Here is a 72,089-nt window from a genome sequence, read left to right on the forward strand (position 1 = left end):
CTTTGAGCCAAGAGCTGGCAAATGCAATCAGGTAGGAGGTCAGGTGTCAATGCAGACTCGATGGGCCGAAGAGCCTCTTTCTGTGCTGTAAACGTTATAAGATTGTATTCTCTAATGGGTATAACCAATCTGTCATACTGCCTGTTAACCACTCTGACATATACCTGTTTTCTTAGCAATGCCACTGAATATATAGATTGTACATGGGGAGCTTCCAAGGAAATGTCCAGATCTGTGCTTAGTCGGGCATTAACATATCATATTTGTGCTGTATATTGAGCCTATTCAAGACAGAGGTGGACAAACGTTTCAGCGCTAAGAGAGCTCAGGAATAGCACAGGAAGGTGGAGTTGAGATAGAAGATGAACCATGATCTTGTTAATGGTAGAGCAAGCTCAAAGTGCCTACACCTCCTATATAGGGGAGGCAATGGTATGGCAGGGGTAATGTCACATGAACTCGCAATCCTGAGGCCCAGGCTAATGGTCTGGGGGTCACAAGGTTCAAATCCTGCTGATGGTTTAAAAAAAAAACATCGAATGTCCTTCAGGGAAGGAAATCTGCCGTCCTTACCGGGCTGACAGACATGTGACTCCATACTCACAGGAACCTGGTTGGCTCTTCTCTGAAATGGCCTGGCAAGACATTCAGCAGTTCTAAACTGCGACAGAGAAGTTAAAAAGGAATGAAAGCAAATGGATCACCCAACAGTGACCCAGGGCTTCACCGTCACTGAGTCAAAATCCTAGAATTCCACCCCCCCCCCTAACAGCAGTGTGGGTGTACCTACACCACAGGGACCACAGCGGTTCAAGAATCGGCTTCTCAAGGGCAATTAGAGATTGGTAACACGTGCTGGCTTGCCCAGCCGAACCCACAATCCCTGGAAGAAAGAAAATAAAAGCAATTCTTGCGTCTGGTGTCACAGCGTCCTCTGGGAATAGGAGAACACATCAATCTGTGCCAAAATAAGGCCTACATGCCCTGTCAGTTAGTGCAAGTGAACGAGTGGCAGTGCAGTGTGCACCAAGCATGTCAGGTAAACCCTGAAATTCCTGTTGAGAAAGTAATTGCTGGCAAATGGTGATGATAATGGCAAAACAAAAACTGCAACACAACAATCGACAGAGATTCATGGAAAATAAAATGGCTAAAAGAAACATTTACTGTACCATCGCCTTCAAATTAACTTCTTTACACTTAACACATTGCCTAGAAACTCTGAATGCACATTTCACAAAGACGTAATTACAAGAGCGCTCTGCGTGTATAAACAACTGTATTCTGGACATTAGGTCAAAGATGTATTACTTTAACTAAACTCTCAGCTCTCCATTTGGGACTTTCAAGCTCGTTCAAGAATCTAACTGATTCCTGCCTCGTTTCCCATTCAGATGCACTTGATTGCTTGCAGGTAAATCACATGGCCCAGCTTAGGAAATACAAACCGGAGCATCTGAGGTTTACTGTTTTTCCTTCTGTTCCTTCTCACTTCAGTGACCTCACCTACACTTTTCCCCCTCATTACTGAACTTTGACCTCGGGTCAGCAGGCATTTACCCGTTAGTTTTTTTCCTTGCTCTTTCCTCTGGCCCGTCTCGTGTGTCAAACGTGACCCAGAGGCGCGTTCACTAAACTGAGGTCCCATCTCTCTACTCAGGTGCATGAAAAGACGGCACTGTTTCAAACAAGGGCAGGGGAGTGCATGCGCTGTTTCCTCACCAATATACGCATTCCCTAGTTTTAATCACATTGCTGAATATTTTAGGATGTTTGGTTATAATTTGGATGTCGCTTTAGTGGAGCAATATGATCACCTGGTAGTATTGATGGATCAAAATTCGGGGACTCCATTCCTCACAGCACTGTGGGTCTACCTACACCACATAATAATAATAATCTTTATTAGTGTCACAAGTAGGCTTGCATTAACACTGCAATGAAGCTACTGTGAAAAGCCCTTCATTGCCACATTCCGGCGCCTGTTCAGGTACACAGAGGGAGAATTCCGAATGTTCAAATTACCTAACAGCACATCTTTCGGGACTTGTGGGAGGAAACTGGAGCACCCGGAGGAAACCCACACAGACACGGGGAGAACGTGCAGACTCCGCACAGACAGTGACCCGAACCGGGAATCGAACCTTTGACCCTGGAGATGTGAAGCAATGGACGGCAGCGGTTAAAGACACGGATCACACCACCTTCCCAAGAGCAAATCGTGGTGGGAAATAAACGCTGGCATAGCCTGCAATACTCACATCCCCAAAATGAAAAGCAGCATATCCAGTAAAGGTAAATTTGCTTCGAAAAGCTGAACTGTGTCTTGCAGCTTAGTGCATTAAAGAGCAGGTTTCTGAAGAATAATGCACCTTGTCTCTCTCGTGCACATTGCTTGGGCAAATATTAACTGTGGAAATAATTCCTGACAAGCAATTTAACTGCAACAAATTTATTGGAAAGAACTTTTTGCTCCTAAGAGAAATTTGATATACACCGTTTCGCAATGGGCAGGAGATGAAAAAGTGAAGCCACACTTCATCTGCACCATAGGTCCTTTCAGATAATGAAATCTTCCTGTAAAGGAGAAAGGTTTATTGGTATTGCATTTGAGGATATAGTGTTGAGGGAGCACTTGAAACTTCCTGATTTGTTGTGTGCTAGTTCTGGTTGACCCAATGGAAGTTAAGGAATGATATTGCTTTTGAAACAACCTTCAGTCCTAATTTATGACATGACTTTGTCCAACGCTGTAAACCTCCAGATCACTGCTTTTCTCCAATTGTATCCTCTGCGCATGCAAATTATAATCTGTTCGGCATCGATGATCAAACCTTCAGCTGCTTAAGCATAAACACAGGAATTCCCTCCTCTTTTTATTATTCATGGGATATGGGCATGTCAGCGATGTCAGCATTTGTTGCCCACTCCTAATTCGACTTGAGAAGGTGGTGGTGAACCGCCTTCTTGAACTGTTACGGTCCATGTGGTGTGGGTACAGAAGATGGGTTGCACAGTGGTTAGCACAATTGCTTCACAGCTCCAGGGTCCCAGATACGATTCCCAGCTTGGGTCACTGTCTGTGCGGAGTCCGCAAGTTCTCCCCGTGAGTGCGTGGGTTTCCCAGTCTACCACGACCCGACTTGCCCTCCAGGTTTCCATAATCTGCCTACAAATGCTCTCTTCCACTTCCTCCGCCACTATTTGGTCTATAGTAAATACTAAATAAGGTCACCGCTCCCTTCCTGTTCCTCACCTCCAATCATATCAATTCTAATCAGGAACTGCATTTCGTTCAAGAGCTATGATACTATCTTTTCCAATAATCTTTATTGTCACAAGCAGGCCAATATTAACACTGCAATGACGTTACTGTGAAAAGCCCCTGGACACCACATTCCGGCACCTGTTCGGGTACACGGAGGGAGAATTCAGAATGTCCAAATTACCTAACAGCACGTTTTCCCGGACTTGTGGGAGAAAACCGGAGCGCCCGGAGGAAACCCACACAGACACAGGGAGAACGTGCAGACTACGCACAGACAGCGACCCAAGCCGGGAATCGAACCTGGGGCTCTGACACTGTGAAACAACAGTGCTAACCACTATGCTACCATGCTACCCTTTGACCAAGATTGCTACCCTTCCTCCCATTTGACCCACACTATTCCGACTAAAAGTCTTATAACCTGGGATGTTAAGTATTCAGTCCTGTTCTGGCTTGAGTCTTGTTTCTTTCAATGCTACTATGTCATATTGGCTGGAGAATCAGAGGCAAAATGAGGGGGCAGCATGGTGGCACAGTGGTTAGCATTGCTGCCTTACAGCGGCAAGGACCCGGGTTCAATTCCGACCCTGGGTGACTGTTTGGAGTTTGCACTTTCTCCCCCCTGTTGGCGTGGGTTTCCTCCAGGTGCTCCGTTTTTCTTCCACTGTCTAAAGAAGCGGATTGGCCATGATAAATTGCCCCTTAGCGTCCAAAGATGTGGTGGTTAGGTGGGGTTAAGGGGGCGGCGTGCAGTAGTGGGCCTATGTCGGGTGCTCTTTCAGGGAAGGGGTCGGTGCAGACTCGATGGGTCGAATGGCCTCCTGTGTTGTAGCAGTTCTATGATTCTATGAAACCAATTTATACATCCACACTGACTGATGGGGTGGTGTCAATCAATTCAGTGGTAACTTTCAAAGGAGAATCGGATCAATTCTTAAAGAAGAAAAATATGGGACAAGGCTAGGGAAATGAGACTGATGGGGATTGCTCTTCAAAAGTACAGGTGTAGGGATGATGAACCAGATGGCCTCTCCCTGTTCTGCACTATGCCATGAGTCTCTGTCTGCTTCATTTGGGATCTCCTGCTGGCAGAGTAATTATGTTGGTGATTATTTTATTAGTTCTGATCTGGAAGTTGTTTTTTGTTGAGGACTGTTCACTGACACAATATCATTTGTTGTAAGATATTTATAGAGGTGAAGGTTGACTGCAGCCATCTTGGATAAGTGTAGGCTAATGCTCGATTCCTCAAGTATGGACATTTTTAAAAAAGTTTTACCAGCGGGAACAGGTGCAAGAGGAGAACAGTAATAATTATAATAATAATAATAATCGCTCATTGTCACAAGTAGGCTTCAATGAAGTTACTGTGAAAAGCCCCTAGTCGCTACATTCCGGCGCCTGTTCGGGGAGGCTGGTACAGGAATTGAACCTGCGCTGCTGGCCTTGTTCTGCTTTACAAACCAGCTGTTTGGCCCTGTGCTAAACCAGTAAACGGCTAAACAGAAGTAATTTGTGGTAAATGAGCTATTACACAGATCAGGCAAAGTATCTGATATCAGGCAGGACTTTCCTGCAGATGGCTTTCTTCAAACATTTCTGACCATGGCTTAGGCCTGTGGTATTATCATAAATGTAAGAACTGCAAGGGTTAATGAAATGTCTAGAGTAGCCACGAGAGGGAGCTACAGTTACAAGTATATAAGGCATTGATGCTAAGCCTTGTGGGAAATGTGTGCAGGAGTTAGCTAGAGAGAGTCAGAAGTCCAGACAGTATGAGTAAGAGCAGATCATAGTTTATATCAGTATAAAGATTAGTTGCAGGTGAGTGTAGTTTATATGTTAACAATCAACTATGTATTCTTTAGGAGTATGTGTCAAATCCAAATTAATAGTGTAAATAAATTTATAGCGTAGTTCAAATTCAAGCTATTTTGTGGTCTTTGTGAACACTACGACACCAATCTTGAATTTAGCAATGCAAAGAACACCACATGGCAATCTACACGAACATTGCTTGCTTCTGTTGCTCGTTCTGGGTGAGTGTGCTTAACACTCAATTTGGCTCTGTTTCTTTACTTAGCTCTGGAGTCGCCAGGTATCGTTAAGATACCGCCACAAGTTCAAGGTGAAGTTCAAAGCAATAAAACCATACACCAATTAGTAAGTTCAAACAACTGAGTTTATTATAATACAATTATAATAACTACCTATGCACACGCTAAAAGGATTAAACTATTCCTACCGCTAAATAAACTAATACTTATCTCGAAGGAACTGCCGGGTCAGGGAACAAGGCCTCTTGCTCTGCTCTGGTCTGCAGACTTCAGGTTGGTATAAGTTAAAAGGGGTCAGGAGTGTCTATCTCTGGTAGCGATCGTTGTGAGACGCTTACTTGCTGGCGGCTGCTGTCCCAAGCCTCTCTCTCTCTCCTTCAAGGTCTTCTTGGCAAAAGCTGGTTGAGGTGCTGGTCCACAAGGGAGGGCTGGTCCAGGAGAGAGGAGGGCTGGACAAGAAGAATGAACCATGTGTGGGACCTGTCTTTTATAGGTCCCAGGGATCCACGCCCCTTTGGGCGGACTCCCTTACCTGCTTGGAATCGATTGGGTCTCTTCCCAATCGATATGTTTGAATCCGCCCAATACTGAGGCTGTTCCTTAGCTACTGGGCGGGCTTTCAGGCTCTTTGTTTTCGAACCCTGCTGGTGCCTGGGTGTCTGGTATCCTTTACAATGTTGCAGTTACTTCCCCATTTGTGTCCATTGTCTCTGGAATCGTTCCATTAATATGCTAACTATCTCGGAGATTGCCTCATTAGTATGCAGAATGTTCGTTTCGGTGCTGTCTGCTTTCTTAGCAGACAGAATCCACACCTGCTTGGTGCAGCCTGCTGGTGCTACAAACATTGTATATTTTATCCTATATGCTTTGCGTTCCTCCATTTTGTATTTAGGGAATGGCCAACTTCGGTGGCTACACTTCATAACGCTCCTATGAATCACACCGGAATGTTTTATTATGTTCAATGCACTATATAAATACCAAGCTGTTTTTGTTGCTGTTTTTGCCGACTCCTTTAACTATTTTTAAGAAAAGGCTTGCATTTATATAGCGTCCTTCGTGACACCGGACATTTCCAAGCACTTTACAGCCAGTGAAGCACTTATGAAGTGCTGTACGGGGGGATGTGTGGCGCCGATTTAGTGCACAGAAAGCTCCCACAAACATCTATGAAAATATCGATGACCTGATCCTTGCGTGGATTCAAAACAAACCGACCCATAAGTCGGGAACATGGCAGAAAACATTTGGAGGGCACGTGGGTCATGTTTCGGACCCCAACGCCTCCTGAAATCGGGCATGGTCACCAAGAGAAGTTTTTGTGAAGTCTAAAGGCAGCCACAGCAGTAATAATAAAGAGCGTTGTGACAGCACTGCTGGCTGTCACGTCGTTAGCATATGGTACGGACCACTTCTGACCCAGTGAGATTGAAGTTTATGGTGAGGTGCAAGGTAATTAGGCAAGATGGCAAAGCCCATCATTTACAGCAGAAGTAATGCAGTGAATGACAGCTGAAAACTAAAGTAAGATGGATGATAGAAAAATCTGTGGCACATTGCATTTTACAGTAGCATGTGGGAGAATGATGTGTGGTATAGAATAGGACAGCTTATCAAAAAGGGAATATGCAGTAATACATTGGCGAATTCAGAGGCTGTCACCATCCAAATGACTGATGAGAAAATAGAATTGGTAAAGAACATGTCAGGAAAAGAACATCAATAAATATATCTTTAATAACATTGCTGCTTCTGGCATGGAGTACAGAGATAAATATGCTGATGTAGTGCAGATTTCATTCAAATTTGTGATGTGCTCTGATTGCTTATATAATCTCAACACAGACGGGGTGTTCATGAAAAGAGATGTGGACGTGCAAAATGTTTGTTGAATCCAGAACTTGTGATTCTCGACAAAGCTTCCAGTTAGAACTTAGCAGCTCTGAACAATCAATTAGACTTATTATTGCAGCCGGGACCCTGGACAAATCGGACTGCAGTCCAAAATGGGCATCCATATTCTAGCCTCCTCTAGCAATGCAGAGGGTTGAGGAGGCTGTGGAAGTCAGCGGACGTCAGTGCTGCCCAAGATTTGCTTCCCGTATACTGCCCACGTTTCTGATACTTTGACAAAGGGTGATTTGGGTGGTGGCATCTGCAGATTGGTTGTCCAATGATCGGTGGGAAACAGAAATAAATAGTCATCCTTGGTATCAAATAATTGGTGACGCATTTATACTAATGATCTAACCTACCACCCCCACCAACCCTCCCCATCTGCACCACCCATCCTGTATAAAAGGGAACCTTTTAACCCTTGGTTAACTCAAATCCCAAACACTGCTATTCCTGCTTTTAAACATGGAGCACCATCTGCCCTCTCCGGTGAATGTTAAAATGTGGCTCATTTTGTGGCAACATTTAGCTGTCACTGGGCATCATGAAAAACAGACTACCTTTTCTCATTGATATTTGTGGAAGCTTGCATCGCAAATTGCATCCCGTTTCCAACATTACTCGCCTTCAAAAGTACTTTGTCGGTTTGGAAGCACTTTAGGACATTCAGAGGTTGTGAAAGTTCTTCCTTTCTGTAAAAGATTGAGCTTGCTGTATCCCTAATGTATTGCTGCCATTCAGTTGGCTGAAAAATAGCCTTTGGATATGGTTTTAGCCAGTCACAGATCAATAGTTGGATTTCACCAAGGCTCCAAAATGAATAGTTGAACAAGGGAGGGCAGTCTTTTGAGCTTACTTTCAAAGAAAACACAGATTTGATGGACCAGAAGTAAAAATGAAGGTAGAATGATTATATTGATTGGTCGATTTGTTGTCACAAGTACCGAAGTACAGTGAAAAGTATTTTTCTGCGGCCGAGGGAACGTACACAGTACGTACATAGTAGACAAAGAGAATAATCAACAGAGAACATTGACCTCGGCTGTGGTAAGAGTATTTCAGGTTATATTTCAGTGCTGTTTGCCCTGGCGATTGAGCCGCTGGCCATGGTATTGAGAGAATCCAGAAACTGGAGGGGATTGGTCCAGGGAGGGGGGGAGGAACACCGCGTTTCACTGTATGCGGATGACCTGCTTTTGTATATTGCAGATCCGGTGGAGGGGATGGGGGAGGTTATGCCGATTCTTAGGGATTTTGGAAACTTCTCGGGATACAAGTTAAATGTGGGGAAAAGTGAGCTTTTTGTGGTGAATGCGAGGGGCCAGGAAAGGAGAATGGGGGAGTTGCCCCTTAAGATGGTGAGAGGAGCTTTCAGTACTTGGGTATCCAGGTAGCCAAGAGTTGGGGGTTTTACACTAGCTCAATCTAGCGCGCCTGGTGGATCAGTGGAAGAGGATTTTAGGAGGTGGGATGTGTTGCCACTCTCCCTGACGAGTAGGGTGCAGTCCTTAAAAATGACTGTTCTGCCTAGGTTCCTGTTTGCCTTCCAATGCCTCTCTATTCTCATCCCCAAGTCCTTCTTTAAGTGGGTAAATAGGAGTATTATGGAATTTGTGTGGGTAAATAAGACCCCGCAGGTTAAGAGACTGTTTTGGAGCGCAGTCGGGGGGGGGGGGGGGGGGGTTGGCACTGCCAAACTTGTCCAGCTATTACTGGGCAACGAATGTGTCTATGATTCGGAAGTGGGTAATGGAGGGAGAGGGGGCAGCGTGTAAACGGCTAGAAGCGCCATCCTGTACAGGCACTAGCTTGGGGGCACTGGTGACGGCACCGTTACCGCTTCCACCGACGCGGTACACCACGAGCCCAGTGGTGGCGGCGACATTGAGGGTCTGGGGGCAGTGGAGACGGCACAGGGGGCAGGTGAGGGCCTCAGTTTGGACCCCGATACGGAACAATCATAGGTTTGTTCCAGGTAGGATAGATGGTGGGTTCCTAAGTTGGTAAAGGACGGGAATCAAAAGGGTGGGGGACTTGTTTCTGGATGGGACCTTTGCCAGTCAGAGGGCGCTGGAAGAGAAATCTGGGCTACCCTGGGGGAATACCTTTAGGTACATGCAGGTTCGGGCGTTCGTGAAAAAGCAGATGGGGGAATTCCGACTGCTGCCTGCCCGGAGGATGCAGGACAGGGTGGTCTCCGGCGTGTGGGTTGGGGATGGCAAAATATCGGAAATATACCAGGAGCTGCAGGAGGTGGAGGTGATCTCGGTGGAAGAGCTGAAGGGCAACTGGGAGGAGGAGCTGGGTGAGGGCCTGTGGGCTGACGCCCTGGGCAGGGTCAATTCCTCCTCATCTTGCGCCAGGCTTAGCCTGATTCAGTTTGAAGTGGTGCATCGGGCGCATATGACAGGGGCGAGAATGAGTATGTTTTTTGGGGTAGAGGACAGGTGTATGAGGTATTCAGGGAGCCCAGCTAATCATGCTCATATGTTCTGGGCCTGCCCGGCACTTACGGAATTTTGGAAAGGCTTTGCAAAGGCTATTTCCAAGGTCTTGGACACTCGGGTAAAGCCCTGCTGGGGGATAGCGATATTTGAGGTATCGGAAGATCCGGGAGTGCAGGAGTCGAAAGAGGCCGGAGTTCTGGCCTTTGCCTCCTTGGTAGCCCGGAGACGGCTCTTGTTAATGTGGAGGGACGCGAAGCCCCCAAGCGTGGAGGCTTGGGTCAGTGACATGGCGGGGTTTCTCAGGTTGGAGAAGATAAAGTTTGCCTTGCGAGGGTCTCTGCAGGGGTTCTCCAGTCAGTGGCAACCGTTCCTTGACTTTCTCGCGGAACGATAGGTGGAGGTCAGCAGCAGCAGCAACCCGGTTGGGGGGGGGTCTGTTTTCACGTTATTTGTCAGGGGCAGATGCCCCATTTTGTTTTGTTTGTTAAATTCTTAGCTGGGTAGAGGGTTAAGTGGTTCTTGTTGATATATTGCTTTGTTTTCTTTGCATTATTTTCTTTTTTGTTGTGTTTTGTAAAAATTATTGAAAAATTTGGAATATAAACATTTTTTTTAAAACAGAGTACATTGATAAATAGTACATCGACAAACAGTGATTGGTTACAGTGCAGAACAAGGGGCCAAACAAAGCAAATACATGAGCAAGAGCAGCATAGGGTGTCGTGAATAGTGTTCTTACAGGGAGCAGATCAGTCCGAGGGGGAGTCGTTGAGGAGCCTTGTAGCTGTGGGGAAGAAGCTGTTCCTATGTCTGGATGTGCGAGTCTTCAGACTTCTGTATCTTCTGCCTGATGGAAGGGTCTGGAAGAAGGCAATGCCTGGATGGGAGGGGTCCCTGACAAATTAGATGAGAAAATAGATCGAAAGAAAGAGGCAAGAAAAATTTAAGTGTATAAGTTTAATTTGATATAAAATTATCCTTTCAATATTTTTGCACCTCATAGTTTAATATTACAGAACTGGAATTTCTACTGAGGTTTGCATGCAGTATTTGCTCTATTATATTGCTGAATATGATATGATATTTACCAAAATATTAGTGTTTGTTTTGCAGTCAATGAGCTCCAACCTATTTTTTAATATATCAGATATTTAGTATATCAAGGAGACTTATGGGGCGGGATTGTCCCAGCCCGGGGCCAAACCGGAGAATCCCCGCAAGCGGGCCATGCCGCCCCGACTCCGGCACGCAATTCTCCGCGGAGTGTAGAGTCGCTCCCATTGGTGCTGGCGCGTTTGGCGTGGCGCCGGTCGTGGGACGCTATACGCGGCCGGGCCGCCGATTCTCGGCCTGGGATGGGCCGACCGACCGCTTTAAAAAGGCAGAGTCCCAACGTCCTTCCCTCTTCCAGAGGGGAAAACTAGAGGGTTTTCCCCTCTTCCAGGCCCTTCCATCAGGCAGAAGATACAGAAGTCTGAAGGTCCGCACATCCAGACATAGGATGGTCGACACCTGGTTGTAGGGGGGGAGGGGGGGTGGCCTGTGGGGGGGGGGGGGCCTGGCTCACAATCAGGGCACACCGATCAGCAGGCTGGCCTCTCGCTCCCCGGGCCTATTTTCTTCCGATCCGGCCACTGAACTCGCACGCCATGTTGCCTTGGGGCCGGCGCATTGAGGGAGGCCACAGCGCATGAGCGGGTTGGCGCAGGCGCTACTGCACATGCATGGATCCTGCGGCGCACAGTCCATGCCGGGATGGGAGGCTGGAGCGGCGTGAACCGCTCCAGCGCCGTGCTGGTCCCCTGTAGGGGCCAGAATCGGTATTCCCAGCGGCCCGCGACGGCGTTTCCGATGGCGTGGACACTCTGCCGCCGAATGGGAGTGTCCCGCCCAGGTACTGCATCACACATCAATAAAAGGGTTCTCCTTTGGTGCATAAACAGCAGTTTCTTAAATATTATAATCCATTATAGACTAAGTTCCTTGTTAGTGAACTTAACCAGAAGCCCAAAGTTTTATAGTTTTGTTACAATTATGAAGGTTCATTGTTGAAACAAAAAGTAAGTGCAGTTTCACATATTTGACCTAGAAATTTAGTTTGCTCGCACAGATATGAGAAAAATGTGGGTTGAATGCGTCCCTGAAGATTTTATTCTGAATTTTATAACATTAAATCCATAGTCAACAATGGGAAATATGTGTTTATCTTGAAGGAGAAAAGTCATCATCCTGGAAAAGCTGAATTTTGGATGGTGGGTGAGTGCATGAAAAATGGCGGGTGGGTCCTGGTTGTGGCATGGCCGACCCCAGTCCCAGCTCCCTGGTTTTTGGGAGTCCCTTCAAAGGGTATGGGCTAGTTCAGCTCAAAAGCCCTTACTCAGCACTCCTGACCTGACAAGCTGGAGTTCAGGGGTCGGCATGTCCAAGTTCACTGCCATTTTCATGAAGTTGGGTCAGTTTTTCAAAGAGCTATGATACACAGTCCCTCAGAGGAGCCGTGACCCCTCATCTGCTAATTGTGAGTTCCAAAAGATCTTCTCATGTCTGTTATGGGTCAGGGTTTAGAGAATGCCAAAGTGTATCATGGAGTTTACCTGACCCACAACTTTTAATAGATTGTGGTGTGGGGAGCACATGGCCCACTCTACAGGTGTGGTACAGCAGAAATGGACCAGTGGTTTTTAAAACAAAACAATGTTTATTCTATGAACTCAAGTTAACCTTTCTAAAACAAACAGTGAACACCTTATCAACCAGTAAATCAAATAAAACCCCCAAAGAATAAAACACTAAGTAACCTGTATGCTGACCTTTTATCATCCAAAAGACTTAACAAACCTCCAAACAGGAGTACATCAGGGTTTACATTCAATACTGAAAACATTTATAATTTTTCTGAATTCACCAAATGATTAAGAGATAGTCCTTCATGGCAGAGATCAACAGCAGTGCAGCTCACAGACACACCCAAGCTCCTCTCAAACTAAAACTCAAAAAGCAGAAGTGGAGCTCAGCTCCACCCACACTCTGACATCACTCTAGTAACATGAGCAGCACTGTTTCTTAAAGGTACATTTCTTAAACACCCATTTCTTAAAGGGTACTCTCACATGACATGTCCCCTATGTCAAGGTAAGGTCCCCACCCTTCCCCTGTGGCACTTCATACCTCCTAATCAGCGCTTTGGCACTTTCATGCCCAATCACCCACGATACACCGCAACAATAAATATTTTGTGATATGGGGCGTGTTTTTTAAAAAGCTGTATTAAAAACCATATGTCATTCATTACTTTCCACTATTTAAAAAAATGTCATTTCACTACAAAATAACAAAAGTGTCAATCATCTGGAATATTTAACCTGTCAGTGCAGAAACCACAAGCTCTTGAAATCAATTAAGCTTGTCTCAGTAAACATTGTCAAATTGACAGCATAGATCTGAGAGCCAGAGCTGTCAGTCAAGCAATGTTTTCTTGGGGGGGGGGGGGGCAACTGTTTTAACAAGAGTAACGGACGTCTGTGTTTTCAGCCATGCCTCATTATGTTCATTTGGGATTTGTTACCCAGGCGGGCTGGGAATATTCCCAATTCCGCTACCTGCCTCAGTGATGAAAATTCAGGTCATGGTGTTATAAAGCTTATAGCATCGCTGAACAATCTGTAACCAAAATGCTGAGATACACCTAGCTATTTCAAAACAAAGAATTGAAAGTATCCAATTACATTTCTACAATTAAGGGGAAATTTAGCGTGGCCAATCCACCTACCCTGCACATCTTTGGGTTGTGGGTTAGACCCACGCCGACACGGGGAGAATGTGCAAACTCCACATGGACAATGAACCCAGGATGGGATCGAACCCGGGTCCTCCGCTCCATGAGGCAGCAGTGCTAACCACTGCGCCACTGTGCCGTTTGCGCCTCGCTATTCATGAAGAAATTGAATGAGATGTTTCTGTGCATATAAATATATGGTCATTCAATGATGTATAGATTTCCATGTATAACTTGATGAGAGAGCCCTCGAGAATCAGAAATGACCATCAGCCTGGATATTCCTAAGCAGTTGTTGCTCTACCTAATTGGTGACGTGCAGGTTCTTCCTTTCTCCAGGAGCCAATCTCTTCAGTTGCCATGTCCAAAGAGGATGTTGGTGATGATAGACTTCCCTGTCTTTGTCCTGAGTTATGCTTCACTAAGGCAGTGGTTTGCTGTTGGTTCTGACTGATCAGAAGGCTCTTCTGCTCTCACCACCAGCCATCAGCCTATTGGGAGGATTTGCAGCAATTTACGAATGCAACTTACATGGTCATCAATTCCTGGAGTAGTACTCGATCCCAGGGCTTCTGGTTCAGAGGTCACAATGCTGCCCACTGCGCCACAAGGCCTCAGGCTTCAACACTGTTACAGGCAATTATTATGCATGAACACTCACCATTCAGCGTATTGCATCAGTCCGCTTTTCCTCCCAAAGATAAGTACAATGTTGTAATTTTGTATTTTGTATGGAGTCAACTTGCAAAACTCTGAAGATGGGCTGAGAGTGACTGCCCTTGACATCAAGATCAAGGCAGCATTTGACCGAAAGTGGCATCAAGGAGCTAAACTAGAGACAATGGGAATCAGGGGAAACTCGCCGCTGGTTGGAGTCATTCCTGACACAAAAGAAGATGATTATGCTGGTTGGACGTCAATCATCTCAGCTCCAGGACATGGCTGTAGGAGTTCCTCAGGGTAGTGTCCTAGGCCCAACCATCTTCAGCTGCTTCATCAATGACCTGCCTCCTATCATAAGGCCAGAGGTGGAGATGTTTGCAGATGACTGCACCTTCAGCACTATTCGCGACTCCGCAGATAAGCAGTCCACACCCAAATGAGGCAAGACCTGGACAATATCCAGGCTTGGGCTGACAAGTGGCAAGTTACATTTGTGCCACACCCAGTGCCAGGCAATGACCATCTCCTACAAGAGGGAATCTAACCACTGCCCCTTGACATTCAATGGCATTACCATTGCTGAATCCCCACAATCAACATCCTGGGGGTTACCATTGATCAGAAACTGAACTGGATGAGCCACATTTTTACTGTGGCTACCAGAGCAAGTCAAAGGTTTGTAATCCTATGGCGTAACTCATCTCCTGACCCCCCAAAACCTGCCCACCAGCTACAAGACACAAGTCAGGAGTGTAATGGAATACTCTGCACTTGCCTAGATGAATGCAGCTCCAACACTCAAGAAGCTCAACACCACCCAGGACAAAGCAGACCCGCTTGATTGCTCCACATCCAGAAACATTCAAACCCTCCACCACCAACAATCAGTGGCAGCCGTGTGTACCATCTACAAGATGCACTGCAGTAACTCACCACGGTTCCTTAGACACCACCTTCCAAACCCACAATCACTACCATCTAGAAGGACAAGAGCAGCAGACACCTGGGAACCCCACCACCTGGAGGTTCCCCTCCAAGTTCCTCACCATCCTGACTTGGAAATATATCGCCGTTCCTTCACTGTCTCTGGGGCCATGATGTGGAGATGCCGGCGTTGGACTGGGGTGAGCACAGTAAGAAGTCTTACAACACCAGGTTAAAGTCCAACAGGTTTGTTTCAAACACGAGCTTTCGGAGCACGGCTCCTTCTTCAGGTGAAGAAGAAGGCCCCTTCTTCACCTGAAGAAGGAGCCGTGCTCCGAAAGCTCGTGTTTGAAACAAACCTGTTGGACTTTAACCTGGTGTTGTAAGACTTCTTACTGTCTCTGGGGCAACATCATGAAACTCCCTCCTTAACAGCCCAGTGGGTGTACCTACACCTCAGGGACCACAGCGGTTCAAGAAGGCAACTCACCACCACCTTCTGAAGGACAACTAGGGATCGGTAATAAATACTGGCCTAACCAGCAATGCATACATCCCGGAATTGAATTTAAAAAATAATTAATTCGCTTAAATTGACCAAACTGAACGCCTTCCAAAGGAGCCATAATCACGGATATGCCGGTGTAGTTACATTGTGTACCTTGTGTTGCCCTGTTATGTATTTTCTTCTATTTTATTTTGTTGTCAAGTATTTAACGCTCGCAGAAAAATACTTTTCACTGAACCCTTACCAACTTTTGCAGCTGCACTATAGAAAGCATCCTATCGGGCTGCATCACAGCCTGGGTATGGCAATTGCTCGGCCCAGGACCGCAAGGAACTTCAGAGAGTCGTGAATACTGCCCAGTCCATCACACGAACCTGCCTCCCATCCATGGACTCCATCTACACTTCCCGCTGCCGGGGGAAAGCGGGCAGCATAATCAAGGATCCCTCCAACCCGGCTTACTCACTTTTCCAACTTCTTCCATCGGGCAGGAGATACAGAAGTCTGAGAACATGCACAAACAGACTCAGAAACAGCTTCTTCCCCACTGTCACCAGACTCCTAAATGACCCTCTTATTGACTGACCTCATTAACACTACACCCTGTATGCTTCAACCGATGCCAATGCTTATGTAGTTACATTGTATATCTTGTGTTGCCCTATTATGTATTCTCATGTATTTTCTTGTATTTTCTTGAATTTTGTTTAATTCCCTTTTCTTCCATGTACTGAATGATCTGTTGAACTGCTTGCAGAAAAATATTTTTCACTGTACCTCGGTACACGTGACAATAAACAAATCCAAACCAATCCAATCCAATTGATTCCCATCCTATCATTCATTCATTCCCTCATGAAGGAAGGCACTATGAGAATTGATAAAGTGGACATCTGTCAGCTTACTGGTACAGACTGGGCTGAGGAGATTCTACTTAACAGAAAAACTGAGCGTGAAACTGCTTGCAGCTGCATGAATATCAAACACTGCGCCAACAGACTAGTTACTTTTACAGTTTAGAGACCAGACAGATTCTTCTGTTTTGCTGTTTTGAGGTTTCGACGTCAGTCTGCTTGCAGCTGCCCATCCACACGCACGAAACAATTAGCTTTAAACCGTGTAACGAGTTAATGATTTGTCCTCTGCTGTTAATTTTGCGACATTCAGTAAGAAGCGAAGAATCTCCATTAATCTCTTCCTTGATGTGGTGTAACTCCTAAATTCAACAAAGGAAATGTCTAGAAGAACCAGATAACTGAGATCTTTATTCACCAATTGACGATTACGTACCTCATTAGGAAAATAGCAGGAAACTAACATTGGAGTGATATGACACAACAGTTTGTTGTCTTTTGTGGGTAGGTAGCATAATCTGAAGCCTTTGATGTGGAATCTTCAGTCATTTGTGGCCAATTAATGCAGAACACTGCATACCAAGGTAATCTTCCGGCAGTCTGCTATTTTGCCCAATTAGTTTTGCCTCCCTTTTCAAATGTTAAGTGATTCATCTGCAGTATAATCTGCAGTGTGAGTGTGTGCTGAATGTGCGCGCATACTCCTGCTCTTTTAGCACTCTTCTATTTTTACACTTTTGTTTCCATTGTCCCTTTGTGCCAAGCATCACTTTCAGAACCGGAGCAGACAAATAATCATGACTGCTGGGAAATATTCCCGGGACACAAAAGCAAAGTGAGCCAATTTGCCCAACTGTTTTTCTGCCTTAGTTGGAGGAAGCTAATTCACACCCTACACCCCCCCCCCCCCCACGCCCACCCCGCCACCCCCTGCCAGTCGCCAGCTCACCCTCCCGAAAGCCAGGGGGCGGGATTCTCCGTCCCGCCAGCCCCATTTTCCGGCACTCTCCCGGAAAGCCGGCCAATGGGGTCTCCCATTGTGGGTCACCTCCACACGCCGTGGGGAAACGCGCAGGCGTGGTTGCGCTGCCGGTGGGGCGGAAGGTCCCGCCGACAGCGAATCCTGGAGCTGGCCTTTTGGCCTTTGTATGCAAAAAAGACGTGAGGTTAAGCATCTACCTCCCAGCTCCTAAGAACGTTGGAAATAAAAGCTTCACTATTTAATAAGATTATGGCCAATCATCTATCTGAACTTCAACTTCCCACATTATCCCTCCGTGCCTTAGGACACAAACATCAATCCATGTTTGTCCAATATACTCAGTGACTGATCACCCACAATCTTCGGGCAAAAGAATCTCAAAATTTCACAACTCTTTGGGCAAAGGAAGAATCCCTTTTCTCTGAGGTGGTGATCCTGTTTCTAAGCTTCCCAGCCACGGTAAAACAAGTCCTTCGAGTCTATCTTGCAAAACACCTTCAGAATTATTCTTATTCGTACACGGGATGTGAGTATCACTGGCAAGGCCAGCATTTGTTGCCCACCTCCAATTGCCCTGGAATTGGGTGGCTTGCTCGGCCATTTCGGAGGCATTTAAGAGTCAACCACAAAGCTGTGGGTCTGGAGTCACGTGTAGGCCAGACCAGATAAGAACGGAAGATTTCCTTCCCTGAAGGGTGAACCAGATGGGTTTTTACACAGTCAATGATAGTTTCATGGTCATCATTACTGAGAGTAGCTTTCAGTTCCAAATGTGTTGAGTTTAAACTCCCACTAGATAGCTGCCAAGCTGGGATCTTGGATGTAGAAAAGAAAATACCCTCTCTTTGTCTGAACTACACAATATAAAGGTGTAGTCTACTCAATCTCTCCTCAGGGTACAACCCCAAATTCCAGGAATCAACTCTAAGTGTTGCAGGAAAAAATCTTCGGTCGATAGAATCCCTACAGTGCAGAAGAAAGCCATTCGGCCCATTGAGGCTCACTCCCCCGCCCTATCCCCATAACCCTGCGCATTTTTCCATCTAACCTGCACGTCTTTGGACTGTGGGAGGAAACCGGAGCAGCCGGAGGAGACCCACGCAGACACGGGGAGAAAGTGCAAACTCCACACAGACAGACACCCGAGGCCGGAATCAAACCCGGGTCCCTGATGCTGTGAGGCAAGTCCTTCATCAGAACGCGGGCATAAAATTAAAGACCGACACTCCAGTGCAATATTGAGGATGTGCTGCCTTTCAGGTAACAGGTTAAACTGAGGCCCTCTCTACCCTCCCATGTGGTCCTAAAAGATCCATTGGTACCATTGTAAAGAAGCGCTGGGAAGTTTGCCCTGATATGCTGGTCGATACTTAACCTTCAATCGGGATACCCCCTCCACCCTGGTCAATATCCCATCGCTGCTTGTGGGGGCTTGCTGTGCGCAATGGTTCCCGAATTACAAAATTGACTTCAGTTCAAAAGCACCTTCTTAGCTGTCGAGTGCCTTGGGAAATCCGATGGTCACGAAGGCTATATAAATGCAAGTCTTTCCTTCATTTCCTTTTTAGCCCGCAATACCTGGATTTGATTAGCTCACAGTTTATCTGAAATATCCTGACAAAACAATGCAGAGAGTAGAATGTGTGTAATGATGCACTTTCACATTTATTCGCAGGGATCTACGAGAGCAACAGCTGGTCTGCAGCTAGTTCGGGGATTGCTTCTGTCTTAGAGAACTCCCCCCTCCCACCCACCCGGGGTGATTCCTCACTCTGACTCCCGATTGGTCACCCACGCTAGGTGACCCAAACTCTGCTGTGTTGCCCTTAAAGGGGCAATCGCCGCAAGGCGGTTTGAATTTTGTCGGGGGTGGGGTAACCATTGGTTCTGTTCTGCAGTTAATCTCGCTATTGTATTGCCGATGCATTGCACCATCCACCGCAATTTTGTTTTCTCCTCAGTTCATTTTATTCTTTGCCTGGGCTTCCCGAGATACACTGTTGTTTGCGACAAAAGGCAAGTTGTCATTGTGTTGGCAAAACTAAATTCAGTTCCTCAGCAAACATTATCACGAAAGTGAAGTAACAACCCAAAATAGCTGATGAGATTGCAACAATTACGAGGACAGCTGATGTTGCCTCATTAGTTGCACTCCGCCATCACCACACGTTTGTTATTTCTGTTTGATCGTGGGCTGACCTGTTTATCGTTGCTTTAATGCGCCGCAATAGCAAATTTAATTTTGTGCTCGTTTCAGTTTGAACACATGGGATTTGATGAACGTTGATTGTGCTTTAAAGCGCACTGTCAGGATAATTATTATTGGATGGACACGCTACCTCGCACATTCCAAACCTGCCCCCTTTATTTGAGACTGGGGTTCCAAATAAACACATTAAATGGATAACAATTTTGTGGAGCTTTTCAAAACATTGTGCAGCAGAATCACACACCACACGGGCGGCACGGTAGCACAGTGGTTAGCATAGTTGCTTCACAGCTCCAAGGTCTCAGCTTCAATTCTCGGCTTGGGTGACTGTCTGTGCGGAGTCTGCACGTTCTCCCCGTCTCTGCGTGGGTTTCCTCCGGGTGCTCCGGGTTCCTCCCACAGTCCAAAGATGTGCAGGTTAGATGGAATGGCCTTAGTGACTAAAAAAAGGTTAGGTGGGGTTACTGGATTAGAGGGATAGGGTAGAGGCTTGGGCTTAAGTGGGGTGCTCTTTCCAAGGGCCTGTGCAGAAGACTCAATGGGCCGAATGGCCTCTTTCGGCACTGTAAATTCTATGACTCTATGTGGCGCATTGTCAGTCGTGGCCCAGCTGGAGTCATCTTTGCCCCCAAGTCACAAGCTTTCGGGTTCAGGTTCCTCCCCAGGGTTTCAGCATAAAATACCCACGCTGAGGCTCCAACGCAGCACTGCGTTAACGTGGCACTGTTGGCGGTGCTGTCTTTTGAATGATACATTAAACCGAGGTCACCGTCTATTTGATGGGAAGGTTACGGAAGATCCCATGGCATCATTCCAATGAGGAGAAGAGGAGTTACCCCCCAGTGTCGGGACCAATCCCTCAGTCGCCATCATGAATTAACAGATTACTTGGCCATTTACATATTGATGTTTGTGAAATTTGCTGGTTGCGATTTGGCTGCATTTCTGACATTACAACAGTGACTACATTTCAGAAACTACTTCATTGACTGTGAAGGTCTCTGGGACACCCGGCAGTTGGGAAAAGGAGTTATATAACTTTCTTTCCTCAGTGCTGGGAAACACAGGAAAAGCTTTATGTATAAGTACAAGTGTTTCATAGAATTTGCAGAAGGAGGCCACTCGGCCCATCGAGTCTACACCAGCCCCTGAAAGAGCACCCCACCCAAGCCCAGACTTCCACCCCAACCCCGCAACCCAGCAACCCCCACCCAACATCCTGGACACCACAGGGAAAGCCAACGTGACCAATCCACCCAACCCGCAAACCTTTGCACTGTGGGAGGAAAGCAGAGCACCTGGAGGAGACCCAGGCAGACACAAGGAGAATGTGCAGACTCCGCACTGACAGTGACCCGAGCCGGGAATCGAACTCGGGACCCTGGAGCTGTGAAGCAGCAGTGCTAACCACTGTGCTACCGTGCCGCCCTAGATTCAAACTAGATTTGTGTCATATTAATAAGGGAAGAAAAACATATTTACAAGCATTGCATTTATTCCAAATCATTTTCTTATCACGGTCAGTCCACGGTGCAGATTTGGTATTTTATGAAGATGGAATATTTGGAAAATATCAAGAAATGCCGCGTATCACTGAAACCAGATTTATTGCGACCAAGAGGATTAGAACAGTCAGTTCCAATTGCAAGGCTCAGTTTTGTGCTGCAAAGTCTTTCTGACTACCTCCTCACTCTTTTATTCTTTCTGTTTTATTATTCCTCCCACCCAACTGCCTTTTGCTTTGTAGAATTGTTGATCAAACTCATCGGAACTTTACTTTTTCCAGAATGGCGCTTGCCAGTTGCGCCTCTGCATGACAGTCTTCCGGATCCTTTCTTCCTTGTTCCAACTCTCACTCCATGTCGCTGAACCTTTTCGTACCACCACCACTTCTAGTACTTGGTCCAGCTCCGCACCACCCCTGCCCCATCCCAGCATCAGTGTCTGTCTTGTGGGGTAAGAAGTCAAGATGGGACCTACGTCCCTCCCTCCTTCCACCCAACATTTGACGGCGGCAGCCTTAGTGGGTACAAACCTCCCCTCCGCTTCCCCCGCCCATCAACTCCGCGCTCTGGGAAATTAATCAGGTTATTTGCTCTTAAAGCTAAGAGTGCTTTCCCCCCAACTCTCTCACTAAGCACATTTTCTACCAGTTAAGCCTCATGTCATAACTTGCACCCTCACGGGATTGAATTCCGCAGGTCCTTAGCTTCCCTGCTAAGAGTACAGGGGAAGCTGAATTGCCTTTAAATCCGGCCGTCAGACACGTTTGGGTATTATGTACCTTAACCCTCGCAAATAAACCTTTGTTTCTTTTGTTCAAATCGGTGTGGACTCCCTGTGTCTTCTTAAAACTGGCGACGAGGAGTACACCTGATCTGCTGTCGACGATGGGGCCCTGCTGGTTCCACCCCCCAGCCCCCCCCCCCCCCCCCCCAACCCCCACATTGGTGTTTTCTGGAACCTTGCTTTTTTGCCATGCTCCTGTCCGAGTGGCCAGATGTCTTTGACGCTGGAGTCGAGGATTAGACCCAATACGAAAGCTATTTCTTTCTCACAAATAATATCATGGAAGATGAGCTCTGAACGGGTGATCTGCTGCCCATATGTTTGGGGTCATTCGGAGCCTGGCGTACCCAATGGCACCAAACACCCTCACCTTTGACCAGCTCATAGCGCTCGTCAGTCAACACTTCAACCTGACGCCATCCTTTATAGTCCAATGTTATTGCTTCACCATGGCAGAAAGAGCCCTGTGTGTGTCAGTCACCGAGTTGACATCCAGGCTCGGTAAAATGGGCGAGTTCTGCGAATATGTGGCTGTGCTGTTGGGGATATTGTGTGATTGCCTCGTTTGTGGCATCAACAATGCAGAGACCCAGAAAAAACTCTTTGCCAAGTGAGCCTCCAGAAGGCACTGCAGCTATTCTTATCCCATGAGAGTGCGGGGCATGGGATACGGGAGATGCAGGACATGAAAGTCAATGTCCTGGGATGTGGTCCCTCCTGTGGAGCCCCCACCACCCAGTCCAAGAGGAAGCGGGACCCCCGCCTTTGATCACAGGCCCCCAGGAGACTGCCAAGGGCAATTTGCCTCTTTGGAAGACATGAGATCACAGGCAGCGGGGGTCCCAATGATCCAGGAACCCCGACAGGGGTAGGCTTCTGCCTCAGGATGGGAATTTCCACTTCAATGAGCCGGAGGACGAGGCCGCGGGGTAGTTGCTTTGTCTGACGGTGCCCCGGATCAGGGGCAGGTGAATGGTCACGTATTGAGGATGGAGTTGAACACTGGGGCGATGATTTCCACAGTGATCAGAGTACCTTGATCGCATAAAACAGAGCATGCAAATTTTAAGCTTGGCAGACACAGCGACTCATTTGCCCCGTACACTGGGGAGCAAATACATATCATGGGGACCACATTGACCCCTGTCATTTCTGGCCCAGCCTGGGACCATAAAAGGAGCCATGGCCAAAATACAGGTTGATCCGGGGGCTCAGCCGCGCTACCTTGGCCATGTCCCATTCCCTTCGCCTTGGTGAAGATGTCTTACAACACCAGGTTAAAGTCCAACAGGTTTGTTATGAATCACTAGCTTTTGGAGCACAGCTCCTTCCTCAGGTGAATGAAGAGGTGGGTTCCAGAAACACATATATCGACAAAGTCAAAGATGCAAGACGATACTTTGAATGCGAGTCTTTGCAGGTAATTAAGTCTTTACCGGTCCAGACCAAACAATTGGTGAGAGGGATAATCACAGGTCAAAGTGGTGTGAATTGTCTCAAACCAGGACAGTAGGTAGGATTTTGCAAATCCAGGCTAGATGGTGGGGGGTGAATGTAATGTGACATGAATCCAAGGTCCCGGTTGAGGCAGTACTCATGTGTACGGAACCTGGCTACAAGTTTCTGTTCGGCGATTCTGTGTTGTCGCCCATCCTGAAGGCCGCCTGAGAGACCGCTTACCCGAAGATCAAAGGCTGAATGCCCTTGACTGCTGATGTGTGCCCCGACTGGAATGGAGCAGGAATGTTCCCTTCCAGTTGGGGAATACTTCAGCAGTCAAGGGCATTCAACCTCTGATCTTCGGGGGGGGTGGGGGGGGGCACCGTCATACTGAACAGAATGGACTACTGCAAAGAAGTGTACCGACAACGCAACAACCAGGAACACTACAGACAGTTGCCCGCAGATCCGACCAAGGAACACACCCACCAACTCAACAGACTGATCAAGACCTTGGATCCAGACCTTCAGAGTACCCTACATGCTCTCATCCCACGTACACCCGGCGTTGGAGATCTCTACTGCCTCCCGGCATGGTGCGATTCCCGCCCCTGCCAAAACCCCTGCGCCGGAGAATTCAGCAACTGGCGGGGGCGGGATTCATGCCACCCCCCGGTGATTCTCCAGAGAATCCCGCCCAATATGTTTGTTATAATAAGTTAATTTGTATTATTTCAGCTCTTTGGGTCACCTGAGCAAGAGAGAAATACAATTAACTCTGTTTCTTTCTCCACAGATGTTGCCAATGCTGAGGAGTGTATCCAGCATTTTTGGATTTGACATCAGATTTGAAGCATCTGCAGTTGTCATTTTCACATTTCAGTGTCTATTGCACTGAACTCCTAAAGCTCTGGGCCTGGATTCTCCGCCGGCGGGATGCTCTGTTTTGTCGGCAGCCGGGGGTTTCCCGATGGCGTGGGGCTGCCCCATAATGGGAAACCCCATTGACCGGCTGGCGTAACCCAGCATCCCACCGGCGGGTCGGGACAGAAATGTGGCGGGGTGGAGAATCCAGCCTCTGATTTTTCGTCGAGGGGTGAGTTGAAGACACGGTACATAAGCTCCAAAGTGGGTAACACATCCAGAGACTCCAGAGATAGGAAGGTTAAATTCCAGACCAAACCCGCGCTGATGTACATGGGCAGGATTGTATGATCACAGATAGCAGGTGAAGTACAAGGACCTGAGGGATCGGGCCCGACTGGGAAGGATGTTGGCAAGTGTGCAGGGGTCATTTGGCAAAGGAAATCTGTGGGGGAGGGTTGAGTTGGGGAGGTGGAGCTGGAGTGGGGGGGGGGGGGGGGGGCTGGGGAGGGGGTGGGGTAGGGACGGGGCAGGGAGATGGACGGCAGGGGTGTGTGTGGTAAACCACTGTTACACCTGTATTAGGTGATGTAAGGTAGGACCTGTACTACAGGTTCGCCGGTCGCCTCTGCCTGCTGGCTCCGCCCAGTAGGAGGAGCGTGTCCTCTATTCAGCAGCCATTTCGCCAGCTACTGTGGGAGGCCACACATCTTAGAGAAATAAAGCCACAGTTGTATCCAACCTTAGTCTTTGTACAATTGATCGTGCATCAGGGTGGGAGACGAGTACTCGAACCTGGAGTCAAGAAGACCCAAAGCTCCCTTGATGAGGTGCATCTGCCTCTCCTGAGCCACAAGCAGACCTGAAATAAACAATTTATAATGCAAGCTGTCTGTGGGACTCCTCTGGCTCACAGTCCCCCCTCGGTAAATTTGGTCTGGATTCCCCCTCCCCATTCTGTTCTCAGATTGCACTCTGATCTGCATATTTAAACGGACTCTGCCAGATGGGGGGGGGGGGGCAAGAGCCGGTCAATGTTTGAAAATTTCAGGGAAGCAGCAGGATCTGAACAGGATCTCCTCTTATTTGAGATGCTCTGGTACCTGGTGTGCAGCAGGCATGAGAAGGTTAAATCCGAGGCCTGTTTATTCCAGTCTGCATGTGTCATTCAATGGCTTCTTCAGAACTAATATTTTTTCACACAATTTTATCTTTGATCCGCTTATTCCATTTGATCTGGAGTACCTTGGTGTGAAATTCTTCCTGAAGAGTTTCATGTTTTCCCTGGGTAATGTATAGAACGCCTGTACAGCAATGCTTCCCCTTTGTGATATCCACAAGCCAATCCTAAATTAGAAGCAAAGTAGATGCAATTAATTCCACTTCTGAGAGAGATCTTTGATATGCCAATGCAAATTACCCAGCAGTGGTACTTTGCAAAGCAGCAAGTTCCGCACCCAGCTATAAAAAGCCTGGGAGTGCGAGATCCACGGAAGTGGTGCATTCCCCCTTGGGGGGGACTGTTGCTGTCGCGCTCTGAACTGGGGGAGAAGGGTATGCAGTGCGAATCCGGAATTTAGCATTGGTTTCACAGATTATCACAGAATTTACAATGCAGAAGGAGGCCATTCGGCCCATCGAGTCTGCACCGGCTCTTGGAAAGAGCACCTTACCCAAGGTCAACACCTCCACCCTATCCCCATAACCCAGCAACCCCACCCAACACTAAGGGCAATTTTGGACACTAAGGGCAATTTATCATGGCCAATCCACCTAACCTGCACATCTTTGGACTGTGGGAGGAAACCGGAGCACCCGGAAGAAACCCACGCACACATGGGGAGAACGTGCAGATTCCGCACAGACAGTGACCCAAGCCGGGAATCGAACCTGGGACCCTGGAGCTGTGAAGCAATTGTGCTATCCACAAGGCTACCGTGCTGCCCACCTGGGAACCTACCTGCCTCTGGAAGAAAGGGCCTTGAAGATAGTTCGGCAGGGTTGCTCAAGATGCTGTGTTCCAGTCTGTAGTTATCTCTGTATGTGTTTGTACATAAGGGGTTAATGTGTAATCAGAAGATCTCTAGAGGGCAGCACTAACGGGTATAAAAGCCAGACTCAGGCTGTTGGTTTAACACAGTTGGGCTAAACAGCTAACTTGTAATGCAGAACAAGGCAGCAGCGCGAGTTCAATTCCCCGCACCAGCCTCCCCGAACAGGTGCCGGAATGTAGCGACTCAGGGCTTTTCACAGTAACTTCATTGAGACAATAAGCGATTATTATTATTATTCCTCTCACTATTTTGGCTGAACTGTAAAGAGAGCAGGAGCACAGATTCAGCTCAGAGTGATTAGTGTAGTCAAACACAGCTACTGCATTTAGATCTTGTAACCTTACTACCAGTATTAATCTTAAAGTGAAGAACTCACAAAACTGGTGATTTAGTTACTCAATAAACGTTTTATTACTTCTGGACGACTTCGAGTCTTTTTCACCAAGATACAGAAAACCTTATCAGTAACGAATGTTACATTCGGTAGTGTAACCAAACATTACAGAAGAGTAACAAAAGACGGCCTTGATGTTGGAGCTGCAGAAAGTGACCCCCAGCTAGTCTTTCATAACCAATTTGCCTGACGCATCGGTGGGGCGAATATAACTAAACGTCAACAAAAAAAAGGAAAAAAAGGTCCGAGTGGTCTGGACCAGTAGATTATGCCATTGTTCTGCCCCCTAATAATCTCCCCGCTTCTCCATTCTGCTCCCATTTATTTTTCCTCACTTTGTTCCGCTCCATTGATATTTCTGAAAAAGGGGGGAAATGGCAGAAGACAAGAAAGACTCTCGGAGTGCTTTGAACTCGGGATTTTATTGCCGGATGCGGGGCGCACCACCTTGAAGAGAGATTTCACGGGGAATGTTTGCTTTCTTTTTCATTCGCTGATCCCCGAACGCTCCTTGAGGGAATGAGAGACATTCCCATCGTAAACACCTGGCGTGTTCCAATTAGGAATCGGAGACCGATACATGCTAATGAAATAGATGAAGGGTTAATGCTGAGCTCAGGATCCTTGCCAGTGACAATAATAGGCAGAGACAGCACCATCATTCATAAGAATTGATTTGATTTTTTTTAGTCCCCCCTGATTTGAGATGGATATTTTGCTGTGTGCCTCATCCCACAGATTGCCATTAACTCCGGAGATTGGTTGGCCAGATGGCCAGGGGAAAGATAAGGTTTCACAAGCACTCTCAGGTTAGCAAATATCCATGAATAGGATACAATTACTTAAATGCTTCAATCAAAATGCCTGTTCAATTACAGATGATGTTACCTACCAATATGGTCAGCTGGCCACTGTCTATAATTCAGCAATTACTTCACTTAAGACTGCAGTGTTCTGATGGCTTCTTATCTGGTGACAGTGATACGAGACGTGCAGATCATTTAAAATGCAGTCACGACCCAGACTGCACTTGGCACAATTGATATAAGGGCTGGGAACTTTTCTTCCCTTGCATATTTCTTTTTGTTCGCTTAAATAAGTCACTTGCTCAAACCATCAGTTTGAGGATGTAGTCCATTCCCAACTCTTTGCTGATTATTTCTGCCTATCTGTTCAGCAGGCTCAGCTGGGCAGCACGGTAGCACAAGTGGATAGCACTGTGGCTTCACAGCGCCATGGGTCCCAGGTTCGGTTCCCCGCTGGGTCACTGTCTGTGCGGAGTCTGTACGTTCTCCCCATGTCTGCGTGGGTTTCCTCCAGGTGCTCCGGTTTCCTCCCACAGTCCAAAGACGTGCAGGTTAGGTGGATTGGCCATGATAAATTGCCTTTAGTGACCAAAAAGGACAGGAGGGGTTATTGGGTTACGGGGATAGGGTGGAAGTGAGGGCTTAAGTGGGTCGATGCAGACTCGATGGGCTGAATGGCCTCCTTCTGCACTGTATGTTCTATGTTCTTGTTCTGATACCACTCACGGGGTTTCATACAATCACAGAATCCCAACAGTGCAGAAGGAGGCCATTCGGCCCATCGAGTCTGCACCGACCATTTGAAAGACCACCCTAAACAGACCCAATTCCCACCCTATCCCTGTAACCCCACCTAACCTTTGGACACTTAGAGGCAATTTATCATGGCCAATCCACCTAACCTGCACATCTTTGGACTGTGGGAGGAAACCGGAGCACCCGGAGGAAACCCACGCAGACACGGGGAGAACGTGCAAATTCCACACTGGCAGTCACCCGAGGCCAGAACTGAACCCCGCTCCCTGGAGCTGTGAGGCAGCGGTGCTAGCCACTGTGCCACCATGCTGCCCCCATGTGGGATGTGGGTTCACACTCCCACTTCAGGACTTGAGTACCGCAAGTAAGGCTGACTCTCCAAGTTGTACTGAGAGAATGGTGCACTGTTGGAAGTGTTGAGTTTTGGGTGCAATGTTAAAATACCAACCAGTCTGCCCTTCCAGGTAGATATAAAAGATTTAATTTCAAAGAAGAGCAGAGAAGGTGACCTATGACCAATATTTATCCCCCAATCAACAAGATTACAAAATAGATTATGAAATCATTACCTTATTGCAGTTTGTGCGAGCTTTCTGTGTGCAGACTGGCTGACACGTTTCTTATGTAACAACAGTTACAAGGTGTTCTATGAATGTGAAAGGCGGCATATAATTTCAAATGTCCCTTTAATAGGATATCTGCTTGAGTGACACAGGCCGATCCAACCCCCTGTGATTTTTCTTCAGCTTCTGCAGGTCCTACATCAAAAAATAATAATAATCTTTATTAGTGTCACAAGTAGGCTTACATTAACACTGCAATGAAGTTACTGCGAAAATCCCCTAGTCGCCACATTCGGGCGCCTGTTCGGGTACACGGAGGGAGAATTCAGAATGTCCAATTCACCTAACAAGCACTTCTTTTGGGAGGAAACCAGAGCACCCGGAGGAAACCCACGCAGAGACGGGGAGAACGAGCAGACTCCGCACAGACGGTGACCCAAGCCGGGAATCGAACCCGGGACCTGACGCTGCGAAGCAGCAGTGCTAACCACTGTGCTACCGTGTTATTCTGCCCTTCCCCAAGTTGTCTGGAGGACAGGAGTCGACTGATCCGGATTTTGCACCAAGTGCTTGGCATGCAACCACAGGAACGTCACTATGTACATGAAGAACCAAACTCTTTGCAATGCAATTACATAACAACCTAAAGCAAATGAGGCTAGGTCCTTCCTTAAAAATACAAGGGTTAAAATAGCCCCTGGTCAACAAATAATCTGCTCAGATAGTTTGAACCATCGATGAATGGCTATAAATTCGTCAAGGTAATCAAATTATTTATTTTACCCTCCAGATAGAAAGCTGTTTGTATGAGTAGGCAAAGAAATATACTCATCCACATCCACGGATCAATGACATGTTGACATTGAGTCACAACTTGCCTTGGGAATTTTTTCCAGCACTCCTATTTTATCTTCTGACTTGTTAATAATCTAATTCTTTCACGGGATGTGGGCATCGCTGGCAAAGCCGGTATTTATTCCCCATCCCTGATTGCCCTTGAACTGAGTGGCTTGCTGGGCCATTTCAGAGGGCAGTTAAAAGTCAACCATACTGCCGTGGGCCTGGAGTCACGTTTAGGCCAGACTGGGTAAGGACAGCAGATTTCCTTCCCTCATGAGGAAATAAGAAAACCACCCCGGCTTTACGAATACTAGCTTTATATTCCAGATTTATCCATTAACTGAATCGGAATTCTGTAGCCGGCACAGCGGGATTCGAACTCTCGCCTCAAAGCCTTTGGTCTGCAGGCTGGGCTCGTTAACCCAATGCTTTAACCGCCCTGCTCCCAACCCCTTCGGTATGTTTGGTGTCCCAATGGAAAAATGCTAATTTTAATTTCCAATATATCCAACGAGCCGCTCTGTAATTTTATTCTTCCGTCTTAATTTCCGTCACTGCAGCTTGTAATTGGACAGAGGCTGTGCCATGTGACTGAGTGGCTATCCGCCCCTGCAGTGATGTGTTAGTGGCAGCAGGACATTCCCTCCCCTCCCTCCTCAGTCTGGCAGGCCCGGATAGCCCAGCTGCCATGAACAGTCACAGTTAATTACAGTCTAAGGACTAGAGCCACTGGCCATCTGGCGGGGGACAGGTGATCTGCCGCCACCTGTTCTGCGGGCCACCCAACTGCTCCTGATTTCAAGGTGAGTGTTCAATTGAAAATGGTGAAATATTCACAGGAGTGGAATATGGAAATATCAAGCTTTAAAACATCTATTGCTGGTGTTACGGACAGGGAGTGTTCTGAAAGCCTTGCATCCTTTCCCTTACTGCCCGTAATAAGACAGAGGAGCAGAATTAGGCCATTCAGCCCATCGAATCTGCTCCGTCATTCAACCATGGCTGATATGTTTCTCAACCCCATTTTCCTGCCTTCTCCCCATAACCCCTGATCCCCTATTTAATCAAGTAATCAGTCATGTTTTATGATGAACAAGGGGCTGGATTCTCCGTTCCTGAGATTAATTGCTGACACGGGGGTCGGGTTTGTGGACTTTCATGACAGCTAATGAAAAACGGTGCGGGATTCGCTGGGTTGTGACTGACACTCGGGAGGCTGACAAGCTGCAGCTACACACACACATTACACTCCCCCCACACACACTCATCCCAGCCAACAAGATGGCACTGGTTGAGCTGGAGTGCACCCATACAGCTGGCAGGTCTGCCAGGCCCAGAGGGCACCTAGGGGCTGGCCTGGAGGGGACCTACATGACCCGTGGTCCTGGCAGAAGCCCCCCGGCCAAGGGCACAACTGTCAGCAAGCTATGGCGATGTTGGACACTGTCCGTACCCCCCCTCTCTCCCCCTGAGCAGCCATGACGCCAGTTTCACGATTTTTAAAAGCACAAGTGAACCGCGCCGTTGGAAACTCGTCCCATCGGAGGCGGAGAATCGCGGAGACCCCGGAGATTATTGGGTCAGGCCCGCTAATGATATGAAAACGGTGTTCACCGTACGTGCGTTCCGGGCCGCACTGACACCACTGTTGAAGTGCCGGAGAATTGGGATTTGCCAAATCGGTGCCTGCCACGATTTTGGAGTCAGAACCAATTCTCCGCCCAATCGCATTTCCCGATTTCGGCAACAGCCAACAGAGAATCCCTCCCAAGATGTTTGTGTTTGTTAATCACCCAGGGTGTGTTATCAATTAAAATAACAGCAGCAAGCTTTTTCTGGTTTAAATTAAGAGGGATATTATTCAGGCACAAGGGCGGCACGGTAGCACAGTGGTTAGCATTGTTGCTTCATAGTGCCAGGATCCCAGGTTCAATTCCTGGCTTGGTCACTGTCTCTGCAAAGTCTGCACATTCTCCCCGTGTCTGCGTGGGATTCCTCCGGGTGCTCCGGTTTCCTCCCACAGTCCAAAGATGTGCAGATTAGGTGGATTGGCCATGCTAAATTGCCCTTAGTGACCAAAAAGGTTAGGCGGGATTACGGGAATAGGGTGGAGGTGTAGGCTTAGGCAGGGTGCTCCTTCTAAGGGCCGGTGCAGACTTGATAGGCTGAATTGCCTCCTTCTGCACTGTGAATTCTGTGATCCCAAACGTGGCAACGTGAGATCATTGGGACCAGAGCAGCATGAGATCTGACGACTTTATTGAAATGATGTTGTTTTCGAATTCTGGTTGGAGTGCATCAAACCACACATGGAGGCATGTACGACAACTCAGAACAAGTTCCACCAAACAGGAAGACTTACATTTTTACAATACCTTTCAAAACTTCAAGGTATTCCCAAGTACTTTACAGATAATGAAGTACTTTTTGAAGTGTAGTCACTGGTGTAATGCATGAAAAATGGCAACCAATTTGCACACAGCTTACCCTCCCAAACAGTAGTGTGACAATTCACCTGGCCTTCTGTTTTTGTTTTAATTTTTCCAATTAAGGGGCAATTTAGCGTGGCCAATCCACCTACACTGCACATCTTTGGGTTGTGGGGGTGAAACCCACACAAACACGGGGAGAATGTGCAAACTCCACACGGATAGTGACCCAGGGCCGGGATCGAACCTGGGTCCTTGGCGCCGTGAGACAGCAGTGCTAACCACTGCTGCTGCCATATTTAAAAGGCACCAGGACAGCCATTCACTCATTGCAAACCAGGAACATCACAATGGCTGTTGCTTCAGATTCTGCAGGTGCCAGAATGTCCCAGAGCTGGTAATGGGTGGCCCCATGGTTCAGCGAAGCCTCCCTACAGTTCTTCATCGGGTCAGCCAGAAAATGCGGGATGTCCTATTGTCCAGTGCGGCCAGCAGGAGGCCCTCCTGTCTTATCAAGAAAACCTGGACAGACGTTACAGTGGAGCTCCATGTGATGCAGGAAGATTCTGCTGCATTCCAGCAGGGTAAGTAGCACGGTCTACCCTCTTCAAAATGACACTCATGAGGGCAGCGGGCAGGGTAAGTGTGTGAGTGCACAGGGATGAGGGATTTTACAAAGGGTTGCAAGACTCAAACGCAGTGGAATCATATGCACTCACTTCCGTAGTGTAGTTGAGGTAGTTATTGAGTGGCAACTGAAATGACCCTCAATACTCTTTGGGATGATAAAGATGTCAAGGAATATGGGGTTACTGAGAGAGATTGGGGATCAGCTATAAAAACATCCTGAAGGTGAATGTGGGAGAAACCCCGAGGGGCTGAATGGTCTCCTGATGCGCACTCCTGTTTCTGGTTCTGCCTGAAAGAGCTCTTTGCAATGTCTGCCCACTGAGAACAGGTGTGAGGGGAACACGGGTGCATCCCTGCCGAGATACAAAACCATGCTGCTCTCAACGTGCTGTGCCACACGGACTTAGTGAGGCAATTGGCAAAATCTAACTTCAGCTTATAGGTGCCAAAGGTCACGTGAGAATGGTGTGCTTTGCAGCTTCCGATGAGCACAAAGATTCTGTATATCTGCCCATTTGGCACAGGCAAAGATCACACCACCAGCAGGGCAGACCTTAAGTAGTGCTCTTTAGTCATAAATCCAGGTACATGAGAGTAAACTATAATGTGTGTTACAAATAAGGAGCTGAGGCCTGGCAGCCCGCAGAGGACTGGAAACCAAATAGTCAAGGATAAATATCAGCAGTCGAGTCTACCTGGAATCTGTTAGTTATTAGAATGTCATGGGCATGGCTACAGCAAGGCTAAATCGCTGGCTTTTAAAGCAGACCAACGCAGGCCAGCAGCACGGATCAATTCCCATACCAGCCTCCCCGAACAGGCGCCGGAATGTGGCGACTAGGGGCTTTTCACAGTAACTTCATTTGAAGCCTACTTGTGACAATAAGCAATTTTCATTTCATTTTCAACTGTGGCCCAAAATAAAGTGGCCCCCGACACACACTCAGGCATGGGGCCTGGAGTCAGTGCGCTGTCAGCAGAGAGACAGGAGTCACACTTGATCAGAATCTGATTAGCACCACAGCTTTCCTCACAGTGAGTGGTCATCATCCTCCTGCCTTGAGTAGTGACCCACTGACTGTGCCAGCGCAGGCCCATCACCCTGGTGCCATGTCACAGAGATCCTTGGAAGGAAGAAAGGGAAACAGGATTTGAAGATTGAGAACTGGATGTTCGGAGAAGGAGGAACAAGGTGATCGGGGAAGGGGTAATGGGATGATTGGGGAAGGGGAAATAAGGTGATTGGGGAAAGGGGAACAGGGGGATTGGGGAACGGGCGGTTCAATCTTGGGGTTGGGGGTGTTCAACTGATGGACACAGAGCCTCCTGTCATGCAAACCTGGAGGCGATGAGGGCCTCACTGTACTCCTGACATGTTAGACCTTTACTGCTGCTTATTATCCATCTCCCGGTCTTCCTCGGGCTCATCCTCCATCCCCTCCTGGTCCTCCTGACATGTTAGATCCTTACTGCTGCTTATTTTCCATCTCCCCGGTCTTCCTCGGGCTCATCCTCCATCCCCTCCTGGTCCTCCTGCTCCTCTTCCTCAGATGAAGATGCATGTTCCTCCTCCTCCTCATCCAGAATGTCACCCCACTGCTGTGTCAGGTTGTGGCCTGCACAGAAGACCACCACAAAGCAGGAACATTCTGGGGGCTGTACTGGAAGGCACGACCAGAGCGGTCCAGGCAGCAGAATCACATCTTTCGCAGCCAATGCATCACTCAGTGACAGTGCGGGTGGCAGCTTAGGCCTCTGTAATAGGGCTCCACCTCAGTCATGGGCCTGGTCATGGTCAAACATGATGTAGTCGGATGCCCGGGCATACAGGGCATTCACCATCACCCAGATGCACCTGTGGGCTGATGATTGTGAGATGCCTCACAGGTCCCCGCTCGAGTCCTGGAATGAACCAATTGCATAGAAAATAAGAGCAGCTTGTGACCTCCACAGCCACCAGGAGTGAATGTCCTCCTCCACCATGGGGTGCCATGTACGTGAGGGCGTGGCACAGGTGCCACACTGCTACCCTGCTGAGACGCAGGCTTCTGCAGCACATGGTGTCCAGCAGCTCATGGAAGGACCATTGTGTCTGGTACGTCCTACCCAGTTACCTTCCTGGCCCCTCTTCAGCCTGATGGTGGGTCTTGAGCCTGTGCAGTCACCCCCTGTCACTGTGGTGCAGGCTCCAGCTCACGTTGGCTTTGATGTAGTCAATGACGTCTGCCCGCCTCGGCCGTGACCATCAGTTTGAGAGCCATCTCAGCTGGATCGATCACAAAATTCATTTTTTATCTGGTAGGACATGGAAGAGAAAGACCGATAGACAGTAAGGTCATTCATCGCAGAGCCCTTAACACATCCATTCCTCTCCCAACCCTCCCCACAATCACTTGTCCTCATGATCCTGGAAGCTGACCAGCCATCACTGCCCGGCGCCATTCGCCACCACGTAAGTTGCCTGGCACGTGGACCTCAGCCCTTGCCATGGAGGAAGTCTTCTTCTGACCCAGACTTGGCGAATGGTGTCGCTGAGAGTGCCGACACATAATGATGATGGCCAAGTGGTTGTAGTGGTCTGACTCGCTTGACTGTGAGAGGACCAGATCTAACAAAGTCATTGAAGGGAGATTCAACCACGCACGGTCGATCCCAGCTTTGCACAACCCGAGATCTTACTGCTGTCCTGCCATCACACTCAATGCACCTGGGCTGCCAAAGCTAGTGCTGTGCCTTTAAGCCCGACGGGGAGTCCGTGTTGCAATCCTCCCCCGTCCTTAAAGCGACAGTCCCACCTTCTCTCAGAGTGCCATCCAGCGAGCCACTTGTGCTGGCAACCTTCACTCTGCACCCTCTCCCGCCCAGATCAGGAGCCCTGAGACCCCACTGCCAGCAACTTCAGGGTGGCCATGCGCAGCTCGCTTCCACTCATCCAATTACCCCTTGGGTGCGAGAGGGTCCTCAGTAATCTCTGCTCTTTGATGTCTGATTGGTGCTGATGCACCGAGCGCGCGAGTACAGTGTTCAGGCAACAAAGGCTGCAGGACATCCAGAGTAGAGAAATTCCTCTCAGACAGGGCACCTGATCTTTCGAGAAGCACTTCAAAGTCCAGGGGTTGTCAAATGCTATCATTGCTAACAAGGCCAAAATCTCCCTTGAAATAGTCTTCAGCTGTCAAGCTTGAGGCTTGTCACAGCCAATGGGATGTGAAATGGAATGTAAATGACAAAGTACGAAGGCCGAAAAGAAGCCATACATCTGTCCAACAGCTACGGTGTCCTTGAGCTGCATGGAGGTAAGTGGAGAGGGCTCCTGGAGCTGGCCAGGAAAATGGCAAACTGGCGTCCGGCACAAATCCCATTTTGGGGCTATACCACTCTTCTCCTGACACCCTCGGATCGGCGCCGAGAGCAACGCAGCCAGAGAATCACCCCCATGGTCACATTAACTGAGACTAGGGATGCGATCTAACGGACACGTTTCCAAGTGTTATTTGTGCCGGGTTTTGCTGGGAGTTCCCCACCGGCTCTCGGTGAGTCTCAGCCGCTATCTAACCAGACTTGGTCACTTTTCTGGGCCCTGGGGAGTTTCTCCCTGGTCAAGCCCACACGTTTCATCACTGGGGAGCTGAACCCGATGGCCAGACCGACTCCTCAGAGATCGGGCCACCACTTTGAAATTGTGTCTCGGTCGCTAAGACGGCGTGTACACCCCCCACCCATGGGCAATGTCACCCCCACACACTCATGGGCATTGCCCTTCCCCCAAGTGATGACACCCTGCTATGGAGTAGCTGAGGGCCCCTCTTTTCAGGCCTTCCCCCGCCACCTTCCCACGTCCTCCTTTGGGCCGCGTCCCCTTCCAGGACTCCCACCTTTCACACCCTCAAGCTTCCAGAGGCTCCTTCGAAATGGCCCTGCTCCCCCATTCTTCATAACCCCCCCTCCACACTCATTGACATGCCCCCACCCCTCAGGCCCTGACCTATGGCTGTGCCACCCCAGCACCCGGGCAACCTGGCACTGCCACCTGGGTAGTGCTCCTGCCAGCTTTGCAGTGCCACCCAGGGACCTTGGTAGTGCCAAGGGGGCAATACCAAGGTGCCCATATTCCAAGGGGCAGAACAGGGGGCCACCCTGTTCTGTGCCTGACCACCCAGGGGCCCCCGGGAGACCTCCGGGGGGCCTTCCCGCCAGACCCTCGATTGTGTGAACCGGTACCGAATAGCTTCCAGCTGGGGACCCACTGGGGAGGCAATTAGATGTTGGAAGTCGGCAGATCGTGGGTGAGCAAGCCTAAGTGGGTTTGAAACCTCATTGGGCGCACGCGGTTGGGTGCGGGATCCTGATCGCGATGCCTCGCGAGGTCTGGGTAGATCTCGCGAAACGTACTGACTGCAGGGAAGCCAGGGGAACGGCCTGCCCCGGCATTGACCAGCCGCTTCGCGCTCCCGTTCGGGCGCAATGCGGGCAGTAGATCGCGGCCTGCATTTTAATTCCAGATGTTGATTACTTTAATTCAAACCCCACCAGCTGCTGCGGGCACTCAAAACCTAATACCCCCCCCCACCCCTCCCACCCCTCCAGCTCCCCCGCCATCCCCCTCCCATGCAGGAAATGGACGTCTGTTTGGATGCCATTTATATTTGTCAAAGGGACCTTGCACAAGGCGAGGTCATCAGCTTCCTGCTTGCCCGGGAACAGGCCGGACACCTTGACCATGAATTTCTAATTGGCTGACTGTCACGTGATTGCACGTAGCCAGCTGCAACAAGCTTCCAGCTCATTTCTTCCTCTTCATATTTTTCTCTGGGTATTCAGACACAAAGCAAGATTGAGTTCAGCGATTGCACCCTGCACCTAATCTTTCTCACTTGTAAATGTTCCAGCGGGCCGCTGCACTACATCTCGGAAAGTAATTATTTTTATCCTATGGTGTTCCATTATTTTTATTCTTCCCCTTTTCACCTCCCCTTGAGGTACACATACCAAACCACATTAAGAATGTGGGAAGATAATATTGTTTCTAACTCTCACCAATAACCATGTGCAATAAAAACGAGAAGCCATAAAAAAAAGGCAATCTTTGTAGCAAGAGAACACATAATGTCAGGAGGTGATGCTGAGCTTATATGAGCATTGTGTGCAATTCTGGACACTCCATTAGAGAAATTAAATGCAATAAAGAGGCGGGCAACACACATTCAACAACAGCAACTTGTATTTACCACACTCGCGACAATGTTCACAGAGCGTAGGAACTGCAATTTCTTCGGACAGACTTGATTGAGGAAACTTTCACTGGAGCTCAGAGGCCATCTTGGTAACTCATTCACTTTGCTCTTTCCAGATCCCTGGCTCCGTGTCTGCTGGTACTTCATCCCGGTTTCCTTGGCAGTTATTGTCAATGCTGGTCGCCATTCCCTTCTGCTCCCGGCCACAGGGAGAGGTGGCAGGTGCCGCGTCTGCCTTAGTGGGAAGGGGAATCCATTGGTTATTCTGCAGCCCACCATCTGAGCGATCTGGCCGCTCCTTTCTGACAATAAATTAGTAAATAATCACGCATAGCTTCCACGAGTCAATGAGGGATTATGCGAGGACACAGGTTTAAGAGGATGACAACCAATAATTAAACGGAGGTTAGCAAAAGTGCGTCTTTGCATGGAGATGGTTAGAAATTGGAATTCGCTCTTAAAACTTGGTGTTGGAGCAGAGTCCATACATTCTTTGAAAGGGAAACCAAGCAGCAGCTTTACAAAAGGGGACTGTTAAAAGACACTTGGGAAATATGGGCAGACCATGCTTAAAATTAACAATCAGCATTACATTTACGTTGAAAAATGTCTGCTCAACTAACACACGATTCCAGAATATGGGCAGACCATATGGGCACTGTGGTGAGCACTGTTGCTTCACAGCGCCAGGTCCCAGGTTCGATTCCCGGCTTGAGTCACTGTCTGTGCGGAGTCTGCACGTTCTCCCCGTGTCTGCGTAGATTTCCTCCGGGTGCTCCAGTTTCCTCTCACAGTCCAAAGATGAGCAGGTTAGTTGGTTTAGCTATGCTAAATTAGCCCTTAGCGTCCAAAAAGGATAGATAAGGTTACGGGGATAGGGTGGAGGTGTGGGCTCTGAATGGGATGCTCTGTCCAAGAGGCCGAATGGCCTCCTTCTGCACTGTAAATCCTATGATTTGGAATGGAGGGTTTCTACGCTGGAAGATGTAATATCCCACGTGGGGCCAATGAGGTAGGGAACTCGTCTTCCCTGTGTTCCTTGCAGAGTATGAGCTCCCCCACAATGGGTTGGGTATCTCAGTTACCCAGTGTATAAAAGTAAGGCACCGACCTAGACAAGAACCCCGCTCGCAGTCTATTGGGTAGTGTACACATTGGTATAAATATAACATTGTTTCTTATTTTTATCTATGTGGACGCCCCCATTACCTTATGAAACAAGACTTATAATTCCAGTAACTGGGGTAAACAGAAAGGCCACCTCATTGAATCCATCCCTGCCTTCTTGTTCTTCTGAGGAGGTATCAACTGATTAGTTTTTCTGATTTTGACAATATTCTTTCCTTTCATTGGGTCCAAGGTTCAGGTTTATAGGTACATCCCTGATGACCAACAATGCAGTCGAGACAGTTTGTACCAAAGAACAGTGGCTTTAATCAACTAGATGTGTGCCAAACCTGTAGCTTCTCCCGCACTGAGAACCTGTCTCAGATCGGCCGGTTATATACCTCCTCAGAGGGGTGGAGCCATTTTATAATGGGCAGAATTCCCCCATCCCGCCCACGGTGAACTCGGCGGACACGGGGAATCTGGCAGGAGTCAAGAACCTGCCAAGGTAAAATCACATTACAATTCTCCCAGTGGCGAGTTGGTCACCCTGCTGGCAAGGGGACGAACGCCTTTTGCATTCCCTCGCATCGCATGCAAGCTACTTAAAACAGCTGCCCACCTGCATCTCATCAGGGTGGTGTGAAACCGTGTCAGCGTCCAACTCAATTGCTAAAGAGTGGCGTGCACAAGGCAGACTTTGGTTCACCAGAGACTTTGGGGTGAGTGCAGCAAAGCCGTCCTGCCACACTGCTACGCAGCTCCTGATGAGCGGTTCCCGCCCTGCTGTGGCAGACTTCTCTGTGCCGAACTCGTCTTCATGGACAGCACCGAGCTGCTGGGTGCATGGACCCTCTTGTTTCACCGTCGCGGTTGAGTCCTGGGGTTGGTCAGTACAGGGGTGTCCTTCCCCCTGGTGGGACAGACCAGTGTCCATATTGACAGCCCTGTGCTGCGCGACTCGTGCAACCACTGCACAACTGGTCAGCGGATTGACCCGGAGTGGTGTTCAAGTTGAGGCCGGGGAACGGTGTGGCCTGAGGAAGACACACGAAGACCAGGAGGTCAATTTGGAAGGAACAAAGAACAAAGAAAAGTACAGCACAGGAACAGGCCCTTCGGCCCTCCAAGCCTGTGCCGACCATGCTGCCCGTCTAAACTAAAATCTTCTACACTTCCTGGGTCCATATCCGTCTGTTCCCATCCTATTCATGTATTTGTTAAGATGCCCCTTAAATGTCACTGTCATCCCCCCACCCTGGAAGGGTGTGAAAGGTAGGGGGTGGCAGAGGGCAAACACTGGGGCGTGACTCTCTTATTCAGAGACTAAGGGCTCCCGCCAGCAGATAAATTAACCAATATCCCTCTGCCACTAGGGGCGCCGGGGAGGCGCGATTCCATCAATGCAAATGGTCAGCATTCTGCCCACGTACATCCCACCCGAGGCCTGATTCCCCGGGCGTGTGCTTCACTGGGGTTGGCAATCCCATTGTGAGGCTGACAGGCAGGAGCAGTGTTTGAGCACCCCCCCCCCCCCCCCCCCCCCCCACTCACATTCCAGCCAGGAAGATGGAAGACAGGCACCATGCTTCCTTGATGTGGATGCCGCCGCTGAGGAGAGTAGGGACGCTCTCGTCCCCAGGATGGGGCAGAGACACCAGCTAGCTGTAATGAATCTAGCCCAGGATGAGGTGGCAGATGCAGTGAGTGCTGGCAGCCTCACCCAGAGGATCCGTATGCAAAGCAGGAAAAAACTGAATGACCTCCTTCGAGCCTCTTGGGTGAGTAACCACCTGTCTGACCCTGGCATCACTCCTGGCCGTTACTCCTGACATCTGCCCTCAAACCCTCGTGTGCCAGTAACATTCCACCTACCAGCATGTCCCTCAGAACCCACCCTCCAGCAACCCCCCAATACACGCCCTGCCCGCTTTGGCCAGGCACCTTGCCCACATATACCACCAGCTAGAAACCCCCACCTCCATAAAACTGGCATTCTGGAGTCGCACTATGTCCTTTCAGTTTCCCTAAGGATAAAGTGGACCATAATTAAAGGATGCATCAGAAGATGGGTGGGGGAATCCCCGAGATGTGGGTCATACCCCCATTGAACAAAGGGCTAAGGCACCGGGGGGGGGGGGGGGGGGGGGCTGAGGAGTGAGCAGTGGTTGACATGCAGTTTGGCGTAGTGAGATTGAAATGCAACTTTATCCAGATGTCCTATCTCAGGTGCGATTTTCATCTTCCACAGTCCTGTCCTTCCCAAGAGCTAACCCCAAATCCTTTTTCTACCAGGATCCCTGTCAGATGAGGTTGGCCCGCCCAGTGTTGTAGCCCTCCCTCCAGACCCACAGAACACCCCAGGGCAGATCTCCAGGGAAGACACCGATTTCTCGGCACTGCCTTCACCAACACCATCCACCAACGCAGCGACTATCACCTCAGTGGGGCATGTTAGCGATCAGGCTCCTGGATCACACTCTGGTGAGCACCACGCATGTGCTGCAGTACATCAGGTGAAGGCAGAGACTCCCGAGGGATTGGCCGGTCGGTGGTCTGCCCAATCCCAGAGGACAGCTGCCCCCAAGAAAGATGACGTGCCTCTGGCAAAGGCTATCGCATCACTGGCACAGATGCAGATACGAAGCCAGAATTTACGGGCTCTTTTTCCTGGTCCAGCGCAGATATTTTAAGACTGCTGTTACGAAGGTTTTCTGCACTGCCTTGGCTCTTTGAATTGATAAAGTCCTTGGGATGTCACACAAATGGCGATCGCCTTTACTTTCCAAGTCAGAGGTAGTTTAGCATAGCCCTTTATCAAGGGTATGTGCATGATGTATTGCAACCGTCCAATGCTATTGATGCCTATTCCAATCGTGGAATATGAAACAATTCCCTATGGATTGCCTGTGGTTCACTCACGCTCTTTGGCCTCTATCCGGTTTGGGCACCATGATGATAGGGGAGCTCCACTCACTGGAACTCAATTCAGTAAGGACAGTCCTGAGCATATATTCAATTGCCTTCTGTATCTACGATAATTTAACTGGATGTAACCTATATGCATATTGTTTGATTGGAACTGTGCCCCCCCCCCACCCCCCGACATCTATGGCATGCATTGCTAACTCCGTCTATACCTAGTTTATTCCCATCAATACATTTATTGACCCTCAGTAACTCTGTCAGTTCGCTCCGCCTCTTATTTGGGTGATGACATAATCACTGGATTAAATGTTACAGTGTTTCCTCAGTGTCCGACTGAATTATCGGGAAGTCACTATCAGAAGTTGACCCCTCATCTTCCCCACGATTCCTTAGGCAAATATAAAGTCGCCACAGTCCCAGGTGACCATAGGCTGTGTTCCCCTTGGTCTGAGGGGGGAGAGCTGACTGGCGGTGATTTAACCTGAGGGTCACCACACCTCCGGCGAGGAACAAGGTTGAGAAGGCGGGGCCTCATGAATAACCTCAGCCGGTACGGGGATTAAACACACGCTGTTGGCCTCGCTCTGCAAACCACCTGTCCAGCCAACTGAGCTCAGTGGCCCCCTGCTTCATTACGAACAAGACCTCCTGCTTGTTCTCATCTCCTCTAACCCAAGACTTTTTCTTAGCATGTTCACAGGACACATGCTGTGTGATTTGTGTTTCTCTGGAATGCGTACCACATAGTTTTCCTCGCTCACCTTTCTTTCAATGTATCACAGCCCATTGAATCTAGCTTTCAGGAGCTCACCTGACATAGTTAAGAACACAAAACACTCTGAGTTATAAAAGTCTGAGTCTGGGCCTTCGCACCAGCCCTGGCCATTGCTCCCTGCGGAGCTATCACTAAATGTGTTACTTTTGAATCACTCTGTTTTAAATCAATCAACCTCTTTGAATTGGATACATTTTCCTCATTATATGAGTCTGTCTCGTTGTCATTCAGCTGGCTAAAAATTGTATCAGATAACCTGATCTCACTGGCCTCACCCTGGGCTCACAACTCCCCCTTCGAACAGTCTGTTTGTAATTTCTCTGTAGTAGGATTCTCGATTGGCTGTTTGACTACAGCAGGCATCACTGCCATCTGGGATCCTGTGGTATCATTCCCCAGAATGAATTGAATGCCTGCAAAGGGCGAGGTTTCTGCCGAGCCTGTCACTACTTTCCTTCTCTCCAAGCTTCTCTGTAAGCTTATTTTTACTAAAGGAATTTCTTACCTTTCTCCGAGAATGCTGCTGATCAGCACCGTTTCTTTCAATATCCCTTTTCATCAACACATGTCTGAACCCCACAACATTAGGGATTGACCTGCCCCTGTATCTCATCACATTTTAGTATATTCTCCCTGTACCCTGGCACAGGCTGTTCATACATGTCCCTTCCTATTGTCTGTTCATTTACTCGGTGTAAAACTCCCGCCTACTTCTCCAGCCCCTAATGTCATATTTCCCATTTTAAGATTTGTAACACCCAAAGGCTGACCGTTTAATCTCCAACATCATGATTTTGGGTGGTCCAGTTTTTTTACAGTAAAACATCAGACCTCTTTTCTATCTCTCACCCCTGGGCTGGTTTAGCTCAGTGGGCTACACAGCTGGTTTGAGATGCAGAACAAGGCCAGGGTTCAATTCCCGTACCCGTTGAGAATTCTGAATTCTCCCTCTGAGTACCTGAACAGGTGCCGGAATGTGGTGACTAGGGGATTTTCGCAGTAACTTCATTACAGTGTTAATATAAGCCTACTTATGACGATAAAGATTATTTATTTATTCAACAGACTCTGTTGTATTTTGAGGTGAAATCTCCTTGGAGTTTCCAACCACCCCTTCTCTGGCTGACCTGCCCTCGCTCACACCTTCCTAAGTTTGAGCTTCTTCTGATATAAAATAGGTCCAAAGAAGGGCTTTATCTGATTTCCTCGGGCGGCATGGTAGCACAGTGCTTAGCACAGTTGCTTCACAACTCCAGGGTCCCAGGTTCCATTCCTGGCTTGGGTCACTGTCTGTGCGGAGTCTGCACGTTCTCCCCGTGTCTGCATTGGTTTCCTCCGGGTGCTGCAGTTTACTCTCACATCCAAAGATGTGCAGGTTAGGTGGATTGGCCATGCTAAATTGCCCTTAGTGTCCAAAACGTTTGGGTGGGGTTGCTGGGTTACGGGGATAGGAAGAAGGTGTGGGCTTGGCTAAGGTGCTCTTTCCAAGGGCCAGTGAAGACTTGATGGGCCGAATGGCCTCCCTCTGCACTGTAAATTCTATGATTCTCTGGTCTTTGAACCAGCTCACTGTCGTCCGCAAGCTTTGCAGATTGTCTGGAAGTTCTAACTTTCTGCTCCTTCACAAGAGTTCTAATCATGGAAGGCAACAAATCTTTAAATTCTTGCAACAAAATTATCTATCAAAGGGCGTCGTAGGTTTCTTCCATTTTCAATGCTCGCACCCACTCGATTAAAATCACGTTGCTTAACCCTTTTGAATTCAAGATAAGTCTGCTCAGGCTCAAAATTTCTGTCTGTGTGTCTCTGATACGGGGAAAATGGGGCTATGTCCCCACGCTGCCTGAAAACAGGCGTGAATCACTCCAGACTTTTACCAAAAAGTCTGGAGTGCTTCTCCGGTTTTAAGAGGGATAGCAGTGCCCCACCGTGTGCCGCACTTACAGCTGCGGGTCCGCGCATGCACGCGTCAGCCATTTTCGCGCCACCCCCCATGCAACATGGTGGAGCCACACAGTGGACCAACGCGGAAGATGATAGGCCCCCCCCCCCCGGATCGCACCCTGCCACCGATTGGTAGCCCCCGATCGCGGGACTGTCCGTCGTGGAGGTGCCCCCCCGAGTCTGATTCCCCCCCCCCCCCCACCCCCCCCACGACGACCAGCACGGCCGCGTGTCCGAGCTCCCGCCAGGTGGAACCTGGTTGAAACCATGCCGGCAGAACTCGGCGGGAACTTGGCAGGTCGATCACGGAGAACCGCCACGGGGGCCCCGGACTGGCGTCGCATCGAACACGTGCGCGTGGCTGGCGGCGATTCTCCAATCTGTCGAGAATCGCGCCCCGCCGCCGTGGGGCTGAGACTCAATTCTCCAGGCTCGGAGAATCCTGGCCTATCTGGCCCCAATATAGCTTCCTTCACTGTCTTATAGTCTCCAGAGCTTTCCTGTGTCAAAGACGCATAGACTTCACAAGCCCTAGCCACAAGCTTAGTCTGTAAGAGTCGGGCCCCACAATCTTGTGGAAATCTCAACTGTTTAGCTATTTTTAAAATGCCCAACAATTGTTTCAGCTTACCTCTCATCGAATTTTGGTGGGGTTTGCACTAATCTGAACATCTCCCCATAACATTCTCTTCGAGAACCACCTTCCTCCGCCATCAGTTCTAATCTTTCGGTTGCCGCAGCCTGTTTGTGAGTTTGGAAATCTCTCGCTCTTTCTCTCTTTCCTCCACAGTCCTTCCTCCATTTCGCTTTTAAGCTCTCTTACTTCTCCTTCCCGTTGGACCGCCCTCCCCCTCTCTTTTTCCTGCACCTCTAACTTCTTAACATCTCCGTCCCTTGGTAATTGAAGCTTCGCGAATTCAAAATCCTCACTCCTCTCAACTTTTGGGTCCGGCTAACCCCTCTCGCATATTTAAATGTGTTGCTAGGTTGTGAGTTATTTCAGTCTGCTAAGCTCCCATAGATAAGGCCGCTTCCAATGTATCTGCTAATTCGTTCAATTTGGTTTCAGGCACACTTTTCACTGCTTACGTCCAGATGAGATCGAGATGGATCAAGAGTCGTTTTCTGCGGCCTCCTGATTTAATATAACACGTTCTAACTTGGTTCTACTTGTATCGCACACCCATAACGTTCAAAAGTCAAACTTCCCGACACCCAAGGAAGCAAGTTTTTTTAAGATGCCGGACACCAGCCCCCAGTTTTCTGTTCGGAAGCAGCCTGACGTTATTAGCGAGGGTAACCCAAATTGGAACAGCAGTTTGTGGGGGTGTATAGTTTTATTTTGTTCTGGGGTGAGGAGACAGTGAGACCCCAGTCAGAATAAACAGCCCAGTCACCGTGTAACAATTATTCAAGAGTATTTATGAAATGAAGAAAAGTCAAGTACACGCAAACAGGACTACTCTACTCTCACGCAGTTAAGATGTATGAATGACTAAACACACGCTTACAGTTTCTATCGAACGCACCCCTTGTCACAAAATATATCTATGACAGCTGGACACTGTAAGATTACTCCTGCTCCCCAAACAACATCCAAGGTGCATAACCGATTACAGTTTACATAGAATTTACAGTGCAGAAGGAGGCCATTCGGCCCATCGAGTCTGCACCGGCTCCTGGAAAGAGCACCCTACCCAAGGTTAACACGTCCACCCTATCCCCATAACCCAGTAACCCCACCCGACACTAAGGACAATTTTGGACACTAAGGGCAATTTATCACAGCCAATCCACCTAACCTGCACTTCTTTGGACTGTGGGAGGAAACCGGAGCACCCGGAGGAAACCCACGCACACACAGGGAGGATGTGCAGACAGTGACCCAAGCCAGAATCGAACCTGGGACCCTGGAGCTGTGAAGCGATTGTGCTATCCACAATGCTACCGTGCTGCCCCAAAACAGTTACCGCACGATGCAGGGATGATGCACAAATCTGGGAACCGTCTTTCTCCTGATCCAACGAAGATATTTAAAAACTGCTATTATGAAGGTTTTCTGCACTGCCTTGGCTCTAAAACTTTGAAACTTGTTTCATGTAAACCGGCTTTCAGCTTGGTGGCTGGAAACTGGACTGCTTCCTGAGACAGCTGGATAGTAACTGCCTCTCTTGCTCCTCAGGGTCGGAGCAATTATACCTTTGTTATGCTTTGATTATTCCATCTGTCTATTTGGCTGCCTTCCCCCATCAACTTCTTTGACTATATATTAATATATGTTTATCTCAAGGGCCTTCCCAATCTGCTTCTTCTCCCTAAGCTATTCACACTTGATTATTATCTAAACTGCCATTCTCAACTCATTACCGGGAGAGACGCACATTAATTATGGCCCTTTGAATTCTGTCTACTGCTGCCTCCAGGTGGATGCATGACCAAACAAATAGAATGGATTTTAAAAATGAACTTTATTCGCAATGGTACAGCATCCATGGCCTGAGGTGACATCAAAACTTTTTAACTTTCTTAACCCTCCTCTGGGCCTTGGGGCAGCCCCGACATCCACAGCAGGAGAGGAGGCAGTCTGCTGACCATTACATACTGACCTTGGCAGGCATCCCTGGTGGTCCAAGTCCCGGAGGGTCCAGGTCCCATAAGGATCTCCTGCTCAGGGTCAGAAGCACCCTCGGTGGCTTGTGCTGTTAGAGTTGGTGCGGGCACAGTCAGAGGAGATTCTGAGCGGCTGCACATCCTTGGGATGGTCTGACTGGAGACTGCTGGGGTGTCTGGTTGATGCTCATCCTCCCGGTGGATGCCTGAGCACCCCAAAATGGCCACTGCAGGTGATGGGGCACCTGGAGAGAGGTCAGGATGTCTGGTCCCCATGTGGTCCACGTCATGATGGGCCTCACCAGGGTGTGTGGCCGTGGAGCGCAGAGCCGAGTCAAAATACTTCCAGCTCTGCTGGACCAAGGTCTCCATGGTGGTTTCTAGGGGGAATATCCTCAAAATAAGGGGAAGTAGATTTAGGACTGAGTTTAGGAGGAACTTCTTCACCCAAAGGGTTGCGAAACTATGGAATACCCTGCCCAGTGAAGCAGTTGAGGCTCCTTCATTAAATGTTTCAAGATAAAGATAGATGGTTTTTTGAAGAATAAAGGAATAAAGGATTATGGTGTTAGGGCGGGAAAGTGGAGCTGAACCCACAAAAGATCAGCCATGATCTCATTGAATGGCGGAGCAGGCTCGAAGGGCCAGATGGACCACTCCTGCTCCTAGTTCTTATGTTCATATGTTTCCAACCTTCCCATGGTGACCTCAAGGTGGTCGCATTTTGTAGCCATGACAACAGACAGAACGCGGAGGGACTCCTCCATCGTGTGTGCTTTACTCTGACGAGTGATTGTTGAAGACCTGCCCGATGTTCCGCACCTCCCTTTGCATCACAACCATTGCGCTGGCAACCGCTTCCAGAGGTTCAAAATCTGACTGGGACCGAGCAGGAGGCTGGTCTCCAGCAGCCCTCCGAGTGCCAGAGATCTGGGCCGTCCCTGCCTCCGACTGCGACAGGGCTGTGTCTGTGAGGCAGTCGCCAGAGAGTGACCCTGAGTCTAATCTTGAACCATGTCCCACTGAGGTGAGTGGCTCTGCGCGGGTGGAGGGCGTGAGTGATTGCTGTGATGATCCTTCCTGAGTCCCCCTCATCCTCAGATGTTCCGGGGACTCGGAGAGCTGCTGGTCTGGCTCGATGGTCTGCTCCTCCTAACAAATACAAAAGGGCAGTTTTGGTGGATGTTGCTGAAGCCAATTCAGAGTTTGTGACACTCGGAGTGAATTTCAGGATTCAGTGAAGTGATGGGGCTGAGATCCGTAACAAGTTGTCACAGGATGCCTAGCTCTGTGTCACCACAGGAGCGATCCCTATCCTCACCGCACTCGATATGACACTTGGACCTTCAAACCCAACAGCTGTGGGCAGGCAGGAGAATCAGCTGCCAGCCCGGCAGGAGAGTTGAAGGGAAACGCATGAGCACATAATTAATGAGGTCCCAAGCGGTGCATGTGGTACGGGATCCGGATATTGTGGGCAGCAGGACAGGCGCCTCTGAAGCCGCCTGTCTCCTCAAAATGGGAAAATTCCGCCCAATGTTTTCACATTTGTGCAATCAATGTTGCTTTGCCATAAATTTTACACATGGATGAAAAAGAAACTTTGAAATAAGATGATTCAGCACCCGAGCCTGGCTCATTTACCATCACTCCTGACTCTAAATTAGGACGCTGCGAGTGTAAGTCCTACTGCAGGGCTATGAGTGCAATAATCAAGGTTGACACACTGAGTACAGGGCTGAGGGAGTGCTACACTGTCGGAGATGCCGTCGAAGGTCCTATCTGCCCCCTCGGGTTGAAGTGAAAGGTCCAGTGGCACTATTTTGCAGAAAAGCCGGGGAATTGCATGCTGGGCAATATTTTCCCTCCAAACAACATCGCGTGAACTGGGTATCTGGTAGCACAATGGTTAGCACTGTTGCCTCGCAGCGCCAGGGACCCAGATTCGATCCCTGGCTTGGGTCACTGTCAGTGCGGAGTCTGCACGTTCTCCTCTTGTCTGCGTGGATTTCCTCCAAGCGCGGCGGTTTCCTCCCACAAGCCCCGAAAGACGTGCTTGTCAGATGAATTGGACATTCTGAATTCTCTCTCTGTGTACCCGAACAGGCGCCGGAATGTGGCGACTCGGGGATTTTTGCAGTAACTTCATTGCAGTGTTACTGTAAGCTGACTTGTGACACTAATAAAGATTAATTAATTACCTGGTCATTATCACAATTCTGTTCCTGGGAGCTGGCTATGCACAAATTGGCTATTACATTTCCGAGATTACAACAGTGAAACGTCCTTTGTTCTCCTGAGAGCTGCTGGGAACTAGCTGAAGTCATGAAACACACTGAAGAAATGCACATCTTTTTAAAAAAAATTTATCATCCCTGCGAGTCATGATTTCAGTTGAAAATTGCTCATTTAAAGTGTGGCATAGCTTTGATGGTTTTTCATCCCATTTGTTTGAAACCTGTGCATGCAGTTCAAGTGGAAGGTTTCATTACTGACACTGCATGTTCTGCAAATGTTATTAATAGATGTTTCTTTGAAAAGACAGTGTGTTGTTTATCACAATAGCAACATTCTCTTACTTCAGCTTGAACTAACAACTGTTTAAAAGTGCATTTACTGAGGCCTATTCTTCCACTAACTGCGAGAAATATCAGCAAAATTGAAAGGAAATGGAGGTTCATTGAATCCACAGGTTATTTGTCAGTTTATATTGTTCGCGGGACACAAAGCATCCTTTCAAATAGATTTAGTCTTTTTTTTGTGTGTGTGGTTTTGCCTGTTAAGGTCTGCACAGGTTTAAAATGGATGCGGATCGCCAGTCTTTGTCATAGTTTAGAGGGGAATGGAAGAATGAACAAACAGCTTTCAATCTCCAACTCGGCTCAGTTTGATTTGAGCCCCTGAAAGCTTGATGAATCTGAACCTCTTCAGAGTGGAGATGATTGCCTCCACCTGAGCTCGAGCTTTTCAATTCGAATGCCAAATCTCTGCCAGAGTGGCTCTTTTCATTTTCTTCGAGCAAGTTCAGATTTATGATTTTGCTCGACGTGTTTAGCAGGTTCCTAGCACAGATATTGCCCCACCTCCCCCCTACCCTCCCCGCCCCTGTCCACCTCATATTTGGACATGTTGGTGTAGCTGTAGTATAACACAGCCCCAGAGCAATAGTGCACACACAACATTCAACTACTTTGGGATCCACTCAGGAACCAATCGCTCGACAGTATTGGGCATTGCTTTGATTTTAGCAATTCTGTTTGACCTTTTCTTATTATTTATTCATGGAATTTGTGCGTTGCCAGCAACGCCAATGCTGGCATTTATTAAGAAGTCTTACAACATCAGGTTAAAGTCCAACAGGTTTGTTTCAAACACGAGCTTTGGGGAAGGAGCAGTGCTCCGAAAGCTCATGTTTGAAACAAACCTGTTGGACTTTAACCTGGTGTTGTAAGACTTCTTACTGTGCTCACCTCAGTCCAACGCCGGCATCTCCACATCATGGCATTTATTAACAGTAAGAAGCCTTACAACACCAGATTAAAGTCCAACAGGTATGTTTCGAATCGCTAGCTTTCGGAGCGCAGCTCCTTCCTCAGGTGAATGAACTGTGCTCTGAAAGCTAGTGATTCAAAACAAACCTGTTGGCCTTTAACCTGGTGTTGTAAGACATCTTACTGTGCCCACCCCAGTCCAACGCCGGCATCTCCACATCATAGCATTTATTGCATATCACAAATTTTCCTTGAAAAAGTGCTGGTGAGCCATCTTCTTGAACCGTTGCAATCCATATGGTGTAGGTACACCCATTGTGCTGTTAGGAAGGGTTCCAGGATTTTGACCCAGCAACATTGAAGGAACGGCGATATATTTCCAAGTCAGAGTGGTGTGTGATTTGGGGGCGAACTTGCAGGTGGTGGTGTTCCCATGTATCTGCTGCCTTTGTCCTACTAGAAAGGTTGTGGGTTTGGAAGGTGCTGTTGATGGAGCCTTGGGGAGTTGCTGCAATGCATCCTGGAGATGGTACAATGCACTGAGGTGGACTACTTGATCCTGGCCAGAGGACAGGAAGGAAGGGAGCAAAGATTTACCCAGAGAAGACATGACTCACACCAGAGAAATTTCTAACCTTCAGACAGACATCAAAGACTTGCTCTCTCTGAAAGAAAATGACACTAATGTCCCTTCCAGGGATTACACAAAGCCTCTTTGCATATGTAAATATGTATTTTTCACACTGGATAGTTCTCCAAGGATAAAAGGAGCGCTAACTCCGATTAAAACCTCAAGATTCCAGATCTGGGAAAATACATCCTTTATCCAACAGCCAGGAGATGAAGTGGGAAGTTATGCCACATGACTTCCCCCAAGGTGCTAGAACCAGTAATATTGCCGTGTGGACTCAGGGAGTCACTGTTCGATCCCAAAGGAGAAGCAGAACTCCAGGTAAGCAGCCTGTCATTGTCCACCATTTAGCATCTCACAGGCAGCAGCAGAGAGAACCCATACCCAACTCAAGATAAGATACAGAAAAGGGTTGGTTTATTTCACACATGATGCGGGAAAGGAGTTTCGCGATGTCTGCCCATTTAAAATTGGGATTCAAATTTCCTGGCACTCATCCACACTGTGAACCACAGGAACATTGAAACCTCTGTGTTTGTGCATTCAAGACTTTTGTTAAAATAAATTTTGAGTACCCAATTCATTTTTTCTAATTAAGGGACAATTTGGCATGGCCAATTCACCTACCCTGCACATAGAACATAGAACATATAGTGCAGAAGGAGGCCATTCAGCCCATCGAGTCTGCACCGACCTATTTAAGCCCTCACTTCCACCCTATCCGCAAAACCCAATAAGCCCTGCTAACCTTTTTGGACACTAAGGGCAATTTAGCATGGCCAATCCACCTAACCTGCATGTCTTTGGACTGTGGGAGGAAACCGGAGCACCTGGAGGAAACCCGGGGCAGACATGGGGAGAACGTACAGACTCCGCACAGACAGTGACCCAGCGGGGAATTGAACCTGGGACCCTGGCGCTGTGAAGCCACAATGCTAGCCACGTGTGCTACCGTGCTGCCCACGTGACAGTGACCCATAGCCGGGATCGAACCGGGGTCCTTGGCACCGTGAGGCAGCAGTGCTAACCACTGCGCCACCGTGCTGCCCATTTGTGCCTTCAAGACTAATACATCCTGACTTGCCTCTGCCCATCGTGGAAGTCCTCACTTCTGGAAAGGCACAGACTGCTACCCTCTGAAGGAATATGCCACTGGATCTTTGATTCTGGAGTTTGGACTCACTAAAACCAAAGCTCCCTCGTATATTGTACGAGTGCAAAAGGGGCAGAAATTGTGAACACCCCCCCCCCCCCCCCCCCCCCACATTGTGTAAGTGTAAAATAAACCAAGCCTCTTATTTTACCTTATCGTGAGAGTTTGCTGTGGGATTATGAAAGAGGATTGGATCACGCTAAACCAAAGGGCAGGCGAAAATACTCAACATTTATAAAGGCGGAAACCAGAAACACCTTCTCTGCTCACGAACGAATAGTGGGAGGAGAAATCAGGACTGTTTAAATTCATCCCCTTCCTGTCCATGACAAGTGTTTTTGGAACTCCATTCCTCCAGGCAAGTGGAGAGCATTCTAGCACACTCCTTGTAAATTGTGGGGAGGCTTTTGGGGAGTCAGGAGGTTGAGTTATTCACCACAGAATTCTCCGCCTCTGGACTGCTCATGCAGCCCCAGTGGGTGGGATTCTCCGCTGGCGTGATTCTCCGTTTTGCTGCCGCCTGGGGGTTTCCCGACAGCGCGGGGCTGCCCCACAATGGGCAACCCCATTGGCCGGCCGGCGTGACGGAGAATTCCGCCGGCGATCGGGGCAGAAATGTGGTGTGGCGGGGCGGAGAATCCAGCTCAGAATTTCTGTGGGTGGTCCAGTTCAATTTCTGGTCATCGGTGGCCCTTTTTGCAATGGTTTAACACCGTGAAGGGGAAGGAGATGACTTTCTGTGTGCATCGAAACGGCTGGTAACCCGAGGACTGTGTCTGTGAGATTACTGTGGACACACACAGCAGGAGTAGCAGTTTGCCGGGAGCACACATTTAAAAAAATTAGCTCTATTTTCAGAAAGTTTCAACAGCACAATATGGAAACTATTTCATGATGACCTGAACAAGACATGAACCATTCATCATTTTGTCACTGGTGAGTTTTTGCGATCAATCACCAGGGAATATTGCGGTCTTCCAGAGTTACTTTGACATACCTTGCTTCTCTATCAGCAATGCTGCACTGTCAGTCATAGTTTACTTCAAAATATTTGAGGTGTCAGCTGCTTACAGTGGAGCTGAGTAACATTAAGAATGCCAACAGCCTTTCCAAATGTGTGAAGAGTAAATACCTCAGGTAAAGTTGCACTGAGATATGGAGGGCAAGAAATTTGTGGCTTGTTCCTTGTCAAATTAGGAAAAGAGGGCGGGATTTACTGGTCTCGCCAGGATCATCACAGGCGGGATGCAAAGTTTGACGGGCGCGCTAACATTCTGTTGACTTCAGGCGGGACTTTCTTGTCCTGCGAGATGGGAAAATCCCGTCCTATAAGAACGGGAATGGACGATTCAATCTCTTAAATCTGTTCCGTTGTTTGATTAGAACATGGCTGATCCATTTACTTTCTTTCGAGTATTGAGGTACAATAATTTACCTCAGTGGGATGTGACTGAAAGATTAACAAAGGTTCCTGCCGACAGTGCAATATAAGGAAATGCTCAGTGAGGATAAGATCAGGCTTTTCTACAAAATCCCACCCTCCAAACCTGAACAATTGACCAACTCACCCGAGATCTGTTAACCCTTTGTGGGATCATATGCTGGCAAAGGTAATTAAGCCATATCCAGAGTTAGGTGCAAGATCAGCCATGATCTCACCTAATATAAAACAGGCTCAAGGAGCTAAATGGCCCACTCCAGTTCCTATGTGAACAAACTGCATCCAAGTATGAAATACTACCTTCGGGAGCCAGAGAGGGGAGAGAAGGGGGAAAGGATAGACTGGGACGTTAGCAGCATAGCAAATGGAGTGGCAGTCACAATTAGAAGGAGCGTGTATGAGGTGCATGCTCCCATATACCCTCACTGTGTGTTCTTGACTTTAAGGACAAACTTGTATGGACACAGGTTTTTAGGCATTAAGCACAAACTTGCTTACTGAAAAAAAAAAGTCTCAATACAAGAACTCGTGTAATGGTGACTTATTAATAAAAGCCTCCACAGAAAATATCCCACATTTCTGACCAAACCTGAAGAGGTCCAGGCCAGCTTAAACTCCCTCAGGATTTAAAAGCGAATTACTGCGGATGCTGGAATCTGAAACAAAATACTGGACAATCTCAGCAGATCTGACAGCGTCGGAGAGAGAAGGGTGGCACGGTGGCACAGTGGTTAGCACTGCTGTCTCACAGCTCCAGGGTACCCGATTCAATTTCCGGCCTCGAGTGACTGTCCGTGTAGAGTCTGCACTTTCTCCCCGTGTGTGCGTGGGTTTCCTCCGGGTGCTCCGATTCCCTCGCGCAGTCCAAAGATGTGCAGGTTAGGTGGATTGGTCGTGCTCAATGGCCCCTTAGTTTCCAAAAGGTTAGCTGGGGTTACTGGGTTACGGTGACAGAGTGGAGTTGTGGGATTAAGTAGGGTGCCCTTTCCAAGGGCTGGTGCAGATCCGATGGGCTGAATGGCCTCCTTCTGCACTGTAAATTCTATGATTCTAACGTTTCGAGTCTGGATGGCTCTTTGTCAAAGCTACAGAGCACTAAGACGGCATGGTGGCACAGTGGTTAGCGCTGTTGCCTCACGGCGCTGAGGACCCGGGTTCGATCCTGGCTCTGTGTCACTGTCCGTGTGCAGTTTGCTCTTTCTCCCCGTGTTTGCATGGATTTTGCCCCCACAACCTAAAAGATGTGCAGGGTAGGTGGATTGGCCACGCTAAATGGCCCCTTAATTGGAAAAAAAAATTGGATATTCTAAATTTATTTTTAAAAAGCGAGCGAGAACTGGAAATGGGGTCAGATTTATACTGTTGGGGGAGGGGGGGGTGGAGCAGTGGGGCGGGATAGGGGACCAGCAATAGGGGGAGATTGACAAAGGTGTTGAGGACAGAAGACAATAGAAATGTAAATAGCGGGTGATTAAGGCTAAAAAGGGGCTGATCGTGGCACATAAAGAGAATCCTTCAGGAATTAGTTGCTACCCTTAAACTATCTTAGGGGCAGCACGGTAGCATTGTGGATAGCACAATTGCTTCATAGCTCCAGGATCCCAGGTTCGATTCCGGCTTGGGTCACTGTCTGTGTGGAGTCTGCACATCCTCCCCGTGTGTGCGTGGGTTTCCTCCGGGTGCTCCGGTTTCCTCCCACAGTTAAAAAAAGTGCAGGTTAGGTGGATTGGCCGTGATAAATTGCCCTTAGTGTCCAAAATTGCCCTTAGTGTTGGGTGGGGCTATTGGGTTATGGGGATAGGGTGGAGGTGTTGACCTTGGGTAGGGTGCTCTTTCCAGGAGCCGGTGCAGACTCGATGGGCCGAATGGCCTCCTTCTGCACTGTAAAGTCTATGATAATCTTTAAATCTCAGCCCCAATATCCCTCAGATCTGGCTGATACCTCCCACATGGTTGGACGTTCCGATGCGTGCTGTCGGTCCGTGGGTCAGGTTGACCTTTCCTGACTCTGCTTGGTGACTGCAGTGTCAGACCTTTCTATACTTTTGGCCTTTTTATTACAGAACTTTATCGAGAATATCATAGCAATATTGCTGGAGAAGTTCTGTTTGGAGGGTCGATGCTGCGCACCATTTCTAATCTCTTGTAGCCTGGTTCCTGTTTTGGTCCAGATGTGAGGACTCGGGTCGATATGAATGTGACAAAGTCCATTTCTCCTGAGCCGTGTTTATTTGTATCACAGCTTCTATCTGGGGCCATCAGCTCTGATGGTTTCCCAGTTTCTATAATTGGATAAAATTAATCAATTAACTAATTCCTTTAATGACCTCTGCTTTGCGTCTTTGAGAGGACAGTGTCCCAGTGTCTTTACATAATATCGACTTGGTTTCAGTATTGACATGCTTTGAAAATTAAACCCTGACAGCACAGTGTGCTCTGGTTTGACCTGTTGCACTGTAGGAACACACCAAGGCTCCTCAGGCAGCACCTTCTAAACCCATGACTATGACCATCCGGAAGGATAGAAGGACAAGGGCAGCAGATACATGCGAATACCACCGCCTGGACATTCCGCTCCAAGTCATTTACCATCCTGATTTCGAAATATATCGCTGCTCCTTCGCTGTTGCTAACAGCGCTGTGAGTGTACCTTCCCCACATGGACTGCAGCGATCAAGCGGGCACCTCAACACCACCTTCTCAAGGGAAATTAGGGATGGGCAACAAATGCTGGTCTGGCCAGCGAAACCCATATCCCCCAAAATTAATTTTTTTAAAATTGCTTGGATCATTTATAAAACCAGAAGGCATAGGAGCAGAATTAGGCCATTCTCCTGCCTTCTCCCCATAACCCGTGATCCCCTTATTAATCAAGATCCTATCTATCTCTGTCTTAAAGACACTCAGTGATTTGGCCTCCACAGCCTTCGGCGGCAAAGAGTTCCACAGATTCACCATCCTCTGGCTGAAGAAATTGCTCCTCATCCCTGTTATAAAGGATCGTCCCTTTAGTCTGAGATGGTGTCCTCTGGTTCTAGTTTTTCCCCACAAGTGGAAACATCCTCTCCACGTCCACTCTATCCAGGTCTTTATGTTTTTTAAAAATAAGTTTCAGTACCCAATTATTTTATTTTCCAATTAAAGGGTAATTTAGCGTGGCTAATCCACCTAACCTGCACATCTTTGGGTTGTGGGGTGAAACCCACACAGATACGGGAGAATGTGCAAACTCCGCACGGACAGTGACCCAGGGCCAGGATCGAACTGGGATCCTCAGCGCCCTAGGCAGCAGTGCTGACCAATGAGCCACCGTGCTACCCCTATCTTGGCCTTTATGTCCATAAAGCTTTTGGGATTTTGTATTTAATAAAAATATTCCGATCCGACAAACACCTTACCTGGCAGAATGATAGCTTCCAGGAGGTTTGCAATCGAGATTGTCATAATATACATCCATGTATATGATGGAGTGCAGACAGGCAGTGATTGACACACAGGATGACCAGTACGCACACAGAACACAGCAGCCAATCACCAGACAGGCCACAACCACTAGAAAGCCAGAGGGCACCAGTTTTCCCGCTCTCTCGGGATGCAGCCTCTGAGACAGTCAGAGCTCATGAGCAGCAACTAGAACACACACCATGTGGTAGTAAGATAGTCTGATAAGGTTAGCCTCAGGTCTCCAGTCAACTCAGCATAGTGTCAACCCACAGTTAAGCATGTATTATAGTTAGTTGATCAATAAAATCGTGTTGCATTTCTTCAAGTTTTGGAAGCCTGTCTCTCTCTAAACTGCATCAAATGCAGTCCTCGTAGACCCAGCATACCCAACACATCAGAGATGATTCTATCTCTTTGCCCAGTGAGATGCTGAAGCGGGGCCATCAAATCATTCTTTTGGTTCATGACTATGACACAGGAGAATTTTATCACTTTTAACCGGATGTCTATTTATCTCAGGGCTTATCTCCATGAACCAACTTCAATACATCCATTCGGCCATCAGCGGGAAAACAATTCACCATTGAATGATCCGCCTCTCAAGCTTTAACTGATCTCAGAAATATAAAGAAGTGATTGGATTGGATTTTGTTTATTGTCACGTGTACCGAGGTACAGTGAAAAGTATTTTTCTGCGAGCAGCTCAACAGATCATTTAGTACATGAAAAGAAAAAAAGATACATAATAGGGTAACACAAGATACACAAAGTAACTACATAAACACCGGCATTGGGTGAAGCATACAGGGGTGTAGTGTTAATGAGGTCAGGGAAGATGTTGATGTTAAACAACCAATGACTTCATATGTTTATGTGGATCAGGTAAATTTGATAGTCAATGCAAACATGACAAACAGTACAATTGGAGAATTACAATCTTCCCTCCATGGATGAGCTTAACTTAATTTGGCATGTCAGTAACTTTCTGCTTTGAAGATTATAAGGCATATTTGGCAAAATTAGTACTTTCCTCTTTATGTAACAGTACAGCAGCTATTTCCAAATGTTTCTTTTGATGCTGCTTGTTAGAGTCTGAGATGAGAGAATGATCGAATGGTCCAGCACATGTCGGTATCCGTTGTAGCTCAGTCAGTAAATGCTGCTGAATCGCGAGGCTCGGGGTTCGAACCAACTCCAAAGCTTGAGCTCAAAAATCTTTCCTGTGCAGCACACGGGGCATGAGGTGCTGTCTTTCAGACGAGACGGTAAGTTGGGGTCTTATCTGTACGCTTAACTGGATGCAAAAGATCCCAGGACAATATTCTGCGGGGGAAAGGCTGGAGAGACTTTCTTGGTTTATTATTTACCCCTCAATCGACGTTACAAAATCAGATGACCTGCTCGTTATCACGCTGTCATCCGTGGGTGTTTGTTGAGTCTAAATTAGGAGTTGTATTTCCTACAGCACAACACTTCAAAAAGTACTTTATTGGCTGTAAAGCACTTTGAGACATTCAGCGGTCATGTCTTTCACAGAAGGGGGCTATTCGGCCCATCCAGCCTGTTCTGGCTGCCAAGTAGAGCTGTCCAATTAATCCCACTCAATGTTTTTGGAAAGCTGTATGCCTGCGCAGCAGCACAGTAATATGAAACGCATCACAAGTTGTCCTCTATTTAAAAGTATTTCACATGAATAAAAAAAAACAGAACATGAACAGTAAAGGAAACTGAGGGGGAACATTAGTCCCACTCCCCTCCTCTTTCCCCATCGACCCAGTAAACTATTTTCCTTCAAGCGTTTCTCCAATTCCTTTTGAGGACTGTTGAATTTGCTTTCAAACATTCCAGATCACAACTCACTTTGTAAAAAAGTGTTTTCTCCTGTCGTCTCCGGCTCTTTGCCAATCACCTGAGATCTGTGTGCTCTGGTTACCAACACTCTCGCCATTGGAAGCAGCCCCTCCTTATTTACTCGACCAAAACATTTCTCAAGTTTGAACAACTCTATCGAATTCCCTCTTAACCTTCTCTGCTCAAAAGAGAGCAACTCCAGTCTGCCAACTGAGCTCTCTCATCCCCGCCACGTTCTAACAAATCTCGACTGCATCGTCTCTGAGGCTTTGACATCTTTTCTGAAGTATGATTGGAGCTGAATCCTAATCCGTGCTTTAGGGAGTTTAGGATAACCTTGCTTTTGTGCTACACGCCTCGATGAATAAAGCCGAGGGTTCCATTTCGTTATGATCTGGTTTGGGACTGTTAAAGAGATCCCAATACCTCATTCCAGGCACTGGAATCCCAACACAAGATTTCACTCTTTTTAACAAGGCGATCTTTATTGTACATAAAATAACTAAAAGAAGAAAATATGATTAAATTGACATTATAGCCAATTAATATTAACATTGTAACTTCATCTTATGCATTCAGGTTCACTTCCTACCTCCCCCAAGATTTGTGTTCTGAGACACATCAATTTTAAAGTTACTTATTTCTGTCGGGACCACCCAGTCTCCTGAAGAATTTTCCTCAGTTCCAGCTGTTTGCCAGATTCCATTTCCCATCTCCTGACTGTGGATGCCTCAGGACATATTACCGGGGTAACTTTTCAATACTTTCAAGCTACTTTGGGGCCTCACAGTAGCATGGTGGTTAGCATAAATGCTTCACAGCTCCAGGGTCCCAGGTTCGATTCCCGGCTGGGTCACTGTCTGTGTGGAGTCTGCACGTCCTCCCTGTGTGTGCGTGGGTTTCCTCCAGGTGCTCCGGTTTCCTCCCACAGTCCAAAGATGTGCGGGTTAGGTGGATTGGCCATGCTAAATTGCCCGTAATGTAAGGTTAATGGGGGGATTGTTGGGTTATGGGTATACAGGTTACGTGGGTTTAAGTAGGGTGATCATTGCTCGGCACAACATCGAGGGCCGAAGGGCCTGTTCTGTGCTGTACTGTTCTATGTTCTGTTCTATGTTCTAATTCAGAGGCTTGTTTCCTTTTCCAAAAGACACTGTGAGGGCCAATATAGATTCTTCCATGAGCTTCCGAGGCAATCTTCAAGCTCCAAGATTAACCCTCACCCACATTCCACACGGTCAGTGATGTCCCTTCTTCGCTGTGGGCACAGGTCTGCCCGACTGTCGTTTATTTTGGGAATGAACTTTGTTGAGTGAGCATCTGGTTCAAACTGTAATTAACAACTCTCTCAGCAAACACCTTGATGGATTGAAACCAGAGGACCTTTCTAATCTCCGCCCACCTCCATGACCACATTGTGTGCCCAGGGAAGCCCTCAAACCGACCCTCAACATAATTACGCCTCATTTACAATTTGTTAATAGAGATGGGTGGCACGGTAGCACAGTGGTTAGCACTGTTGCTTCACGACGCTAGGGTGCCAGGTTCAATTCCCGGCTTGGGTCACTGTCTATGCGGAGTCTGCACATTCTCCCTGTGTCTGCGTGGGTTTCCTCCGGGTGCTCCGGTTTCCTCCCACAAGTCCCGAAAGAGATGCTGTTAGGTGAATTGGACATTCTGAATTCTCCCTCTCGCCGTAATGTGGCGACTTCGGGCTTTTCACAGTAACTTCATTGCAGTGTTAATGTAAGCCTACTTGCGACCCAGAAGCATTCAGTAAACTCTGTAAAATCTATTTGCTTCATCAGATCTCATGATAATCATAATAATCTTTTTTAGTGTTGCAAGTAATTAAGTTCTAACTCCAAAAAGAAAAAAAAATATCTGTGCACGTATTGCCCTTGCAAGCGTTGCAGACATCATGGGATGGATTCTTCATTGCCCGAAGCCAGTATTAGAATTCTCAATTGGCCAGAGGCTGGAGTGTTGATGCAGGTTCACCGAAACGTGGCCCAGATGCAGTGGACCTCGCAGTGAGTCAACAGGGTCCGTGCATAACTGAGGTATCACCCATAGTCCATACTGATCATCCTTTCCTCTTAATTTTTGAAAATATCTCATGTACCCTGCTTTGATGCTAACCACATTGATTATAAGCACCCCTGCTAGGATTGACAGGTCCTCACCACATCAAAAGCAGCTAAGTGCATTTACTTCTTTTTTTTCACAGCAGAAAGCACTTAGCTGCTTTAGTTGTGGTGTAGAAATGTCAATCCAACAAGAACCTGTCTCTGGAGTAATGAAACTGCCAATCACTGACTAATGCAATGTATTAATGGGTGCAATTAAATAATGGGAGATTTGCATTTCAAAGGCTGTCAATGGATTTGAAGCCCTTTGAAGTGTACTGGACTTTCAAGGAAGCCTCTGACACTCGTAAAAGCTGCTACATTAAACACATTTGTCTGAGGCAGCAGATGACATGGAAGGGTAAGTAAAACTGCAATGATTTTGCACTCAACTGAAAAGGCTTTTCAGCTTTCAGACGAGGGTGGCTGATGGTGGTTCGTATGGGTGGGTCTCTGATGGGGGTCTTTGAAGGGTTCCTGTTGGGGGTGTCTGATGGGGAAGTCTAATGGGGGCGCTGATGAGGGGGCTGGGGCACTCAGTGGAGGTTGGGTCACCCTCATGCATGTATGCTGTGGGAGGGGGTACCCCGTTATCCCTGTGGTGGTGGGTGGGAGGCCACTACTTGTTTGCGTGTGTGGCTTGCCGCCGGAGCTCGGTATTGGGCCGCCCACTCAAAATGGCGACCTGATCATTCTCAGCTGTTCTGGGGAAATTTGCATACGTGCAGTGCGGTCAGCCTAAGTTGAAGGTGAACCTGCGAAGAAGACCCAAGGAGTTTGAGTAAAGGCAAGCAACCAGCAGAGGGCAGCAGAGCAGAGCTACTGATCAGCTGTTCTGGGGAAATTTGCATACGTGCAGTGCGGTCAGCCTAAGTTGAAGGTGAACCTGCGAAGAAGACCCAAGGAGTTTGAGTAAAGGCAAGCAACCAGCAGAGGGCAGCAGAGCAGAGCTACTGATCAGCTGTTCTGGGGAAATTTGCATACGTGCAGTGCGGTCAGCCTAAGTTGAAGGTGGTTTGTGGAGGGGCTGTTGGCAAGTGACAGTTAAACCCGAAACACTTTGTGAGTGTTTCCCACCCTACCTCCTCCTCTGACCAACCCCCCCCACCCCACGGTGGTTGGGAAGCGGGAGCAGGGGCCTGTCGTGAAGGTGAGTGAGTGCCTTTAAATTTGGTTACCTTTCAGCGGGATCAGGGTTTGAGGTAATATCAGGTAAGCTCTTCCTTTCTTTTTCTTTTTCTTGTTTTTTTTTTAATCTAGAGGGGATGTCAGGGAAGGCAGTACAATGCTCCTCCTGCAGAATGTTTGAGGTGAGGGACGCCGTCAGTGTCCCTGCTGATTTCATCTGTGGGAAGTGCACCCAACTCCAGCTCCTCAAAAACCGTGTTAGGGTCCTGGAGCTTGAGCTGGATGAACTTCGGATCATTCGGGAGGCAGAGGGGGTCATAGATAGGAGCTTCAGGGAAATAGTTACACCAAAGACTGGAGATAGATGGGTAACTGTAAGAGGGACTGGAAAGAAGCAGTCAGCGCAGGGACCCCCTGCGGTCGTTCCCCTGAGTAACAAGTATACCGTTTTGGATACTTGTGGGGGGGACGACTTACCAGGGGTAAGCCATGGGGTACGGGCCTCTGGCACGGAGTCTGTCCCTGTTGCTCAGAAGGGAAGGGGGGAAAGGAGTAGAACATTAGTAATTGGGGACTCAATAGTCAGGGGCACAGATAGGAGATTTTGTGGGAGCGAGAGAGACTCACGTTTGGTATGTTGCCTCCCAGGTGCAAGGGTACGTGATGTCTCGGATCGTGTTTTCCGGATCCTTAAGGGGGAGGGGGAGCAGCCCCAAGTCGTAGTCCACATTGGCACTAACGACATAGGTAGGAAAGGGGACAAGGATGTCAGGCAGGCCTTTAGGGAGCTAGGATGGAAGCTCAGAGCGAGAACAAACAGAGTTGTTATCTCTGGGTTGTTGCCCGTGCCACGTGATAGTGAGATGAGGAATAGGGAGAGAGAGCAATTAAACACGTGGCTACAGGGATGGTGCAGGCGGGAGGGATTCAGATTTCTGGATAACTGGGGCTCTTTCTGGGGAAGGTGGGACCTCTATAGACAGGATGGTCTACATCTGAACCTGAGGGGCACCAATATCCTGGGGGGGAGATTTGTTAGTACTCTTTGGGGGGGTTTAAACTAATTCAGCAGGGGCATGGGAACCTGGATTGTAGTTTTGGGGTGCGAGAGATTGAGAGTAGAGAGGTCAGGAGCACAGTTTTGACTTCGCAGGAGGGCGGCAGTGTTCAGGTCTGTGGTTTGAAGTGTGTCTATTTCAATGCCAGGAGTATACGAAATAAGGTAGGGGAACTGGCAGCATGGGTTGGTACCTGGGACTTCGATGTTGTGGCCATTTCAGAGACATGGATAGAGCAGGGACAGGAATGGTTGTTGCAGGTTCCGGGGTTTAGGTGCTTTAGTAAGGTCAGAGAAGGGGGCAAAAGAGGGGGAGGTGTGGCGCTGCTAGTCAAGGACAGTATTACGGTGGTAGAAAGGATGCAAGATGGGGACTCTTCTTCCGAGGTAGTATGGGCTGAGGTTAGAAACAGGAAAGGAGAGGTCACCCTGTTGGGAGTTTTCTATAGGCCACCTAATAGTTCTAGAGATGTAGAGGAAAGGATGGCGAAGAGGATTCTGGAAAAGAGCGAAAGTAACAGGGTAGTTGTTATGGGAGACTTTAACTTTCCCAATATTGACTGGAAAAGATATAGTTCGAGTACATTGGATGGGTCGTTCTTTGTACAATGTGTGCAGGAGGGTTTTCTGACACAATATGTTGACAGGCCAACAAGAGGTGAGGCCACTTTGGATTTGGTTTTGGGTAATGAACCAGGCCAGGTGTTAGATCTGGAGGTAGGTGAACACTTTGGAGACAGTGACCACAATTCGGTGACCTTTACGTTAGTGATGGAAAGGGATAAGTATACCCCGCAGAGCAAGAGTTATAGCTGGGGGAAGGGCAATTATGATGCCATTAGACATGACTTAGGATGTGTTGGTTGGAGAAGTAGGCTGCAAGGGTTGGGCACACTGGATATGTGGAGCTTGTTCAAGGAACAGCTATTGCATGTTCTTGATAAGTACGTACCAGTCAGGCAGGGAGGAAGGGGTCGAGCGAGGGAACCGTGGTTTACCAAAGAAGTGGAATCTCTTGTTAAGAGGAAGAAGGAGGCCTATGTGAAGATGAGGCGTGAAGTTTCAGTTGGGGCGCTTGATAGTTACAAGGAAGCGAGGAAGGATCTAAAGAGAGAGCTGAGACGAGCAAGGAGGGGACATGAGAAGTCTTTGGCAGGTAGGATCAAGGAAAACCCAAAAGCTTTCTATAGGTATGTCAGGAATAAAAGAATGACTAGGGTAAGAGTAGGGCCAGTCAAGGACAGTGGTGGGAAGTTGTGTGTGGAGGCTGAGGAGATAAGCGAGATACTACATGAATACTTTTCGTCAGTATTCACTCAAGAAAAAGATAATATTGAGGAGGAGAATGCTGAGACCCAGGCTATTAGAATAGATGGCATTGAGGTGCGTAGGGAAGAAGTGTTGGCAATTCTGGACAAGGTGAAAATAGATAAGTCCCCGGGGCCGGATGGGATTTATCCTAGGATTCTCTGGGAAGCCAGGGAAGAGATTGCTGAGCCTTTGGCTTTGATTTTTATGTCATCATTGGCTACAGGAATAGTGCCAGAGGACTGGAGGATAGCAAATGTGGTCCCTTTGTTCAAGAAGGGGAGTAGAGATAACCCCGGTAACTATAGGCCGGTGAGCCTCACGTCTGTGGTGGGTAAAGTCTTGGAGAGGATTATAAAAGATACGATTTATAATCATCTAGATAGGAATAATATGATTAGGGATAGTCAGCATGGTTTTGTGAAGGGTAGGTCATGCCTCACAAACCTTATCGAGTTCTTTGAGAAGGTGACTGAACAGGTAGACGAGGGTAGAGCAGTTGATGTGGTGTATATGGATTTCAGTAAAGCGTTTGATAAGGTTCCCCACGGTCGGCTATTGCAGAAAATACGGAGGCTGGGGATTGAGGGTGATTTAGAGATGTGGATCAGAAATTGGCTAGTTGAAAGAAGACAGAGAGTGGTAGTTGATGGGAAATGTTCAGAATGGAGTTCAGTTACGAGTGGTGTACCACAAGGATCTGTTCTGGGGCCGTTGCTGTTTGTCATTTTTATAAATGACCTAGAGGAGGGCGCAGAAGGATGGGTGAGTAAATTTGCAGACGACACTAAAGTCGGTGGAGTTGTAGACAGTGCGGAAGGATGTTGCAGGTTACAGAGGGACATAGATAAGCTGCAGAGCTGGGCTGAGAGGTGGCAAATGGAGTTTAATGTGGAGAAGTGTGAGGTGATTCACTTTGGAAAGAATAACAGGAATGCGGAATATTTGGCTAATGGTAAAATTCTTGGTAGTGTGGATGAGCAGAGGGATCTCGGTGTCCATGTACATAGATCCCTGAAAGTTGCCACCCAGGTTGATAGGGTTGTGAAGAAGGCCTATGGTGTGTTGGCCTTTATTGGTAGAGGGATTGAGTTCCGGAGCCATGAGGTCATGATGCAGCTGTACCAAACTCTGGTACGGCCGCATTTGGAGTATTGCGTACAGTTCTGGTCGCCTCATTATAGGAAGGACGTGGAAGCTTTGGAACGGGTGCAGAGGAGATTTACCAGGATGTTGCCTGGTATGGAGGGAAAATCTTATGAGGAAAGGCTGATGGACTTGAGGTTGTTTTCGTTAGAGAGAAGAAGGTTAAGAGGTGACTTAATAGAGGCATACAAAATGATCAGAGGGTTAGATAGGGTGGACAGCGAGAGCCTTCTCCCGCGGATGGAGGTGGCTAGCACGAGGGGACATAGCCTTAAATTGAGGGGTAATAGATATAGGACAGAGGTCAGAGGTGGGTTTTTTACGCAAAGAGTGGTGAGGCCGTGGAATGCCCTACCTGCAACAGTAGTGAACTCGCCAACATTGAGGGCATTTAAAAATTTATTGGATAAGCATATGGATGATAAGGGCATAGTGTAGGTTAGATGGCCTTTAGTTTTTTTTTCTCCATGTCGGTGCAACATCGAGGGCCGAAGGGCCTGTACTGCGCTGTATCGTTCTATGTTCTATGTTCTATGATACTGGGAATCTGGCGGAATCTGGCAAGCTCTCTTCATGCATAAATTAACATGGTGAAGGAGAGAGAGTCATACCTGGGCATCACTCCGAGCGACAGCAGAGACTAGTAGTTATTCTCCGTAGGTGGAAAAACTTAGGGTGAGATTCTGCGTTCCCCGACGTTGATTTTGTAATTGGTGTTCGGGCGGAGAATCCCTTTTTACGATGGAATCAGGGGCGATGCTTGATTTCAGGTGCTCCGCCCCCTCCAAAACAGCGTAATCGAGGAACGCACCGCACGCCGTTGGGACGGCCTCAGGATGTTACCCGAAGGCCCTCCCCCGATGCGCTGCCCCCGATGGGCTGAGTTCCCGATCGCGCGGGTGACGTGTGGTCTCAGTGGTCGGGAACCCAGCATGGCGGGCTGCAGACTGAGGAGAGCCATGCTGCTGGCCAGGGAGGGGGGGGGGGGCTTCGGCGAGGGCTGGGGGTACTGGTGATTGGGTGGTCCGGGGGTGCGAGGGGTTACAGGGAAGGAATTATCTGGCAGGCCAAGTCTGCGCATGGCCGGCGCCATGTTATATGACACGACCGCTGCAGATCGCCGTGCGCATGGGCGGCCTGGCAATTCTCCGTCCGTTTCTGCAGGTGAGCTTTACGTGACACGGCTGCTAGCCCCCCACCGGGTGGAGCATCGGTGCAGGGTTTGGGCCCGGGGTTTGGTCTCCGGACATGGCCTCAAAATCGGAGAATCCAGCCCTCAACCTCCAAAATGGAGAATTCAGGCTCATGTCACCAGCTCTTCAACATAGCAAGGCCACCTGCTGTTTTACAGCTTTATCTCTTCTACTCTGACTTTATTAAACAAACCTTTAGAAATGCTGTTTCTTGAGGTATTCTGACAGTCTCTAAAGCCAACATTTTAAATATCTTATGTTTTTCGCTGTTAACCTCTTCAGGCAGCATGGTCCCCAAACGTTTAAGTATAATGGACTCCAAGCTTGCTTCATTTGCATTTGTGCTATTTTCTACAAACCCAAAAGTGATGATCAAAAACACACGTGTTAGCTCTCCACTACAGTATATTATTTTTTTAAAAACAACTTCATAACTTATTGCACCTTCAATGATTTGTGCACATACAGCAGATCTCTGTTATTGCACCTAGTTTATTATCGCATTTATTTCATACTGCCTAACTCTTCTTTGCAGAATGAATCACTTTTCAGTTCTCTGCATTAAATTTCACCCACCATGTGCTATTAGATAAAGGTGCAACGCCTCAACGATTCCAGTACCGGAGAGGGGCTAGCACCGCCGCTGACTGAAACCCCCGCGGACCGCGGCGAAAGCAGCCGGGGAATGGCCGGCGTCCCGGGCCGCGCATGCAACGGCAGACATCTGCCATGCGCGACCCCCAACCCGCCAACCGTGACCCCACACCCCACCCCCTGGCCACCCCCAACAGTCCCCCCAGCTCTAACAGAAGGCCCCCAGCAAGCGGCACAGATCCCGGCTGAGTGTGGCGGCACTGGACACAATCAGCAGCCGGTGTGCTGGGTTCCTGCACGGTTGGGATCGCACGTGGCCTGCGCCGTCAGGAACTCGGCCCATTGGGGGTGAAGCATCGCGGTTGGGCCGGCCGATGACGTGCCAATGCCGTCGAAACTGCGCACACCGTGCGTTACAATGATTTTGTTTAACTTAAAGGGACAGCACTTCTTTCTTAATCTCTGTAGGTCTCTTTGTTTTAAACTCTGCAGATTCTTTTTCAACATTTGACTGTGCCAGACAATTTTGAGAGGTTTATTCCACAGGTGTCTCCCAGCTTCCCTCTGCAAATGCTGAGCCGTGGGACTGCAACTTGTTCTGTAATGTAAGTACAGCTTTGATTTCATTGGTTGATTTGATTCGATTGATTACCACGTGCACCGAGGTACAGTGAAAAGTTTTGTTCTGCTTCTTTATGTAATTAATACCCATGGTCTTGTGAGCTGTCCAGAATTCATTGCATTGCATCACCCAGGGTTTGCAATTTTTTGTAATGTTGGTTACCCATCTTGTAATCCAAGTAGTTATGGCACTCCTGTCACTCAGGGTTCTTGCAATCTTTATTCTCAAGTGCAAACCTCTCTAGTCCAGCCTTAGCTTTTCACACCTTGGGATTCTGTCCTGGGTTCAAGCATTTACCTGCAAACGTTCGTATCACAGCGAATCACTGCATTATGGTACAATTGTTACGATCCCAGTTGATGTTGTAACTGGACAGGAAGGTCCCAGAATGGAACCCTGGCTCAAAAGAAGGTAGCTTTTATTTTTGTTTGTACATCATGGAGGAACAGAGTCATGGGACTGCAAATTAGCTTTAACAACAAGAAGAAAACCTGATTCAATATGGAAAGATGGGATTATGATACAATACGCCTTTACTCAGCCCTTAGTTTAACCATTACACACAGGTTTGAGGAGTAACATGGATTACAAAGTACCTTTTTATGATTTTTCCAATTATGGGGCAATTTAGCGTGGCCAATCCACCTACTCTGCACATCTTTGGGTTGTGGGGGTGAGAGCCACGGAGACATGGTGAGAATGTGCTAACTCCACTCGGGCAGTGACCCAGGGTCGCGACTCGAACCCGGGTGCTCAGTGCCACCGCGCCACCATGATGCCCACAAAGTACATCTTAATCTACAATAGTTTCTTAAACACAAAGTCCGTTTTAAGCAGACAAGATGACTGTGGGCAGTTACACTCTCCATTCTGAAGCCCAATTGAATTTTTGTGGCTTTCCCCTCAGAAACCCCCAGATGACTGTCACATGAGAGTTTCCAAGCTCCAGTGCCAAAAACACGCTTTAGAAATCTCTCATGACAATGCTTTCCCTCAGCAGTTTGCATTCTGAAATCAGGGGCGAGATTCTCCGACCCCCCACCGGGTCGGAGAATCGCCCGGGGCCGGCGTCAATCCCGCCCCCGCCGTGTCCCGAATTCTCCGCCACCTGAGATTCGGCGGGGGCGGGAATTGCGCTGCACCGGTCGTCGGGCCCCCCGCGGCGGTCGGCGGACCCCCCGTGGTGATTCTCCGGCCCGTGATGAGCGGAATTCCCGCCGCTGAATAGCCTCTCCCGCCGGTATGGATTAAACCACCTCTCTTACCGGCAGGAGCAGGCGGCACGGGTGGGCGCCGGGGTCCTGGGGGGGGGGGGGGCGCGGGGCGATATGACCCCGTGGGGTGCCCACACGGTGGCCTGGCCCGCGATCGGGGCCCACCGATCGGCAGGCGGGCCTGTTCCGTGGGGGCACTCTTTTTCTTCCGCCTTCGCCATGGTCTTCACCATGGCGAAGGCGGAAGAGGCCCCCTCCCCAACGCATGCACCGGTATGACGTCAGCAGCCGCTGACTCTCCGGCGCATGCGCGGACTTACGCTGGCCGGCGAAGTCCTTTTGGCCCCAACTGACGTGGCGCCAAAGGCCGTTCACTCCTGCCGGCTGAGTGGGAACCACTCCGGCGCGGGTCTAGCCCCTCAATGTGAGGGATTGGCCCCTAAAAGTGCGGAGACTTCCGCACCTTTGGGGCAGCGTGACGCTGGAGTGGTTCACGCCACTCCAACACGCCGGGACCCCCCGCCCCGCCGGGTAGGGGAGAATCCCGGCCCAGGTTTTCCAAATTACACTTTTAAACAAAGCTTCTGTTCCACTTTTAACAGTGAATCGAGTCCAAGATTGTACACAAACCCCTTGAGGATTTCTTTTGTCTCAGCTGCTTTGATACAAACTCCAAGATCCAGCCACCGATTTGCATAGTCATTTTAATGTGCATTCCGCAGGCTGTAATAAAATCTCACAAACTTGAAAATCACTTTCAGATCTCTTTCTGGTGCTTTAGCCGTCTTCTCAGCTCAGTCTGTCTTTGATGAGAAATACTCTGTTCTCATCCACTTTACCTCAGACTTCTTGGAAACTTCTCTTCATTTCTCTAGTTTCCTTAACTATCTGCTTTTCAGATCTCTGCACTTATTGTCCGAACCACTACTTCATGGTATGGCTTTGCTTCCAGAAATGCTGTGAATCTAACTATAGGTTTTGCCCTTCCAGGCACAGAAACTTTAAATTAAACACACTTATAACTATACCTTATTTCTAATGTTTAACAATAAAAATATAAATCCCTCAAAGCCACCTTTGCTTTCCTAACACTATGTCTGTTGTGATATCTTTTAGGAGCTCCCACTGCTGCCAACCATTTTCTAATATGCTAATAGCACTTAACTACCACCGTTGCCAATCATGTTGTAATATGGGTTCATTAGATGTATCAATGATGCGATCTTGAGGCTTGTATGTTCAAACATGAAACTTTTATTGGTAGCTTTCAACTGTATTCAGATCCCAGCTTACTGTCTTGCATGGTACTGCTTCTATGTCGGTAGGTTGCTTTTAGAATTTTCTTTCTGCGTAATGTACCATGTGACTCCATACATTATACCATGGCACTCTGCCCTGTTCCATGTTAATTTGTGCTCTACACAGCACCTTTTATGGGGCAATGGAATTCAGGCACGTAACACAACAATCAGAAGTAATCATAGATCATAGAATTTACAGTGCAGAAGGAGGCCATTCGGCCCATCGAGTCTGCACCGGCTCTTGGAAAGAGCACCCTACCCAAGGTCAACACCTCCACCCTATCCCCATAACCCAGCAACCCCACACGACACTAAGGGCAATTTTGGACACTAAGGGCAATTTATCATGGCCAATCCACCTAACCTGCACATCTTTGGACTGTGGGAGGAAACCGGAGCACCCGGAGGAAACCCACGCACACACGGGGAGAACGTGCAGACTCCGCACAGACAGTGACCCAAGCCGGAATCAAACCTGGGACCCTGGAGCTGTGAAGCCATTGTGCTGTCCACAATGCTACCGTGCTGCCAATCGGCTGAAAGAATTTAAGAACTCTCACCTCGTTTCAATGAGAAAGTTTGTCTCTTTCAATCTGGTAATTACTGGTATTTTTGGGATGGCAGCACCAGCAATATTGTCATACATTTAGATTTACTACAGTTTATTCCACAATGTAAAAGCTCTGAGCTCGTGCAGAATAAATTCAGTAACTCTGTTCTTTGTCTGATTTAAGGATCCACACTCCTCTAAATCCTTTATGCCAGAAAAAACATAATTTTTAACCTGCCCCTTAGTTTCTTGAGCCGTTCAAAATTAATTCAATGCCTGGCTAAATCTGATGCTTCATGCTGGACTTCACCACACTTATTCGCTGTGGGATTGTTCTGTTATCAATCCCTTCTGTGGCCGGGTATTTGATCCTACCTTTGTACAGAGCAAACTCTCCCTTTTCGTGTTTGCAGATTGCTCACCCCGTCTCCTGTTGATTTTTGATGGTTTTCCCGTCCCAATCAAATGGAACAAGGCCAGCAGTGTCACACTCCAATGAGGCAATGTCACCGTCAGAAAAATAAATAATTAAATCAAAGAGAAAGATGAAGGAATGAGAGCGCGTTGTCCTTCCTCACCCCACCTAT

This window comes from Scyliorhinus canicula, chromosome 5 (assembly GCF_902713615.1).
Source record: "Scyliorhinus canicula chromosome 5, sScyCan1.1, whole genome shotgun sequence".
Classification (NCBI taxonomy): domain Eukaryota; kingdom Metazoa; phylum Chordata; class Chondrichthyes; order Carcharhiniformes; family Scyliorhinidae; genus Scyliorhinus; species Scyliorhinus canicula.